At 38.5% G+C, this 72,089-nt stretch overlaps 1 protein-coding gene, 1 non-coding gene and 2 pseudogenes across 8 annotated transcripts; 1 reads left to right on the forward strand and 3 right to left on the reverse strand.

Moving 5' to 3' along the window:
* Positions 1–4,091: 4,091 nt before the first annotated feature.
* On the reverse strand, positions 4,092–28,860 carry LOC107625221 (uncharacterized). Of its 7 annotated transcripts, XR_015905319.1 has the most exons (6): positions 28,554–28,860; positions 27,039–27,106; positions 26,207–26,947; positions 25,307–25,954; positions 20,942–20,996; positions 8,045–8,114 (listed from the first exon to the last, which is right to left on the reverse strand). XR_015905319.1 is itself a non-coding variant. In XM_088505467.1 (5 exons), the coding sequence occupies exons 3-4, from the start codon at positions 26,673–26,675 to the stop codon at positions 25,347–25,349; spliced, it is 1,077 nt and encodes a 358-aa protein (XP_088361593.1). In that variant the 5' UTR covers positions 26,676–26,947; positions 27,039–27,106; positions 28,554–28,860; the 3' UTR covers positions 7,986–8,114; positions 25,307–25,346. The 7 variants fall into 7 exon arrangements, 6 of the variants coding, with proteins under 6 accessions (XP_088361589.1, XP_088361590.1, XP_088361593.1 ...); XM_088505467.1 differs by lacking the exon at positions 20,942–20,996 and having other exon boundaries at positions 7,986–8,114; XM_088505466.1 differs by lacking the exon at positions 8,045–8,114 and having other exon boundaries at positions 20,749–20,996.
* On the forward strand, positions 17,215–20,019 carry LOC148573561 (zinc finger BED domain-containing protein RICESLEEPER 2-like; annotated as a pseudogene).
* On the reverse strand, positions 23,355–24,563 carry LOC148573562 (uncharacterized; annotated as a pseudogene).
* A 13,558-nt stretch (positions 28,861–42,418) lies between the features above and the next one.
* On the reverse strand, positions 42,419–42,522 carry LOC148573563 (small nucleolar RNA R71). Its single transcript, XR_015905673.1, has one exon. It is a non-coding gene; the product is annotated as a small nucleolar RNA R71 (small nucleolar RNA).
* Positions 42,523–72,089: the final 29,567 nt, after the last annotated feature.

Below are 72,089 nucleotides of genomic sequence, written 5' to 3' on the forward strand. Positions count from 1 at the left end.
TAAAAAATTTACAAAGCCTTCACGTGTTGTGCACCTGGGACAAGTGGGGACCATTTGATTCATAAAGGTGGCGCCAAACTTGAGATATCTCAAGTTTGGCTTCAACATGTCCGTGTGCTTCCCTTTGATTCTCCTTGGCTGGCACCAAACTTGATGTATCTCAAGTTTGGCTTCAGCAAGCCAGTATGCATTCTTCAAATCTCCTTAGTTGGCACCAAACTTGAGATATCTCAAGTATCTCAAGTTTGGCTTCAATGTGTCTGTGTGCTTTCCTTGGAGTCTTCTTAGTTGGCGCCAAACTTGGGGTATCTCAAGTTTGGCTTCAACTCATCCGTATGCTTTCCTTAGAGAATGAGTGTGTGGTGGCAAACTTGAGGTATCTCAAGTTTGGCTTCACTGAGGCCGAAAGCAATGGGGCTTGTGTAGTGCTCCTAGCGCCAAACTTGGCTTCTCCAAGTTTGGCTCCACCTCCTGGTTTTGCGGTGACTTTGTTTCTTCACGCAAACTCTATCAAATTTGTCCAAAACGCTACCTGAAATAAACAGAATTGCACACAACTCAAAGTAGCATTCATAGTGGCTAAAAGATATTTAAATCTTGATTAAACTTAACAATTCAAATGCAAATTCACTAGGAAAAGATAGAAAAGATGCTCACGCATCACCGAGATAGTGGTCGTCGTGGGTGGCTGAGGAAGGTGAAGTCAACGCCATTGGAAGAAGGGTTGAGGTTAGTGATGGAGAGGGAGAAGAAGGAGGAGAAGTAGGCGGGGGCGGAGATAGTAGGGCGGCGGAAAGGGAGGGAAGAAGAATTAGGGTTGGGGGTTTCGAAGAGAGGGGTATGAGGAAGGCGATGGAGAGGGAAGAAAGTGAATAGATACGGGGGTGGGGTGGGGTGGGGTGAGGGGGGAAGGGTTTTGTTTTGTTTTTTAATATTATTTTTATTAATTATTAAGGGTAATTTGGTAAAAAAATAAAATTGAAGTAGAAAAGGACGATTTTATAACTTTTTGTAACGTTGAGGATGATTTTAATAACAAAAAAAAAATCGAGGATGATTATGATTTTGGCCTCAGACCTTAGGAACGAAAAAAGTACTTAAGCCATGTATAAAGGAAAAACAATCTCACTAGTTGATTTTACCTTTATATAACAACAAATTCATTTATTTATTTAATCTTTTTTATTAGTTAAAATAAGCTCTAAAAATTACCATTTGAAAAAAATTTTAAAAAGATACAAATTAATATTAAACACTCCAAATTTTATATACTTATTTTTTGTAATTAGATTAAATATCGATATAACAAAAGAAGAATAACCAATAACGTGCGAGAAATTTTGTTATTCATATATGTACTCATTTTGCGTATGAATTAAGAAACCAAAGAATAAACTAAATTTACAAAATAGTCTGCACAAAATGCAGAAAACACACTAGGAAAATAATTTTCGTAGTTAATTTCACATTTACATAAGAGTAAATTTATGGGTTAAGTATGATTTTTGTCCCTAAGGTAGGGGATGAAAATTTTTTTCAGCCACAATCTTTTTTTGCTTACAAAATCGTGCCGAAGGTTTAACTTAGTTTTAAAATCGTTCTTTTTACCAAATTTTTAATTTTGATTCCAAAAATACTCCTAACTAAAAAAAAAGAAAACAGGTTAAGGGGAAGGGGGAAGGGTATCACGCTAGGGGAAGGGGGTTTGGTTCAGGAAAGAAGAGGGGAAAGGGAAAGGCAAGGGCCACCACCGCTGCTCCTCGCCATCGCCACTCCTGCTCCTCGTCGTTTGGTCCTTGCCGCTGGATCTCACCGCGAAGGTGGACGTCGCGCGCCGCTCGCTGTTTCTACTCCTCATCGCCCTCGTCGTCGTCATCGCCTCGCCGCGACGCATCTGGCCCGCATCCTCGTGTTCCTCATTGTCATCAAACAAGTGGTGGTGGTGGTCGTGTTCATCGCGTCCTCCACTAGTGTCTCTTCCTCTGGGTGGTGGTCATGTGCGAAATTTGTAACAACGGGTTTCCAGAAGAATTTTTGGTAATTATATTTATGAATTTTTGGTTCTTGTAATTGAAGATGAATTTGAGAATTTCTAATTATTGTAATTGCATCTGAGTTTTGTTAATCAAAGAGGAAGAATTTTAGTTCTGAATTTTGTTAATGGTTCTGAGTTTTGACGATGATGATCATGATGATTTTCTTATTTTTCTGAGTTCTGGGTTCTTGTTTTTCTGAATTCTGAGTTATGGGTTATGAGTTTTGATGATGATGATGATGATGATTTTCTGATGTTGTTCTTCTGATTTCATTATCCATTGTTGTTATTCTTCTGCTTCTGGTTGTTGTTGTTTCATTGGTATTGCTTCTGCTTCTGCTTCTTCTTCAGCTTCAGCTTCTGGTTCTACATCTGGTTGATTTTGGGAAAGAAATAGAAAGGGTATTTTCGTTCAAATGACAATTTTAAAATTAAGTTAAACCTTGGAGACAATTTTGTAAGCAAAAAATGTTTGGAGACGAAAAAAATTTTCAGCCCTTACCTTAAGGACCAAAATCGTACTTAACCCTAAATTTATCTATTTATTTTTTTATAAATTTAGTTAAAATGTGCTTCAAACATTTACCAATTGAAAAAAGAATTTCTTAAAAGTATACAAATTAGTATAAACTAAAATATTAAAAACGATTAACCACGCCAATTTATATATATAGATTTTTTAATCAGATTAAATATTAATATAACAAAAGAAATTAATCACTTAATTTATTTGTATACTAAATAAATATAGAGTAAAAGACAAATAGGTCCCTGACCTTTTAAAACGGGGATATTTTTGTTCCTTAAGATTGGAAAATACATTTCGATCCCCCACATTTTAAAACGGGCGACAATTATACCCTTCCGTCCGTTTTGGGCAAAAAACGGCAACGGAGCCAGCTGACATGGAGGGGCAGTGAATGACGTGGCCATTACACTTGCTGAGGTGGATTGGGACGAAATTTTAGTAGACAAATTCGTCCCTGAAGTGCCAAACGACGCCATTTCCACCATCCCCCATATTTGAAGCTTCGCATTCCCCATAACACCCAAGAGTTACTCCACATATTACAGAAAACCCTATCAGAACAGGAACACCCTTCTCCCTCCAAAAAAAGAACGACTTCCTACAGTTGAAAGTGGTGGTGTGGTCAGTCGACGTGGTTGTTGTTAAAGGTTACGGCAAGCTTTGCGTGGAGAGAAAGCTGCCATCATCTATAGAGGTAAAGGTGATAATGAAGAGTATGTATGTTGTTTAACTGAGAATGCATGGGGTTGGGTTATGGGGGGACTGTAGGTTTTTTTTTTTTGGGTAAAAGAATGAGAAAAATGTATGTGAAGTTAACTGATTTCGAAATTTTGATTAGGTAGGTGACGAACTGATTTCCTATCGGTAAAGAAATTCACAAATATAATCGCGTGGGTAGTATAGCTTCTAGACCAACAGAAAATCCTTTCGTACAAACGTTTGGTTGTCACAAGTAACAAACCCAATAAAATTTATAAACCGAAGAATTCAAACCTCGGGTCGTCTTCTCAAGGAACTGCAGGGAGGTGTTCTTATTATAAGTTATGGAAAACAGTGTTTTTAGGTTTTAAAAGGTTTGAACAAGGAAAATAAATTGTAGGAATTAATAAATTAATATCTAATAAAACTCTTGGCAAGGTATGAAAATTCGGAAGCCCTATCCTAGTTATCCTTATTGATGGTGATGAGAATTGAGTTTTAATCCCAATTAGTTAACCTTTACTAAAGCAAGGGAAAGTCAAGTGGACTAATTAGTTAGATCCTCAAGTCTTAGCCAACTCCTAAGAAAGGACTAGAGTTAGGGGAATTCAATTCAATTAGCAAAAATAACAATTAACAACCACGATAAGTTTGATAACTCAAGAGTCTCCAGTTAATCAATTAAAGCCAAGAATATAAAAAGCTAAATAAGAATCATAAATCTGAAATACCTCAATTTATATTAAATAAAGAAAATCCTAACATGAATGGTTCATAAGCCAATTTTGGCAACATAAGTAATTGAATAAAAGCATTAAAGTATCTGAAAGTAAAAGAGAAATATAAAGTAAAAGGAATATTGAACCTGAGAAGAAGTTGAAATCCTAAATCCTTTAAGAGGAATCCTAATCCTAAAACCTAAGAGAGAGAAGAGAACCTCTCTCTCTAAAAACTACATCTAAATTATGAAAAGTGAATAATGGAAGATCTCTCTATGAATGGATGCATTCCCCCACCTTATAACATCTAATCTCTGCTTTTTGGACTTGGATATGGGCCAAAAAGGGTTTCAGAAATCGCTGGGAGCGTTTTCTACAATTTCTGCACGTGGCGTCTGTCACACGTCCGCGTGGGTCACGCGGTCGCGTTATCTGGGAGTTTTCCTTGTCACGCGTTAGCCTCGGTCACGCGTACGTGTCATTTGCGTTTTGCTCAAGGCACGCGTCTGCGTCAGTCACGCGTTCGCATCGCTGCCTTTTCGCGCTAGGCACGCGGCCGCATCGTCCATGCATTCGCGTCGCTGCCCTTTTCTTCAAAACTCCATTTTTGTGCTTTCCTTCCATTTTTGTATGTTTTCTTTCTGTCCTCTAAGCCATTCCTGCCTTGGGAGATCTGAAAACACTTGACACACAAGTCACGGCATCGAGTGGCAATAAAGGGCAATTAAAATTAATATTTTTAAAGCATAGGAAACATGTTTTTCACATATATCACATAATAAGGAAGGGAAAGTAAAACCATGCAAATTACATGAATAAGTGCATGAAGGATTGAATAAATCACTTAAATTGAGCACAAAATACATCATAAAATATGGGTTTATCAATCTCCCCACACTTAAACAATAGCATGTCCTCATGCTAAATCCAAGATAAAGAATAAGGTAAGGTGGTAGAATTTCATGCAATGCATTCTATTCTAAATGCAAGCTACCTAAATGAGTCATGCAATTCTAGTTATTATTCACTTGTATATAGGGTTTACATGTAGTTAAATTAATTCATATCCTCAAGGAATCATATATGCATAGCCAAACTCTAGATAATGTTAAAGCACTTTTACAATTGAGATGGGTAAAAAAATATTTCACAAACTTGAAAGATAATTAACAATTAAGCAAAGATATATGGTGATGAGCCATTGAACCCTCACTGGATTTTGTGTTTACTCTCTAGTCACTCAGTATTTATTGGGGTAATCACTCTATTCTTTTTCTATCCTTGCTTTCTAAAACTTTGTTCTTCATCTAACCAATCAACAAATATGGAATACAGACATACAAAAATCATGAGGTCTTTTTCAAGGTTGTAATGGGGCCAAGGTAAAGATAAAGGTATATGTATAAGGCTAAGTGAGCTAATAAGTGAATCCTTGATTAGTCTAAGATCTCACCTAATATACATACTTTATATAATTTTAAAGCTCCTTAACCTATTTACCCAAAAACAGTCCACATTGGATTACAAGCTCATGCATTAAATTTAATTTTGAAATTTTGCCCCATGTGCATTGATTTTTATTTTGCAATTGGAGAATTTTTGTATCCCCTTATTTAAATACTGAAAATATTTATTTTTTTATTTTTATTTTTTTTCATTAATGCACATGGCAATTCAATTGTTTTGATTTCACATGAGCATGCTTCCCAAATTTTGTGTTTGAAACAACTTATTCTTTTTTTTAAATTCCTACTTTGTTTCTATCATCCCATGTTCCCAAAAAATTTCCCGCACTTAAATTGTACACAATATTTATCTTAAGCTAACCAAGGATTCAACTTGGGATTTTTATTTTGTTTTTCTACTTAAGGCTAGTAATGTGGTTATAGAACAAGAGGGAATTAAAAAGCTCAAGGGGGCTAACAAGGGTGATGTAAAAGGTAGGATAATTTGGAATAAGTGAGAAAAAATTTCAGTGATGGCCTCAATCATCTCTTGGTATGTATCTATATTCTATATTGGACATATAGATTAAAACAAAGTAAAGAACATCAGAATGAAAAAGAAGGACAAAACACACAGGAATGAAATTTATGGTTTGAATGTAACCATACAATTAAGCTCAAAACTCACAGGCTGTGTGTTCTCCAGCTCAAAAATCATATATCAATTATGTATGTCATGCAAGTAGAAATCAAGAGTTCCCATTATTCTCAATGTAAATCTTAGGGTGGTCCTTAAAATCTTAGTGTTCCTCCTTGAAGAAATGTTGTTAACTAACTAACATATGATGCTATATATACAAGGTGTGTGGATTGTTTTAATTTACTAAAGTCTCTAGTTTACTTCCTTTTATTTTCAATTAAACCAACTATCATATGCTAAAGGGGTAATTAATCTACATATTCTATAACTAATAAGTTTAGAATTACAAACTAAACTAAATGTCTAAGATATAAACTAAAGTGAAAAATACGGAAATAAAGTAAAAATACAGCAAAAGAACAATGTGCAAGTACTGAAAAATAAAAATAAAGATAAAAAAAATACAAAAAAATAAACAAAATAAGATAAAAAGAGTCTGTAGTGGTTCACCAAAAAGATACGCCAGGGATGGCGACCTCCCCACACTTAAAATATAACATCGTCCTCGATGCTCAATCAAGCTGAGTGTGAATGAGTGTCATCACCGGAAGGATGGGCTGCTGGAGTTTCTATGGTGGCCTGAGGGTCTGCAGGCTGGATAAGTGTAGGCAGATCTGTCTGCTGCAGGGGAGGCACGGACTGTAGAGGAATCTCCGGGTCCGCGGCCTGTAGCTGGTGGTGCTCCTCATGATGTGGCGTAGTCTGCTTTGGTCCTGCCTGCTCAGCCTGGGTAGGTGTCTCCTCCTCGTGATTATCCTCCTCCACCTCAGATGTATCAGAAGGAGTGTCAGGCTCGGAAGGGATGTCGCCGCCGGATCGGATCATCAACTTGAGGTGCTCATAGCGTCGCTGGTTGCGACGCTCAGATCTCTCATATCGCCGCTGGTTGCGGCGCTCCATCTGGTCCAGCTGCTGAAATAGGCGGTGCACAAAGTGGTAAATGGGCTCTAATGCAGGTGGAGGTGCAGTGGTGGTAGCTGGTGCAGCAGTGGATGAAGAAGGGGCAGCTGAAGGTGTGGCTGTCTCATCAGAAGCGGTGAGGAATGGGGGTCTATAACCTAAAGCCTGAAACTTTCTGTTGTGAGGGATAATCTTCTTGCAGTCTGCAGCAGGTGAAATTTCATCAGCAAGCTCCCAAGGCACGTCGGCTCGACGGCCTAGCTGGGTGACCAGATAAGGGAAAGGGAGAGTGCCTCTGACATGGACCCTAGCCATATAATACCGGATGAAACGTGGCAAATACAGGTCCTTACCCTCCATCACACTCCAGATGAGGGTGATCATAGCAGCGGGCAGCTCTGTCTCATGAGTGCTCGGCATCACATAGTTGCTCAGAATCTGGTACCAGAGCCGAGCCTCATCATTCAGATAAATCAGCTTTATTCCCTTAGGCATCACTGTGTTCTTTCCCATGACCCATGGGACAGTAGGATCAAGGGCTATTCTCTGCTTGACATCATCCCAGTCAAATCTCATAAAGCGCATATCCTCTTCAGCCTTTTGGTAATCGTCAGGCTGATCGGATTTAGGCTGAAGGTGGAGGATGTCCTCAATAGCTTCCTTAGTGACCAAAATCTGTTTCCCTCTGAGGTGCACTGCATCCAGGGAAGTCTTGAAATAGTTGCAGTAAAACTCTCTGACCCAGGAACCATTGACCTCTGTCAAGTTTCTCTCCAAGAAGAACCAGCCTCTCTGTTTTATCTGTTCGGAGGTGTACTGCTGTAGTTCTTTTGAAATTTTTAGAGTTCTCTCCAGGTACAGGTTCCTGGAAGTGGCAAACACTGGATACTTTAGCTCACAGTATCTGTTTCCAAATTTAACTGGATCATTGGCAGTGAGGAGCTGGTAAGCTTTCTCCTGCGGGGTAAAGTGCTTTTCCCGCCAGGAGTCATCATGCAAAATGTCCAGGATGGGCATAGAAGATTCGCCTCTTTTCCTTTTGCTGGTGGTTGTTTTGCCTTTTTCTTTGCGTTGAGGGTCAGACATCCTGAAAAGCGGAGATTCCAGGATATAATTGAAGAATAAAAGCAGGAAAACAAGTAGGCAAATAGGATTTATCAATGTAAGCATAAAGGCAAACGAGCAGTAGAATTATTAAATGAGTTAAATATATGTACATTTTGGACTGTATTTGAGTGAAAAATCACAATCCAAAATATAATATAAGTAGAATTCATGTTAATTAGGAAAAACAATAATCATGCCTTGAGTTAGAAAGTTAAAGTAGTTAGTTAGAAAGCAAAAAGAGAAGTTAGAGAGTTAAAAGTAGGTGATAGGTGAAAAGGTAGTTAGAAAGTGAAAGCAGTGAGTTAGTAAAAAGGAAGTTAAAATAGGGGGCATGATAATGGTTTCCTAGTTAACAGTAAATTTCACAAGTTTAAAGAATAATCAACTCATAGTCAAGCAAGGATATCATGTTATTGATGATAATTCATATAGGTACCGGAGTAGCTAAAATTAAAATGAAATCATCAATAAAGCAAGTTATTAGCCAGGGAAACGAAAGGAATAAGAATATGAGCCCGTGCATTCATGAATTGGTTTGGTTATGGCAAAGTAATATAAAATGCGAAATTGCCAAAACCAAAACATGAATGAAAATAAAACAATTTGTAGAAAATTGGGCAGCATTCCGGCTAAAATTGGATGTTCTCGGGTAATAAACAACAGGAAAAATCAGTTCATATAAATTTAAATAGAGCTGCAAATAGACACAGATAACATGAACATGAAAGAGCAGTGTAACAGTAGCAAGAAACATGGACGAACAATGTATGAACAATATGATCATCAGAGCAAAATCAGAATTGCGAAATAGATAAAACAGGTAGCAAGAACGGCGCAATTATCAGGCCTAAATCCACTAACCACATTCTAGCTACCTAACCACCTGAAATCCACTACAAACATGCATCTCTAACTATCCTATTCCAAACAAAAATTGAAAAACTAACTAAGGAATCAAAAAGAGGAATCGCAGAAAGGCGGAACCTGGTGTGTAGAAGTACAAATGTATGGGAGGGAGCACGGCGGCGCGGTTGTGGAGCAGGGGGCTTCGGGTAGAGTTTAATGGTGGAGGGGTGGATTGGAAGGGAGGTAGGTGAAGGTTGTGGTGGTGGGAGGCGGCATTGGTGGCGGGGTGGTCGGAGCTGGCGGCGGTGGGGGGGCAGTGGTGGTTGAGAGGGGTGGAAGAAGAGAGGGAAGGGAAGAAAGAAGAGAGGGGGAAGGAGTTGCAGAGAAGAGAAGGAGAAGGGGGGTATGGGGGGCGCGACGGGTAGGGTTTCGCGTGGAAGGGTTAGTATATTTGATTCCACGCGAACGCGTGGGCACGCGATCGCGTGACTAGGGTGAAATGGGTTTGACGCGGTCGCGTGATTGACGCAGTCGCATGGGTTGGGTAAAAGATGGGTGACGCGGACGCGTGAGGCACACGAACGCGTCGCTGTAAATTGTGCTAAATGCACACTTCCAGCGTCGTTTCAGCGCAACTCTCTGTTTCCATTTAGGGGGCCATTATATCCATGCGACGCGGACGCGTCGCTCACGCTTTCGCGTGGGATGAGTGTTTCGCAAGTGACGCGGTTGCGTCAGGGACGCGAACGCGTGGGCCGTTTTGTGCTAAACGCACACCAGCCGCACGATTCCAGCCCAACTTTCTGGGTGTTGGATCTTTACGCCGATTTCCATCTCACGCCCACGCGTGGCCTGTGCGCTCGCATGGGGTGAGAAAAATCTATGTGAAGTTAACTGATTTCAAAATTTTGATTAGGTAGGTGACGAACTGATTTCCTATCGGTAAAGAAATTTACAAATATAATCGCGTGGGTAGTATAGCTTCTAGACCAACAGAAAATTCTTTCATACAAACATTTGGTTGTCACAAGTAACAAACCCAATAAAATTTATAAACCGAAATATTCAAACCTCGGGTCGTCTTCTCAAGGAACTGCAGGGAGGTGTTCTTATTATAAGTTATGGAAAACAGTGTTTTTGGGTTTTAAAAGGTTTGAACAAGGAAAATAAATTGCAGGAATTAATAAATTAATATCTAATAAAACTCTTGGCAAGGTATGAAAATTCGGAAGCCCTATCCTAGTTATCCTTATCCTTATCAAGGCACGCGTCCGCGTCAGTCACGCGTTCGCGTCACTGTCTTTTTGCGCTAGGCACGCGGCCGCGTCGTCTATGCGTTCGCGTCGCTGCCCTTTTCTTCAAAACTCCATTTTTGTATGTTTCCTTTCTGTCCTCTAAGCCATTCCTGCCTTGGGAGATCTGAAAACACTTGACACACAAGTCACGGCATCGAGTGGCAATAAAGGGCAATTAAAATTAATATTTTTAAAGCATAGGAAACATGTTTTTCACATATATCACATAATAAGGAAGGAAAAGTAAAACCATGCAAATTACATGAATAAGTGGGTGAAGGATTGAATAAATCACTAAAATTGAGCACAAGATACATCATAAAATATGGGTTTATCAGTAGGGTTTAATCTCTGGTTTATGTACTTGTGAAAAATGCAGATGGATGATATGTCTGTGGTACCTGTTTTTCACCACGGAGGCCGTTTTGGTAGAAATCCCAGTGGAACTCTTGAGTATATTGGTAGAAAATTTGAAAATTTTCCGAAGATAGACTTAGTCTTCATGAATTTTGGTGATTTGGTGACATTGTTCAAGGGTTTGGGGTATGCATCATATAGGACAGTGTATTGGTTTGACCCAACTAGTAGTGATCTTGAGGCTGGACTGCACATTCTGAGAGGAGATGCAGGCATCAATGAACTTCGAGAGAACAAGATGAAGAATTCAACGACGGATGAATTCTACATTTACTTCGACCATTCCGTTGATGAGCCAGAGATAGTGGAAGAAGGTGCTGCGGCAGAAGCAGGGGTGGAAGAGTTTGATGACCCTATTGATGTGGACAGCATCATGAGAAAGCTCCAACCATCACCACCCATAGAAGCTGATGGGCAAGAAAGTGAGGAGGATGAAATGTATAAACCTCCTTCGACTGACTCGGAGACTGTTTCGGATGAGGACTGTTCCAGTGTTGATGAGGAAGATGATAGGATGAAGAGAAAAAGAAATCTGAAAAGAAAGGACAAGGTTCTACTAAAGAAAAATAGCAGTGTGAAAGAAGGGACAGGGGCAGAGTCAAGTGGAGTTAAAAACAGAAGTGGAGTAAGGAGTACAAGTGGTAGTGCTGCCAAAGGTGATGGGCCTACTGTGAAAACCAGAGGAACAAACAAGCCCAAAGAAACTGGGCCAAGAGAAAAGCCCAAAAAGACCAGGCCTGCTCCGAAGCCTAGAAGGAATGGGCCTAATGCAAATCAACAAAGAAGTAGGCCTGCTGTACATGCTGAAGAACCTCTTCCTAATGTGCAACCCAGGGATATGCCTCCAATTGGACTCTATGTGAGTGTGGAGGTTTCAGATGATGATGATCCGATTTATAAGTATGCATCAGAGGAACTTCACACACCTGTGTCTTCAGAGGATGAGGGAGAAAAGCATGAGTTTCCAGTTTTTAATGAAGAGTATGGGTTCGGGGAGGGTAGGTTCGAGATAGGAACCAAGTTTGCAACCATTGATGGGTTCAAAGAAGTGGTAAAAGATATGTTCATTTCTGAAGGGAGGGAACTGGTGTGGATAAAAAATGATAAAGAAAGGGTGAAGGTTGGCTACAGGGATGAAGAATGTCCATGGCTAGCACATCTATCCTACAACAAAACATTGTTATGTTATCAGGTAAAGACTTACAAGGCAGAGCATACATGTGCTAGAGACTTGGACAGTAATGCTGCTGATCAACACTGGGTCATCAAGAAAGTGGAGAAGAAAATGGCTAGTCAACCTCATATGACTACTAATGAGGCAATTGACTTTCTTAGAGAAGAGTTTAATCTAGTGTTGCATCCGAAGATGGTTTACAGGGCAGTGAAAGAGGCCAAAGAGAGGATTGTGGAAAATGAAAAGGAACAGTATGGGAAGCTTAGTCACTATGGCATGGAGATCATTAAGAGTAATCCGGGCTCGACTGCAATAGTTGATGTCATACCAATCCCTCAATCCCTACCTGTCTTTGACAAAATATATATCTCCTTTGAGGGTTGTAAGCAAGGCTTTAAGTCTGGGTGTAGGCCTTTCATCCATCTAGATGGAGCATTTTTGAAGACATACCATGGAGGCCAACTACTGTCAGCGGTGGCACAGGATGCGAATAACCAATTCTACGTAGTAGCATATGGAGTTACAAGATCGGAGACGAAGGAATCCTTGAAATGGTTCCTCACACTGCTTCAGGAAGATCTGGGTGATGCACATCAATTTAGTTGGAACTTTATGTCCGACTAACAAAAGGTTAGACTTCTACATTACTGCATATTAGTGTAGCATGTAAATTACTGCATATTAGTGTAGGATATCAATATAATGCATGTATGTGTTAGAAATTAAATTTCTGCATATTAGTGTAGCATATTAAATCACTGCATGTATGTGTTTGAAATGGAATTTAGTGTATATATGTGTTTGCAATGGATATTACTGCATAGTAGTGTATGAAATTTTGAATACTACATATATGTGTTTGCAATTGAAGTTATTGCATATTAGTGAATGCAATTTAAACTGCTGCATATATGTGTATGCAATATTATGTGTTGGCAGGGTCTGCTACCAGCCTTAAAGGAGGTAATGCCAAGAGCACATCATCGAAACTGTGTCATGCACATGTGAAAAAACTTCATAAATAGGTTCAAAGAGATGCACATTAGAGACATAGTATGGGACTGTGCTAGGTGCACCACTGAACCAGAGTTCAAAGAGACCATGGAGAAGCTGAAGGGGGTGAATAAGGCGGCATGGGAGTATCTGATGAGGTTTGAACCAGCCATTTGGGTTAAGGCTTTCTTCAGTCATGGCTCCAAGGTGGATAACCTAACTAACAACATGTGCGAGGTATTTAATGCAAAAGTGGTTAAGTACAGAATGAAGCCAGTTTTGACTATGTGTGAGAAAATTAGGTGCTACATAATGCGAAGAATGACCAAGCATATTAGGCTGTTAGAGCACCATAGTGGAAAGCTTGCACCCATTTAGGAGAGAAGGTTGCAGAGGCTGATAAAACCCAGCAGCAGGTGGATTGCCGAGTGGGTGGGAGATAACAAACGAAAAAGATTTCAAGTGAGTAGAAAGCAGACCAAAGTAGATGTGGATTTGATCAAACACATTTGTTTATGCAATGTTTGGCAACTGACCGGTATATCTTTAATTTTGAATGATTTTCTTTAATGCTGATCTAATATAATGCTAGGTAATATGTTTTGAATGATTTTAGGACTGATCTAATATAATACTAGGTAATATGGTATGTGATTTTGATTCAGGCATGCCATGCATTCACGGTATTGCTGCAATTAGAAAGAGGCATGACCAGGTAGATGATTATGTGCATCCCTGGTTATGTATGGAATCTATTCACAACACATATGCACATTGCATAAAATCAGTTCCAAGTGAGGAATTTTGGATAGCCACTGACCAGCTAAGGCCTGCTCCACCACCCATCAAGCGACCTATTGGGAGGCCTAAAGTACATAATCACAACAAGGATCCTACTGAGGCTCATATTCAGGGTGACAAGCTTAAGAGAAGCTTTCAAGTGACATGCAGCAAGTGCAATGAGAAAGGCCATAACTATAAGACTTGTAAGGGAGCACCAAGCAACCCAAACTGGAAACCAAAAAAGAAAAAAGCTAAGAAGACTGATGCAAACACAAAACCCTTGGTTCTGCTTCCCCTTTCATAATCAGCCCTTCAACCAGAGGTATCCCTGCTATGCTTTAGGATCGATCTGTACATTTTAAATTTTGTTAGTGGTTATGATGTCATTATAACTTTTTTTAAGGACTAATTTGTCCATGTTCTTTCCTTGTTTGATCTATGTTGCATAGGATCAAAGCCAGACACAAACTGAAAGTTTAGCTGAGAATAGTGCTGTGCAAGAGAAGTCTCCAGTAAGCCTCCCCCCCACCCCTAAATAATACACTCATAATGCCAATCACTTTATTCATGTCCATGCATTTGAACAACTGAATAATTTGGTTACTTTTGCAGAATCATGTCATTAGCCAGAATGCTCCAGCAACAACACCATCTGCTCCAGTCCAACCTCCATTCAGGCCTCCATCCCAGCTGTCAAGAATGGGGCAACCCAAAACCCCAGCTGCTGCCTCCAAATTTAGACCCAAGCAAACAATCAGAAGGCCCCGAGCAAGTGCAAATCCACCTTCAAATCTACCACCAACTCCACCCCCAGATACAACCCAGACTCAAAGCACCGGTGCCAGTGTCACTACATCAGAGGAGACCTTGAAAGTCGCTTGTAGTGAGGCCATAGGAATGAATTTCATCCCAACTCCTGGATCCAAGAATCAGAAGAACTGAACACTACTGAATGAATTTCTGTTTTTTGTCATAGTCTTCAGTATGAATTAAACAACACTGTCTATTTATTGTAGTTTGGCAAACTTGTTTATATGCCAACCAGATGTTTTGTTATTTTGTGACAAACTTGTTTATGTTTTGGATTAAGACAGATACATTGTTGTTTATATTTTGGTCATAATCTATGCAGAATTACTACCTTATATAATAGCTGATTCACAGAATTACTACCTTATTTTTTGTTCAACAATGGCAATTTTCATTGAATAGCCAACAATGGCAATTTTCATTACATCATCAACATTGTACATCAACTCATCATCCTCACCACTTTAAGAAACATACAGCAACAACAAAAACTATACTAATCAAAGCAATATGCCACATACTCATTTTTTCTCCTTCTCCATACATAACAGTTTCCTCTCCAACTCTTTCATTTTTTTCTCCAGTTCCTGACTTCGCACCAGTTGAATTTTTTTTTCCAATTTGTGACTTCGCACCACATGATCTTCAACGTCTACACCTCCAACATCATCCACAGCACCCAATGCTTCAGACTCTATGGCCCTAATTTTTTTTAGGTGTTCATCAAGCCAGACAAAATACCGGCAACACCGTTCTTTAACCTGGAGCAATTTTTCAGATAACACCATAATTAGACACAGAACACTCTCATCCAACTACTATCAAAATAATCGCTCACCTTGAAGAATGGACACCCGAGAAACATCCTATTGAGATTAGATGCTGTTCTTGACTTGTAAAGAATGGCACAAAACATGAGACAATGCAAAATATGAGACAATGTAACTAATGTGTGTATATCTTGGTATATTAGATAAGAGATAAGGGTTGCTGAAATACTGTATACGGTGATTTTGAACTTCAAGCCTTCGAAAGTAGCACTGTGATTAGGTATGGCAAAAATCCCCGGCGGGATGGGTATCCGCGGGGATTTACCCGTCGGAGAGCAGGTATGGGGAGTAATTTTTACCCGCAGGGACGGGGGACGGGGCCCCGTATAATAAACGGGGCGGGAGTGGGGTAAAGGTCCCCGCCCTATGGAGACCCGTTAAATTCCCGTTTGTGTGAAAGGACAAAAATGCCCTGATATATATATATATATATATATATATATATATATATATATATATATATATATATATATATATATATATATATATATATGTGTGTGTGTGTGAGCCACTCTCATTTGAACATAACCTAACCCTAGCCGTCCTGCTTCAGAGAGAGACAGAGAGCGAGAACTGAGAATTGAGACTCTCGTCTCCACTCCTCCTCAAACCCTTAGCCCTTCCTGCCTCCTTCCCGCTGACCGCCGACCGCCGACTGTCGCCTGCCGCCTTCCACCCTCTGGTCTCTCAGCGCCGCCTCCCACCCCAGACTCCCTGAGTGGCTCGGTCGCTCACTGAAGGTGTCGAGGCAGTCGAGCTCACCGCCGCGGGCTCCGGCAACGTCATCTTCTTCTGCTGGTCGCAATAGAGTCAGCAACGTCGTCGTCTTTTCCTGGTCGTGGTCGTCATCTTCTCCTGTTCGCGTCGCCGGTCTTCGCTGGACGCTGGTCTTCCTTCCACTTTTCTCCATCAGGTTCAGGTAAGTCAGCCCTGGTCTTCCCTGGTCTTCCATCCCCTTTTCTGAATTTAGATTTCTGAATTAGGGTAACGAATTTGGGTGTTCTGAATTAATGAGTTTCCTATTAATCTGAATTTTTGTGTTTTGAATTTCTAGATTATTGAGTTTTGATGTGCTGAATTTTTGATTAGGTTATGAATTTCTTAATTTCTGATTAGGTTAATGATTTTCTGAGTATGAATTTCTGGATTCTAGTTGTGTAATTTATAATTTTGGTTCAAAACTATGCCTCATAGTTTATCGGTGCCATGTTTGTTTTTGCATAAACGTTTATTATGCTAAGTCCAAATGGTTTCATTCTTTTTAAAAGTCATTGCAAAACAATTTGATAAACAATATTTTCATTTTTATTCTAGTGAAGAGTTGTTCCTATTTAAATATTTGATTACATAAGATATGATATTGAGTGGTGATTACTGTCTTGGCAGTTAAGTCTGAATGAATTAGGCCAAATAAATATATAAGAGCGAGGCACATAATACAATTTAAAAGGGATTGGAGTATTGAACATTGGACTTAATATATATATATATAGCTTAGAAGAAGGATAGAAACAGAATATAACCCAATTGGTTAATGACTTAGACTCTAATCTACTACCCTGCTTCCAATTCCTTTATTCTTTGATCTGTTTCACTATATATATATATATATATATATATATATATATATATATATATATATATATATATATATAAAGCTTAGAAAAAGGATAGAAACAGAATATAACTGAATTGGTTAATGACTTAGACTCTAATTTACTACCCTGCTTTCAGTTCCTTTATTCTTTGATCTGTTTCACTAGAACAAACAGTTTTAACTAATATCATATTCATATCTAAGTAGTGTTATTTGAATAGTTTGGAGAGCTCAATTTTAATTTTTTATTTATAATTTATATTTTTGAGTTAGGTTAATGAGATTCTGATTCATAATTTATATTTTAGATTAATGTGATTTTGATTCATGATTTATATTTCATGATTTATAGAATGTCTTCTTCGGATGCATTGAGTAATACTCTTGAGAAGAGTGCTCCATCGGAAGAACCTATAGGCACTAATATTCAACCTACGCAAGAGGCTCCTCAATCTCAACCTCAAGAACCCCCAACGAATACCGCAACTGCTAATGAAGGAACGACAAACACTACAAGTGGTGTTCGAAAGAGGAAGTTAACCTCCGAAGTGTGGAATCACTTCAAGATTGTAGAAATCAAGGGAAAATTAAAGGCTGAATGTAATTATTGCAAATCGAAGCTACTTGGTGACCCAAAACAAGGCACTTCGCACTTACGTGATCACTTCAAAAGCTACAAGCTCCGCACCACTAGAGATATAAGACAATGTATGATGAAGACAACTCCAACAACTAGTGGGAAAACAGTAGTGGTTGGTGCATATACCTTCAACCAAGAAAATGCAAGGAAAGAGTTATCAGTTATGGTTTGTCTTCACGAGTATCCGCTATCTATTGTGGATCACATTGGGTTTCGACGATTTTGTAATGCTTTGCAACCTCTCTTCAAGGTGATTACTCGCAACACTTTAAAGAGTGACATCTTGAAGCTCTACAACGATGAGAGATCGAAGACAATGAATGTCCTTGAACGTAATAAAAGTCGAGTTGCAATTACGACTGATATGTGGACAGCAAGCAACCAAAACAAAGGTTATATGGCTATTACGGCTCATTACATTGATGATTCTTAGAAATTGCAAAGCCGTCTTGTGAGGTAATAATATTATCATTATAGGTTCTTCCGAATGTTTATATAATTGCAAAGCTGGTTATAATTGTACTAAATTATCATTACAGGTTTATATATGTGCCGGCTCCCCACACGGCTGAGGTACTTTTAGAGGTTCTTGTGGATTGTTTGATGGATTGGAATCTTAATAGGAAGGAATCCACTTTGACTGTTGATAATTGCAGTACTAATGACGTTATGATTGTGAATATTTTGACTAAAATGTCACATAGAAACTTTATCTTGGGGGGTAAATTATTTCACATGCGATGTTGTGCGCATATATTAAATTTAATTGTCAAGGATGGGTTACAACTTATTTCACATGCTATTGAAAGGGTGAGGGATAGTGTTCATTATTGGACTGCAACACCTAAAAGAGAAGAAAAATTTAAGGAAACATGTGCACAACTTAAAATACCCTACACAAAAAATCTCTGTCTTGATTATAAAACTAGGTGGAATTCAACATTTTTTATGCTTGAAGTTGCAATTATGTATAGAGATGTATTTGAGAGGTTGTCATTGCGTGAGAGTCAATATAAATCTTTGCCTAGTGAGAAGGATTGGGATATGACGGATGAAATTTTTCAAAGATTGAAGGTATTTTTTGATGTGACTAAATTGTTTTCTAGAACAACTTATCCTACATCAAATCTTTATTTTCCTAAGGTTTGTATGATTAAGTTGGCTTTGATGGAGTGGAAAAATTGTGGAAATGAGATAATTGAAATTATGGCTACTAGTATGATAACTAAGTTTAAAAAGTATTGGGGTGTGATTAATACAGTTATGGCTATTGGGACTCTTTTGGATCCTAGGTACAAGATGTATTTATTGAATTTCTTTTTTTGTAAAATATATGGTGAAACGGAGGCATGTATTGTAATGGGTCAAGTGAAAAGGGTAGTGCAAGATTTAGTTTTAGAATATGCAACAAAGGGAAGAGAGAGAGACCAAGCTGCTCAATTAGATATGCCACCACCACCATCAATTCCTTCAAGTTCAAAGGGGAGGAAGTTCAGTCATGAGGATTGGCAAGCTGATTTTGCTGCACATGTAAGTGAGGAATCCGCATTTATTGATACAAAGAGCGAGTTGGATTATTATCTTGAAGAGATACCGGTACCACAAACTGAACATGATTTTGATATCTTAAATTGGTGGAAGTCAAATGGAGCGAAGTTTCCTACTTTGCAAGCTATTGCTAGAGATTTTTTGGCAATTCCTATCTCTACCATTGCCTCTGAATCTTCATTTAGTACGGGTGGTCGATTTGTTATGCCACATCGTAGTAGATTGCGTCCGAACACATTAGAGGCTCTAATGTGTAATCAAGATTGGCTTTGGAATGAACTTGGCACTACAACTAACATAGGATTTGAGTGCTACACAATTAATAACATTGAAAGAGATGTTGACGTAAGTAAACTATTAAATTACATATAACACACTATGTTTTTATATTATTGACTTATTGAGTTATTATATGATTTTAACTTTAAATTGTTTTCTTGTCAATGTAGGATTCAAGTAAGTCGGAATCTACCATCACTACCATTATGGGATGAAAGGAAGATTGAGATGGTGGAATTATGTTTTTATGATTTCATGAACTTTATTTTGTTGTTTATGAATATGGTTGGTTGTTTATGTAATATTTGATTGTTTATGGATATGTTTGGATGATTATGTTTGTTGTTATTGCTATTTAAGTTTTTAAAGATTATGGATATTATGTTTGTAATGATAATTGAAGATTATCTTTGATTTTCTCTAATTTTTTTCATTTTTCTCAATTTTTACTAATTTTTACAAATATCCGCGGATATCCGCGGAGACCCAGATTTCCGGCGGATACGGGGTCCCCGTTACCCGTCATGGAGATGGGGCGGGGACGGGGACAGATATTGGGGGCGCCATGCCCCCATGGGACCCGTTGCCATCCCTAACTGTGATAGTTGGTGATATGGTGATAACCATTACTTACCCGGTTACGGAAACAAGGAATATTGTTCAATTAATATAGTTCCTTATGTGTCAATGATACTATCTAAAGACTTTATAATATGCTTATTAGGATTTCACTATACACTTCAGCTCGATTGGTGGGGTATTAAATGACACACATCAATGCAACTTTTATCTTTGTTATTTGATTACTTAATAGCACATTTATCATTTACCGAGTTAGATTCAGATCTAAATATATAACTGAATGTCACATAGTTATAGTTGTCTGTGTGATTACAATGAAATTATTTGTATTAATTATTTAATTTTTTTATGCATAACAATAACATAGTGTTACTAGTTTTATTTAAATACACATACATAATAGCCTTTTCACATATAAGTGGAATCTACTGATATAAACTAAAAAAAAAACGATTATTTAGGCTATTGAAAGTAGGGAATAGAACAGTATTTTACCCTATACTATCGATTTTTATGCATAAAAAAATTTTCAAAGTAAAAATAACAACTATTAGTATCAATGAGTATGTCCCAACTAATTTTTATATTTGATCATTTAACCCACGCGTACTGCGGGTCTTACCCTAGGTAATTAAGGTGAAACACCTATGGTTTGCAACGATGTAAATAATGTGAAAGAGTGGAAGTTCATAATTTCAAACTAACCATTTTAAGCAGCATGATCTTGCCAGCTATTTACAAAAATGCCCCTTATTATTCTTTGTTTCATGATTATTCAGCATCATTTGATTAATCAATCAAATACCTTTAGATTTCAGCATTATACTCAAAAGTGTAGCTCTATGTTAATATGATAACCAGAAATCCATAATCTTCTGTCAACTATAAGTTCGGCTTAAAGTCGGTCAAACTTAATACTAGAGTGTCAAGATTCAAGAATCCACACAAAAAGTAAAATAACGAGAAAGAAAGGTTGCTGCTTATAGCCAGAGAAATACAATTCACTACCTTACCTTCCTTTAAAGTCATTTTTTTCACCACTTTCCAGTCTTTTTCCACCAAGTGAATCTGAACAAATTTTATTCAACAAGATAATTAGTTCCAAATTTCAGGAAAACACTATTTCTAAGTGAGTGAAATTGGCACAAGAATCATCAAGGACACTTATTTTAATTCTATATCACCAACTTTATGCGCACATAAAAACAGATGCAACAGTCAGTACGGGTGAAGAAGATATAACAATTAGTAGAGAGGAATTTGAAGATATTAGAACCAACATGATGTTTTGATACGTGCTTCAAATGTTCGTGATATGAAGAGATCAAGTGTTATTTAAAAGTTATTTTATATTTTTAGAATGTTCAATTTAGTTTGATTTATTTTGATTTTGTTTATTTATTTAGTTACTAAATTGAGCTTTATGTTATGGGTTTAGAATTTTCTTTATTTTAACCAAATAATAGGTTATAAATACCTCATAAAGTATTATAGTCATCATTTATTGATTAGAGGTGTGAAAACCTCTCTTTTTATTTTTGTGATAAAACTATGATGTGAACAAGTGAGATTGAATGAGTCTCTCTGTTGTTGCATCGGAAAATTGGATAAAAAGTTGAAGAGTCCCTTCGATTCAATTCCCAGACTATGGTGTGGACAAGTTAAGTTGAGGAGCCCCTTTCTTGTTGCGTCAAGAAATTGAGTAGAAAGTAGAGTGATTCTTTTTTTATTGAATTTCAATTTATCTCTTTTGTTTCTATTTCAATTTCAATGTATCTTTTTATTCAGTTTAAATTCTTATCTTTTTGTTTATTCTCTTCTTTCTTATCATTTGGTATTAGATTTCAGGTGTTAGATTAATCCTCATTAATCTATATTTGTTCTCCTTGTATAAAAAAGAAAACAAAAAAAAGGTTCATTGTCTCTCATGTGCTTCTTTATGTTCTTGTTATCTTTGTCTTCCTTGTGTTTTATTATTATTTTTGTTGTTCTGGTTAATTTCATTATTTAAAAAAAAAGAGCATACAATGCAAAGAGAAAAAAAAAACAAACAAAAAGAAAGGAAAAAAATTTATCTTTCTTGTATTTGTTCTTTTTATGCACTATTTTTTCAACTACAAAATTCGAGAACGAATCCTTTTGAAGAGGAAAAAAATATTGTTAGGTATCTAAGGAAAGTGGGAAACCGCACCTTAAAAGCTAGGTGTTAAGGGGGAAGAACCACTTTCCTTATATACAACATCAAGTATCCCATACTACTCGATGTGAGACTTTGAGCACCCATAATACCCAAGTCCCTAACAATACACCGGCCTTGGAGAGCCGACGTCCACGGCAGCTTTACTCTATCGACACTGACCCAACGGTAGCCACTTTGCTACGGTCTATCAGTATTCGGTGTTCACCTTAATCCAGCCTATAGGTAGCCCTTTCCATGGCGCCGACAACCACGCTCTGATACCATTGTTAGGTATCTAAGGAAAGTGGGAAACCACACCTTAAAAGCTAGCTGTTAAGGGGAAAACCACTCTCGGAATGCTGTCTTGGGAATGTCCTCTTCCCGCATGCGAATCTGGTGGTATCCCGATTTAAGGTCGAGCTTCGAAAACACCCTTGCTTCTCCCACCTCATCCAACAGCTCTTCTATGATCAGAATGGGAAACTTGTCAGCCACCGTGATCCAGTTCAAGGCCCTGTAGTCTACGCAAAACCGCCAACCTCCATCCTTCTTCTTGACTAAAATGACTGGACTCGAGAACGGGCTGGTGCTGGGCCTAATTATTCCCGAGCTCAACATCTCCTCTACTATTTTCTCAATCTCGGTCTTCTGGTAATGGGGATAACGGTATGATCTAATGTGAGGAATTGATGATCCCTCCTTCAAGATTATAGCATGATCTTGTTCTCTCTTGGGAGGTAGTCCCTCCGGTGTGCTAAATAAGTCCCCAAAAGATTGCAGAAATTGCTCAACATCTCCAGAAAAGGGTTCTGCAGGTTGGGTTTCAGTGGCTGCCAAGACAGGGGTGATGACAAAACCTTCTTGATTCTTTAGCGCTTGCAAGGTAGTCTTCCAAGAGGCCTTACTTCTGCTTAGTGAAGGATCTCCCTGCAAATGGAATTCCTTATCTCCTTGCTTCCAGCTCAACGTTAATTCACTATAATCCCCCACAAATTTTCCCAAGCTGGCCAACCATCCTGCTCCCAAAACGACCTCTGAATAGCCCAGTTTCATCACAAAAAAACTTTGAATAATTAGAATTCCTTGAATAGTCACCTGCAGTTCCTCACAGCCCTCATGTCCCCTTTCTATGGCACCATTCCCTACCTCTACTCGAAATTCCCGTACTCTTTTCACTGGCAGGGACAGCAGCCTAACCACCTCGGTGGCTATGAAGTTTGCCGACGCTCCAGGGTCTATGAGCACCATCACTTCCTGACCGAAAATCGCCCCTCACCTTGAAAGTTGGGTGTTGTCAATCCCCAAAAACTGTAGGAAGACAACTGCAGTTCAACTCCTTTGGGTTCCTCCACTGGGAATTCCGACCTCCCATCCTCCTGCTCGGCTTCGTGATCTTCTTCGTCTTCTTCAATCAACAAAATCTTGTAGTGTTTCATAGGACAGACATGGGTCTGTCCCCACTTCTCTCCACAGCGGAAACATAAGCCTTTCCGTTGTCGCTCTGCCCACTCCTCGTCGGAGAGTCGCTGCGTTCCACTGCCTTTGGTCCTAGAGGATGACGCCGCGCCGCCTCCCCCAACCGAGCTCGAGTTAGTGCTAGCTCGTGTGATCGAGTCCAGTTAGGATTTTTTTGAAATCCCATGCTGATAGATCCGGGTCCCCCCGACCCGCCTCCTTTGGATCCTCCTCCTCCTTTTCTGTCCGTCGGGTTCACTCCGGAATCCTGCCAGGCATGGTTTCACCACTCAATTGCCATGGCTCTATCCATCAACGCCGGCAGATTATCAAAGCTTGCCACGAGAGTCTCCCTTCTAAGGCCATTCACAAAAATACACGAGAGTCTCCGCCCCGAGGTTTCGTTGTGTCCTGGCTACTGCTTCAAAATCTCTCCGGTACTGTGCGATGTCTCCGACTTGGCGCACCTCTAACAGCGGAGCCATTGGGTTAAGAGCTGCTTCGGGTTGGAACCTCTTTAGGAGGTCTTGCTTGAATCTCATCCAGGTATGAAAATGAGTGTGCTGTTCCCACCATTCGAACCAGGTGAGGGCCTCCCCTTCCAAAGCCATTGTTGCAAAATCCAGCCTCTGCGCCGGAACTACTCCGATTACCCTGAAGTAGCGTTCCATTCTCACCAACCAGCCATTCGAATCCTCCCCCGAGAATACCGGTAAGTCAAGCTTTCAAATTGGTTCGAATCTCCTCTGCCCTTCGTCTCCTGCACCGTTCCCTTCTACCCTCTCGTCATCTTGCTCGTTTCTTCCACCGTCATTTCCTCCTCCGGTGTCGTTTGCACCAGCGCCTCCACCTTGGTGCTATTGAGGTAGCAACTCCCTCATTTGTCTCGACATATTTGCTAAGAATGCCTCTAAGGATCGTTGTTGAGCTTCCTGTAACTCCTCAATCCGTTTCTCCACCGCCTCCAACCTTGACTCCATGGCAGTTCGCGTGGACACCATGCACAGAACACCCAGAACCGGTGCTCTGATACCAGTTGTTAAAACTGGTACCAACAAAATGCTCCCACAGCACTCGGTAAAACAAAAAAAAACAAACTGAACAGGTTACCTTTTAGGCAAAATACTCTCAGCTGGAATTTATTGAATGGAAATGCAGAAATTACAATAGAATTGAAAAATGATAGCAGAGGAATTTCGAGAGTCCTCTTCTCTCCTAGCCTAGGCCTTTCCAAATATTTTCCTCCTCAATACCTATTTGGTTCCTTCTTTTATTGCCTCACCCTCTCTCTAATCGAAATCTTCACAATCATGCAGTTCTCTGATTCTCCTCTGATTGATTCAATCAGTTATTGCCTCCTAGAATCATGCACTCCCTGATTCTCCTCTAACTGATTCAATCAGTTATTGCTTCCTAAAATAAATCAGTTATTTAAATCAATTATTCCTCCCTTTCCTTTATTATTTTGTCTAGAATAATGATAAGATAAAGGGATTATTATCTTCCCTTTTTTAGCTGCCTGCACTGCTGACTCAGCATTCTCCTCAGGGTATGTAACAGATACGTACTTTAAATATTCGTGATATAAAAAGATCAAGTATTATTTTTTAGAAATTATTTTATATTTTTAGAATGTTCAATTTAGTTTGATTTATTTTGATTTTATTTATTTAGTTATTAAATTAGACTTTATGTTATGAGCTTAGGATTTTTTTATTTTAACCTAGTAAGAAATTATAAATACCTCAAAATATTGTAGTCTCGTTGTTCCTACATCTGAATCCTTATCTTTTTCTTGTCTTTCTTTTCTTCTTCTCTGATTTTTCTACTACACTGAGTCCAAGCACAACAACTTTTGAAACAGCAACTTTTGAAGTCACATTTAATTCACTGACATTTGCATCTGTATTATTCTGTTCAGATGGTGTGCACTCTTCTTTTGTAGTTGTTCTTTCGTCCAAATCCATATCTTTTCTCTTCCTTCTCTTCTTTTTCTCAGATTTTACAGGTTCACCCATCTCATTCATATAAAGAGCTTTCGGAGTCACATTTGATTCCTTGATATTTGCTTCAGTGTTATTATTCTGTTCAGATGGTGTGCATTCTTCCAACTGCATTGGCTTAGGATCATCTTGTAATACTTCTCTTCTTCCTTCAGCTCTATCAATCAGACCAACCTCACTTTCATTGCACTGGTCAAGAACAATATTCAAATTATCTTCATTCAACTGCTTGGGTTCCTTTGGCTCCTTTACACCCGAAGGTTGTAATTTTGTTTCAACATCAGAACGGTTGTGTTTTTCTGACTTCTTTACTTTAGATGGAATGCCTTCTAAGGATGCATCAGTTCCAATCTCCATTTTTTCAGGCGTAGGTTTGCTCATGCTGTTATCTAGAAAGGATAAAAAAACAATAAAGGATCAGTAGATTTAACATTTATTTATTTGTTTATTTCAATTATTAGTTTTTTTCTTTTTTTTTTTTATTCACCAAAAAAAAAAAAGAAAAAAGATAAATTCAATAAGATGAGAAGGATAATACAAATTGGGGATAAGGGTTCCTCTATACAGAATCAAAACAAAACAAAATTTCCTTGAGTAGTATAATATGTCTACTTTCAACCGTTCCTTGAGTAGTATATTACCTTTAGAGACTATACCATCTTCATAAATTTCCACTTCAACACCCCCTCCAATGTTGGAAGGATATGCTTCTGCATCTTTCTTGAATGAAGTCAAACGTGTCTCATGAGAATTTGACGATCTCTTCTTCCCTTTCTTCTCTATAATGTCAGCATCATGAATCAAATATCTCTTACTTTTCTTCTTCTTATTTGTAGCACGTAAAGGTTCAGTAGCCTCTTTCATTGACTCAGTACCAATGCCAATTGTCGCGTTATTATCATTGAATTCATTGTGCTGATGCTCCTTTAGAACTTCACTTTCAATGATTACTTCTTTAGTTGCATTTAATGAAGGGTCTGCCATAACGTCAATCTCCCTTTGAACAGTATCATTACCTGGCCTAAAAACAGAAGCATCATATTCCACAGTATCATCTTCTTTCCTTGTACTCATCTGTTTTTCCTTTGCACTAGACACAGATTTTGACATTTCATCTTCGCAAACGACGTTATCATCCTTAACAGCTTTATCGAATGCATTCACAAAATCATGTTCTTCTTTCTCATCATTGATCAAACCAGTCAAGGCATTATCTGAATTGCCAAGAAGTACCAGCTGGTTAGGAAAATCAGAAGATCATTTTGACCACAATTGCTCAATGGAGAAACATCCACACTAAGAAACCAGCTCTTGAAACCATAGAAGGCACTTTTTACAAACATGGAATCAGATAGGTGATAAAAGTACCCTTTGCGCTTTACCTGCAAATTAGCAAAATAATGTTATAATGAATAGGAATACGACCATGGCTTGGATAGCAAAAGAGAGTCAACAAGATCTACTACAATATACCTTCATTGCATGAATATGTATCTGCCCAAGTTTGGGAAAGCATGATTGGTGTCCTGACGAAATTCGCTCTGCATATAAAATTCATACATATGCCATGTACACAGAATGTTAGAACTCTGAAATAATTATGTGCATATTTAAGCAATGATTAGAAAAGAATATTAGAGAAGACAATAGTGAGTTATAAATGCTAAGAGATTTTAAACATAACAATGATTATGAAGCATATACTAGAGAAGCCTGCCTTTATGCACTTGAGGTTTCAAAAACAATCTTAAAAGAAAAAGTCACACAGACAATATCAAATCCACTGCAAAGGGGATAGAAACTAAGGGTTGCTTAGACACTAACTACTTGAACAATACAATACTTGAGCTGTCTGCCTCAACGCAATCTTAGTCAAAGTTTGACATCTATTTTACAAGTAGAATTAACACTCTTGTCATGTACGAATACAAAGAGATCACCAAAGGAGGAACTAGTGGCTTTCTTCTTGAAGAGGTTCAGCACCTTGACACGCCCTTCCAAGGTGGTTGTTGAAGTAAAATTTATAACACCTTTAACAAAATCAGCCACTAAATCCAGAACTTTCATTATGTCATCTGCATAGAAATTCAAAGTAGTGCTGATGTTCAGAGATATTTGAGCTGGAAGTGTGTCCTCATGACAAGACCATCAATGGGGCAGTAGCCAAAAGCTTCCCACGAATATTAAGATACGCCGTGCTGTTGTGGTAACTAAAGCTTCTATGGTTGGGGTTCTCAACCGTGAGCAATATGCCCAAGGACACATTTATTGCCCCAATCGGGAAAATAACCAAACTCGCCTCTTTAACCTTAACCAACTGCAAGGTAACGGTAGGGTCCTTCTGCTTGAAGACAGTGAAGATCAAGATCACCAGGATCACCACCAACAAAATCACAATATCAGCAGTGCACCGCAGCATATCTTAATCCTTTTTGGAACACCTCATGCAGCACGCCATGGCAACTCTCAAAATTGGGCGATACAGAATTTCGCAAAACTATTCAATGTGCATAATCCAAGGAACAATAAAACCAAAACATGCATTGTACTTATAGAAACAGTTCTACTCTAAATATACATAATTAGGGCTGCAAGCATTTTCCGATAAAAAAAAAAACTACTAAACCGGTCTTAAACCATTCTCTCTTTTTTTTTTTGTGTGTGTTTGAAGACTAAAACAATGAACGAGACACGGTTGATTGTTCTTGTTTTTGCAGTTCCAAACTTCTAGACACACTTATTTTAGTTCGTTTCCTACACACAAAAACAAAAAGACAAAGCAAGCATCTTTGGGGACACACAACCTAGAAAACGAAGCTTGCTATTTTCTCAAACATTGAGGGTGCTAATGCAGAACGTCGTAACAACTGCACAAAGTCATAAACATTCAGAACACTGTACTGGAGAGGGAAAACAAAGTCTGCATTTGAAAAATAAAAAAATCTCTAAAGAATGAAGAAAGAGAAAGTAAAAGTGTGAAAGGAAGACCTTTGAGGTCGGAGACGGTATCGTGATCGGAGACGAGGACGGCCAAGTGAGTGTCGAGGTTGGTGTCGATGAAGACGACGTCTTTGTTTTCACAGAGGGGTTTAGGGTTGGACTCCGAGTCACGAATCGGAGGGTCCATTATTGAGTCGCTCGGCGGAGCTGGTTGAGTGGTGAAGGGGAAGCAATGGAAGAGAGCGCGCGCAGAATCCCTGATATGCTGGCATGTGAGGTAAGAATGCCACGTGTCTTTGTATTTTCCTTACTGTTTCTCACAAGTATTTATGTCGGGGATGTTTCAGATTGGCTCAAGTCGAGAAAACGTAAGAACCGGAATCATAATTACCAAAACAGTCCTTGAGATTTTTAAAACTAGTCACTTTAGGGATTTTTTATTTTATATAAATTAAATAAATATTTTATTTAGTGAATCAAATAATTATTAAAATTATTACGAAATTACGTTATCTTATCTCGTTTATATTGTGTAAACTAAATATATGTATTTGCAATTTATTTATCTCAAATTTTATTATTTATATATATAAAAAATTTCTAAATTTTTAAATTAATATTTTTTATGTATTAACTAACTTAAAATAAAGAAACTCATTAAAGTTGGCAATACATATCCTATCCACGGATATCCAATTCGCTGTAGGGAGGGTAAAGATCGGTCTGAATATGTAATGATTTGTAATAAGTGAGCAATCACTAAACTAGTTAGTTAATTTAGTAATTTAAATCATTTATTAATATGTATGAAATTAGGAATGATTGAATTTTATATTTATTTTAAAAAAAATTGATATTTCTACAGGTAAGATAAGGTAGGGTAGGGTTTAAAACTTTAGAGTACGGGCAGAATTAGGGTTGAGAGATTCTCAACCCGCGGGTAGGATATAGTAGAATTTTAATAAAATTTTTAACCCACAGATAGGGTTAGGGTACCCTACCCTACTCATTGCCAGTCCTAAAACTCATATTTAATTTTTGACCATGCAAAATATTAATTTAATCTAATTTATTTTAATTTATAAATATTATATTCAATTATCATTCTTTAATAATGAAGAAAAAAATCATCCAGTCTTGTTTGAAGAAATACAAAAATTTTCGTTTAATATAAAATTTTTCACATAAACAATTAACAATATTTGTGTAAATTTTTATGAATGCAACATTTTAGAACTTGTATATAATGCGAATCAAATTATTTATAAAGTCAAATTTGTAAGTCATGGTCAACCACAAAGTCAATGTGGATCATTTACAAAATTTTAATGTACAAACTCTAATACTTTGCAGGATTTAAGGGCACGTGTTAAGATTATAAAATTAAAAATTTTTTATTAAAAATACAAAAAATTAAATTTTAATGCATTTATTTTATAGTAAGAAAAAATATCTTAACAAATCCAAATATTATGTTCATATTTTTTAAAAACTTTTGAAACTCAATAGTTATAATATTACACAAAATACTATAGTAGTCGAAGTTATTTGGGCTACCACAGTTAACAATTATGTCAAGAAAAAATAGATTTTTTTATCATAGAAATATTTTTCTAAATTTATTTGGTATCAATATCTTAGAAATTTAGATATATAAATAATGACCTTCATAATGCAATGACCTCTTAGATTTAGTTATTATTAGTATTTTTGTCCGTGAAAAATCACGAGTATATTTAGACCAAAATTAACTATGATAAAAAATAATAAAAATACCTAAAATGTTTAATTGCAATGTAGAATCAAAAACAATAAATGAGAAAAACAACAAATAGTAGTAATAAAAAAAATAGCATATCATTTTAGGTTTGAAAAAATTTCTTTGAATACAATATTTGTTGTGTGTAACTCCTACATAATTAACAAATAATTAGTCAATAAATTAAATATTAATAAAAAAATTAGAAAATAAAATTTTATAGTTTAATGAAAAAGAATTAATTAAAATACGAATTTTGACACTAATTTTAAAAATTTTGGTCCAAGATTGGACCGAGTGGGCCGAACCAGTCAACAGGACCCACAACGGACCCAAAGGCCCAACTAGTTCACTTAACTGAATGAGCTCAGGTCATTCCTTCCTCCTTCCTTGCTGTTTCACATTGGAACACATAAGGGAAGAGAAGAAAAGTTCCCAAACCCTTGTTTTTCCATTCAAATCCACATATCTTTCAACTCCGAGTTCCGATTGTCACACCGTTTACGGCCATGCGACTGCTGTAACGAGCTCTACAAAGTCCGGTACTCAATTTGGTAAGAAAGTCACAATTTCATTTTCAATCTTCTCCTCCTCAATTTCAAAAATTCAATATTGTGAGGTGTTGAGATATTTGATTTTTGATGTTATAGGATACGATTAGCTTGAGGAATTAGTGGATTTTTATTAGCTTGAGGTACAGTTAAAGTAAGGACCCTCAAACCCTAGTAAATCCCTTCTTTATATGTGTTTGGGTATTGAAATTTGGTATATAAATGTGTATCTTTAATTTGAAACAAATTTCATTCCAATCCAAAATTCGAGGCTCCAGTTATGGATCGCCAAAGTTCGTTAAAATCAAGTTTTTCATCTAAAATACTAACCTCTATTTTTACCACATTTTCTAACTCAAACATGCACTCCAAGTTTCAAACAACATCAAAGCATACCAAACTACATATTATTATTTTACATTCACATCATACAATCCCATACACAATTTTGCTAATTCCAACCCGAACCATTCACATTCAACACCACATTTATACTCAATCATCAATATATCATTGCTATTCAAAATAATCATTATTTCATCAACCATCCACCACATCCATTTAACAACAACATATGTAATACCCACATCAAACAACACATAATTCAATAATCAAAACTACCACATGTACACCAACATATGATTCATCTTATCATTTGGTCGTCTAGCCTAAGTTTTCACAAGATATTATATATTACATACGAGAAACCAAAACAATACATTGGCCGATTTCTTCCCTAAGCCAAAAACACCCAAATTGATAAGGTCACAAGCCTTCAACACCAAAACCTCAGCACCCAAGGCTCAATTAAGCTTCCAATCTCTTCAAATGAGTTCCAATTTCACATATATACTACCTTAATTTGCAGGGTTTATATCCTGCCAACCTAATTAAGAATTTTTCTCTCAAAATTCAGATTTAGTTTCCTAAAAATAGGTGTGGGTAGTCTTTCCATATTTCTGACTCAAGTTCTTAGCTGTACTCCTCAATTCCAGCTCAACTCCAAGCAACATTAACTAATGACACTTCTTTTCCACGTAGTTGCTTAATACTGGTATCGTCAATTCTAACTGGAGTTATTTGAAATGTCAAATCCTCTTTTCAATTGAACTGCCTCAGGTTCTAAGACATAGCTTACCTCAGAAGTATATTACCGATGCCGTGAAATGTGTGGTATGTCGTGCAGGCTCAAAGGATACGGCGGTAAAACTATTTAATATGCCACTCGTCCCCTAATCCGTCTTAATACTTCAAACGGCCTAATACACTTCGGTTTCAACCCTTTAGTTTTGATTGCTCGTCGATTCTAGTCTATTGAACTAACCGTCCAGAATGCGTAACTTCCTTCTTCAAACTATCTACTCTTCTGTTGGCCTTGCGTAGTTAGAATCTTAACTCGGATTTACTTAATCTCTTTTCCGTCGTCTCGGCTACCAAATTCGAGATAAGATGCTTGATTTTCCGAGTCCAAACCATCACAGAAGCAATTAACGCATTGTGCAACCTTACTATCTTTACGATGTATAGTCTCACTAATTTTTTGATGAATAGTTCGCTCCGATAGGCGAAAAGTAAGTGGACTTGGTTACTCAATTCATGATTTCCTAACGGCATTAAATCCTCCAAACAGTACTCAGAGTCTCCCTGCTGAGGGCATTCATCACCACATCACATTGTTGCATCCGCTCACATCCTAAGTGCTTCGATAATGAATTGCAGTAATTCCGAACAATTTATTTGGCTCTGGTATCACAAATGGTGGCACTGAGGTTAATCTTTCTTTTAAGGTTTGAAAGCTTACATCGAATTCAGGTGTCTGATGAGCGGATATTTTATACGCTTTTGGGGTTAATTTCATGTAGTTTTTAGCATGTTTCAGTTAAGTTTTTAGTATATTTTTATTAGTTTCTAGAAAAAATTCAAATTTTTGGACTTTACTATGAGATTGTGTGATTTTTTATAATTTCAGGTATTTTCTGGCAGAAATTAAGGGAGCTGAGCAAAAATCTAATTCAGGCTGAAAAAGGACTGCTGATGATGCTGTTGGATTCTGACCTCTCAGCACTCGGAATGGATTTTCTGGAGCTACAAGAGTCCAATTGGCGTGCTTCCAATTGCGTTGGAAAGTAGACATCCAGGGCTTTCCAGCAATATATAATAGTTCATACTTTGCTCAAGGATAGACGACATAAACTGGCGTTCAACGCCAGTTCCATGTTGCAGTCTGGCGTCTAGCGCCAGAAACAAGTTACAAGTTGGAGTTCAACGCCAGAAAAAGGTTACAACTTGGCAGTGAACGCCCAAAACAGCCCAGGCACGTGAGAAGCTTAACTCTCAGCCCCAGCACACACCAAGTGGGCCCCAGAAGTGGATTTCTGCACCAATTATCTTAGTTTATTCATTTTCTGTAAACCTAGGTTACTAGTTTAGTATTTAAACAACTTTTAGAGATTTATTTTGTACCTCATGACATTTTTAGATCTGAACTTTGTACTCTTTGACGGCATGAGTCTCTAAACTCCATTGTTGGGGGTGAGGAGCTCTGCTGTGTTTCGATGAATTAATGCAATTATTTCTGTTTTCCATTCAAACATGCGTGTTCCTATCTAAGATATTCATTCACTCTTAATTATAGAGAAGGTGATGATCCGTGACACTCATCACCTTCCTCAATCCATGAACATGTGTCTGACAACCACCTCCGTTCTACATCAGATTGAATGAGTATCTCTTAGATTCCTTAATCAGAATCTTTGTGGTATAAGCTAGATTGATGGCGGCAATCATGAGAATCCGGAAAGTCTAAACCTTGTCTGTGGTATTCCGAGTAGGATTCTGGGATTGGATGGCTGTGGCGAGCTTCAAACTCGCGAGTGTTGGGCGTAGTGACAGACGCAAAAGGATCAATGGATCTTATTCCAGCATGAGTGGGAACCGACAGATGATTAGCCGTGTAGTGACAGCACACGTCGACCCTTTTCACTGAGAGGACGGATGGTAGCCATTGACAACGGTGATCCACCAACACACAGCTTGCCATAGAAGGAACTTTGCACTTTTGCATGCATGACGGAAGAGGAATACAAGAGAAAAGCTGAAATTCAGAAGACAAAGCATCTCCAAAACCCCAACATATTCTCTATTACTGCATAACAAGTAACCTTTAATTCATGCTCTCTTGTTCATTTGCAAGTCAACTGATAACCACAAATTAATATCCTGACTAAGAGTTACAAGATAACCATAGATTGCTTCAAGCCAACAATCTCCGTGGATTCGACCCTTACTCACGTAAGGTATTACTTGGATGACCCAGTGCACTTGCTGGTTAGTGGTACGAGTTGTGAAAAGTGTGATTCACAATTCGTGCACCAAGTTTTTGGCGCCGTTGCCGGGGATTATTCGAGTTTGGACAACTAACGGTTTATTTTGTTGCTTAGATTAGGAAAAATTTTTCTTTTAAAATCCTTATTTTCTCTTTTTAAATTTTTCAAAAATTTTATAAACTGATAATTGAGTTTTTCTGTTTGAGTTTAGTTCCATATTTTAAGTTTGGTGTCAATTGCATGTTTTTATATTCTTTTAAAATTTTCGAAATTTGTGTTCTTTGTTCTTTCCTCATCTTTAAGTTGTTCTTGTTTATTTTTCTTGTTTGATCTTTAGTTTTTCTTGTTCTGTTTCTTTTCTTGTTTTTCTTGTGCCTTTTCAAAACAGTAGTTTTCGAAAAAAATTTATTCTTAGTTATTAAAAATACTTCTTCAAAACAAGTGTTACATTTACTGCCCAATTGGCTAGAGCGTTGGTCTATGTTCTTGGTAATTGCGTATCTTCTTTTTAAGTTCCTTTTTCAAAAATAATTTTTCTATTAAATCTTGTGCCAGACTTTAAGTTTGGTGTTTTCTTGTTGATTTTTCTTTGGTTTTCGAAAATTTTATTTTGGTTTACTAAAAATTTTAAGTTTGGTGTTCCACCTTCATGTTCTTGTTGTTCTTGTGATTCTTCAAAGTGTTCTTGAGTCTTCCTTGTGTTTTGATCTTAAAATTTTTAAGTTTGGTGTTCCTTGGTATTTTCCCTCCAAAATTTTCAAAAACAAGTAGCATTAGATCCAAAAATTTTAAGTTGTGTGTCTTTTATGTGTTTTTCTCTTTCATCATAAAATTCAAAAATAAAAAAAATATCTTTTCTTCATTCCACTCATAATTTTCGAAAAATCAGCATTAAATTAGTCATCAAATTTAAAAATCATATCTTTTTCAAATCATATCTTTTCCAATCAAATCCTTTCAATCATATTTTTTTCAAAACTTCCTAACCATTTTTCTTCTTTCTTTTTCTTCATTTTTTCGAAAATCTTCACCCATTTTTATTTATTTTATTTTAATTTATTTTATTTTTGAAATAAATAAATAAATAAAAATAATTTTTTTCTCTATTCTACATCATCTCCCTTTCTCTATCATGGATCTAAGTGGAAATGAACAGTCCTGAAGGACTCTGGGGTCATATGCTAATCCCACTACTACTTCATATGGGAGTAGTATCAGTATACCCTCCATTGAAGTCAGTAGCTTTGAGTTGAATCCTCAACTCATTATCATGGTGCAGCAAAGTTGCCAGTCTTCTGGTCTTCCACAGGAAGAACCTACAGAGTTTCTGGCACAGTTTTTATAAATTGCTGACACAGTTCATGATAAGGAAGTGGATCAGGATGTCTACAGACTATTACTGTTTCTATTTGCTGTAAAAGACCAAGCTAAGATGTGGTTAAATAACCAACCTAAGGCTAGCATAAGGACATGGAAACAACTGTCAAAAAAATTCTTGAATCAATATTTCCCTCCAAAAAGGATGACACAGCTATGGCTGGACATCCAAGGCTTTAAACAAGGAGATAATGAATCTCTTTATGATGCATGGGAGAGATACAGAGAGATGCTAAGAAAGTGTCCCTCTGAAATGTTTTCAGAGTGGGTTCAGTTAGACATCTTCTATTATGGGCTTACAGGAAGGGCTCAGATTTCTCTAGATTACTCAGCTAGTGGATCTATCCACATGAGAAAGACAATTGAAGAAGCTCAAGAGCTCATTGATACAGTTGCCAGAAATCAGCATCTGTACCTAAGCAGTGAACCTTCCATGAAAGAAGAGGCTAAAACAGTAACTGCTGAACTCAGTCCTACAGAACAAGCTACTGAATTTAATCAGCAATTGGATTTTCTAACAAAACAGTTAGCCGAATTCAAGGAGAGACTACAAGAGACAAGAATGGCTAATATAAATATGGAAGTACAATTAAAGCAAACAAAGCAGCAGCTGTCAAAATAAATAACAGAAGAGTGTCAAGCAGTTCAATTGAGAAGTGGGAAAACATTAGATGCCCCTCCTCAAGGTAGCAGAAAGTCAAGAAAAGAGCAAACTACCCAAAATCCATCTGAGGACAGTAAGAGCCCGGAGAGGAATAATTCTGGCAATCAAACGCCAGAAATTGGGTGGAAAGCTGGCGTTGAACGCCCAAACCATGCTCAGTCCTGGCGTTCAACGCCAGAAACAAGCAAGGAATTGGCGTTGAACGCCCAAAAGAAGCACAGTTTTGGCGTTCAGACGCCAGGAACAGGTGAGGAGCTGGCGTCCAACGTCACTCCAGCTTCTAACCCTGGCATTCAAATGCCAGTGAGGGATCAGACATACACAAGTACTGATAACAACCCCTCTAAAAAGGCTTCTCCAGCCACCTCTGTAGGAAATAAACCTGCAGCAACTAAGGTTGAAGAATATAAAGCCAAGATACCTTATCCTCAAAAACTCCGCCAAGAGGAGCAGGATAAGCAATTTGCTCGCTTTGCAGATTATCTCAGGACTCTTGAAATAAAGATTCCGTTTGCAGAGGCACTTGAGCAAATACCTTCTTATGCCAAGTTCATGAAAGAGATCTTGAGTCATAAGAAGGATTGGAGAGAAACTGAAAGAGTTCTCCTCACTGAAGAATGCAGTGCAGTCATTTTGAAAAGCTTTCCAGAAAAGCTTAAAGATCCCGAAAGCTTTCTGATACCATGCATATTAGAGGGTAATTGCACCAAGACAGCCTTATGTGATCTTGGGGTAAGCATCAACCTAATACCTGCATCCACTATCAGAAAGCTTGGTTTAACTGAAGAAGTTAAACCAACCCGGATATGTCTCCAACTTGCTGATGGCTCCATTAAATACCCATCAGGCGTGATTGAGGACATGATTATCAGGGTTGGGCCATTCGCCTTTCCCACTGACTTTGTAGTGCTGGAAATGGAAGAGCACAAGAGTGCTACTCTCATCCTAGGAAGACCTTTCCTAGCAACTGGACGAACTCTCATTGATGTCCAAAAGGGGGAAGTCACCCTGAGAGTCAATGAGGATGAGTTTAAGTTGAATGCTGTCAATGCCATGCAGCATCCAGACACACCAAAAGACTGCATGAAAGTTGATCTTATTGACTCTTTGGTAGAGGAGATCAACATGGCTGAGAGTCTCGAATCAGAGTTGGAAGATATCTTTAAAGATGTTCAGCCTGGTCTTGAGGATTCAGAGGAATTGAAAGAGCCTTTGAAATTTCTTCAGGAAGAGGAAAAACCTCCTAAGCCCGAGCTCAAACCATTACCACCATCCCTGAAATATGCATTTCTGGGAGAAGGTGACACTTTTCCAGTGATCATAAGCTCTGCTTTAAATCCACAGGAAGAGGAAGCACTAATTCAAGTGCTACGGACACACAAGACAGCTCTTGGGTGGTCTATAGGTGACCTTAAGGGCATAAGCCCAACTAGATGCATGCACAAGATCTTATTGGAGGACAATGCTAAGCCAGTGGTTCAACCACAGAGGCAGCTAAATCCAGCCATGAAGGAAGTGGTGCAGAAAGAGGTCACCAAATTACTGGAGGCTGGGATTATTTATCCTATTTCTGATAGCCCCTGGGTGAGCCCTGTCCAAGTTATCCCAAAAAAGGGAGGCATGACAGTGGTTCATAATGAAAAAATGAACTGGTTCCTACAAGAACAGTTACAGGGTGGCGCATGTGTATTGACTACAAAAGGCTCAATACAGCCACCAGAAAGGATCATTTTCCTTTACCATTCATAGACCAGATGCTAGAAAGACTAGTAGGTCATGATTATTACTGTTTTTTGGATGGCTATTCAGGCTACAACCAAATTGCAGTAGATCCCCAGGATCAAGAGAAGACAGCATTCACATGTCTATCTGGAGTGTTTGCTTATAGAAGGATGCCATTTGGGCTGCGTAATGCACCTGCAACCTTTCAGAGATACATGCTCTCTATTTTCTCTGATATGGTGGAAAAATTTCTGGAAGTCTTCATGGATGACTTCTCAGTATATGGAGACTCATTCAGCTCCTGTCTTGATCACCTGACACTGGTTTTGAAAAGATGCCAAGAGACCAACTTGGTTTTAAACTGGGAAAATGTCACTTTTTGGTGACTGAAGGGATTGTCCTTGGACATAAAATTTCAAACAAGGGAATAGAGGTGGATCAAGCTAAAATAGAAGTAATTAAAAAATTACCACCACCTGCCAATGATAAGGCAATCAGAAGCTTTCTGGGGCATGCAAGATTCTATAGGAGGTTTATAAAGGATTTTTTAAAAATTGCAAAACCTCTAAGCAACCTGCTAGCTGCTGACATGCCATTTGTGTTTGACACAGAGTGCCTGCAGGCGTTTGAAACTCTGAAAGCTAAGCTGGTCACAGCACCAGTTATCTCTGCACCAGACTGGACTTTACCATTCGAATTAATGTGTGATGCCAGTGATCACGCCATTGGTGCAATACTGGGACAGAGGCATGACAAGCTTCTGCATGTCATTTATTATGCTAGCCGTGTTTTAAATGATGCCTAGAAAAATTACACAACCACAGAAAAGGAATTACTTGCAGTGGTCTATGCCATTGACAAGTTTAGATCATACTTAGTAGGATCAAAAGTGATTATGTACACTGACCATGCTGCTCTTAAATATCTACTCACAAAGCAGGATTCAAAACCCAGGCTCATAAGATGGGTGTTGCTTCTGCAAGAGTTTGATATAGAAATAAGAGACAGAAAAGGAACAGAGAACCAAGTGGCTGATCATCTGTCCCGGATAGAGCCAGTAGAACGGACGTCCTTCCCCTCTCTTGAAATCTCTGAGACCTTTCCGGATGAGCATTTGTTTGCCATTCAGGAAACACCATGGTTTGCAGACATTGCAAACTATAAAGCTGCAAGGTTCATACCCAAGGAGTATAGCAGGCAACAAAAGAAAAAATTAATTACCAATGTAAAGTACTACTTGTGGGATGATGCCAAGGCATCTTAGGCTAGTTTCACTAGCATTTTTCTGTTAGTTTTAGTTGTTTTATGCATTTTCTTGAGCTTAAAGTAACCAAAAATGGTTAAATGAAGAACAAAGCAATGAACCATCCAAACAGTATGATTTTAATGCAAATTCCATGAGTTTTAGTTATATTACTTGAATGCTATGAATGGAAGATTTCTCATGAAAATTTTGCAAGACTTTGATGCAATTGTTTGGATGATTTCAGGGAAGAAGAGGCTAAGCAAGGAAGCAACAAAATCAATAAAGGAAGCTTGAATATCACATGTGGAGTTTAAGTTCCAGTTTAAGCCTAAACTGGAGCTTAAACGCCAGAATCAGGAAGGCTAAGAAATGCTGGAATTGAAGTTTAACCTCCAGTTTAACCTTAAACTGGAGGTTAAACGCCAGAATGAAAGTCTCACCAAAGAAGCATTCCACGTTTAACCTCCAGTTTAACCTTAAACTGGAGGTTAAACGCCAGAATGAGAATGCCACTCAGGAAGGAGTTCCACGTTTAACCTCCAGTTTAACCTTAAACTGGAGGTTAAACGCCAGAATGGGAAAAGCACCAGGGAGCCATTTCCACGTTTAAGCTCCAGTTTGACCTCAAACTGGAGCTTAAACGTGTTCGACCAAGTTTTCTCCTCCAGGGTTGCTCTCTCCATTTCCACGTTTAAGCTCCAGTTTGACCTCAAACTGGAGCTTAAACGTGTTCGACACCTCCAAGGCTACCCTTCTAAGCTTCCACGTTTAACCTCCAGTTTAACCTTAAACTGGAGGTTAAACGTGTTCGACCTCCAGGATGCCTCCTTCCATTTCCACGTTTAACCTCCAGTTTAACCTTAAATTGGAGGTTAAACGTGTTCGACCTCCAGGGCTGCCTTTCCTATATCCACGTTTAAGCTTCAGTTTAACCTTAAACTGAAGCTTAAACGTGTTCGACTACATGACTCTCCAGGGCTGCCTTCTTCCATTTCCACGTTTAAGCTTCAGTTTAACCTTAAACTGAAGCTTAAACGTGCTTCTACAAAAGGCCTCACTGGAAGTGTCTGGCGTTTAAGCTGCAGTTTAAGCTTAAACTGCAACTTAAACGCCACTCTTGGAAAAGGTTTCTGGACCAAAAATATTGTGGTTTAAGTTAGTATTTGAGCACAAACATTAACTTAAACTTATTCTGGTATGAAACCCAATTGAATATCATGGATTATGGGATTGGGCCTGAAGGATTGATGAGTCTGAAATTTCAATTTATTGAGTCATGTGCCATTATTTGATTATCACTAAGTTGGCTCAATGAATGTTACAGAATTTGGATCAGCAGCCTCATCAAGATTATGGATCATGAACCCAAGGCAAAAGGAAAGCAGGGAGAGGCCTCAAAGCCCAAGAAACACAACAGAAGCTCAATATAGAAAGTGTATAAATAGGATAGAATTTAAGTTAGAAGAGACTTTTCACCTTTTCATTTTTTAGCTAGTTTTCATATCTTTGTAATTGAATTCAGAGCTATGACTCACTAAACCCCCTTTCATTGGGTTAGGGAGCTCTATTGTAATTCAATGAATCAATAATAGTTTATCTTCTTCTTCAATCTTTTCTCTTGAATTTTGTTAGAAAGCTTCTCGATCTAATTCCATTGGGTAGTTGTCTTGGGAAAGAAACTACCCATAATTGGAATCCTTCGGAACCTTGGGAAAGGAATGGAGGATTCATGCTAGAGAAGCTTTCTCACAGTGAATTGGATTGGGGTTTGGATGGATATTGTGACATGTAATCCTACCAAATTGTGGTTCATGAAACTGTGTGGTATAATCAGTGATCGAGCATCATCTCTTCTTATGAACATTTAAACCAAGGGATTGGGAATTTGTTCATTTTTAGAGAGAATTGGTGAACCAAGGGATTGGGATCCAATCATATAAGATTGCCAAGCAAAATTCAATGAACGCATTGCTTGAGGAAGAGATAAACATGTTTTGATTCGGAGATCTCAATATCTCCTATAACCCAATGAATCCCCCAATTCTGATTTCCATCTTCTCTTTACATTCTGCAACTCAATTCATGCAATCACCCCCATTCCCTTTTAATTTCAGCAATTTAGTTTCTGCTCTTTAATTCATGCAATTTAAGATTCCGCCATTTCAATTTCTTGTCATTTACTTTTCCCGCCAATTTTACATTCCGCAATTCTCATCTCAATCTTGATTCCGCTCAACTAGAACACACTTCTAATCCGAATTGCTCACTCAACCAATCCTTGTGGGATTCGACCTCACTCTATTGTGAGTTTTTACTTGACGATAACCGGTGCACTTGCCGGAAGGAATTTTGCCGATCGTGCAATTTCCTAAATCGTAGCATAACTAGTTTATGCGCATCAAGTTTATGGCGCCGTTGCCGGGGATTGGTTTTCGATTGACAATTCTCCAATTGGAAGTTAACTAGATTGAGCATTTTTTTTGTTTTGATTAATTCAGTACAAGTTACTTGTTGAATTTTAATTTCTGCACTCTGTTACATGCTTTCTTTCTTTATGCCTTTAAATTCAAGCAACTAACTCACTGACTCACTAACTGTTTGAATTAATTCCTCAATTGCTCTAACCATACTCTTCCATTAACCAAGAGTATTTCACTTGTTGTTGCCTGTGCTGTGTTCTTGTATGACAGGTAGGAGAGGAGAGACATCAACTCCGCCATATACCGAACCAGAGAGGACCCTTCATAGACTTAGAAGGGAAGCAAGAGGGAAGAGAGTACTGGGAGAAGAAGAATCTGAAGGAGAATCTGAGGACAATTTTGAGGAAGCTCTAGATCTCAACATGGATAGAGAAGTTCACAACCATGAGAGAGCTGATGGAAACAATGCCATTCCTGAGAGGAGGGTTCTTAGTTCATACATAAACCCAACCTCTGGGAATTGTGGTAGCAGCATTCAGAAACCACCCATTCAGGCCAACAATTTTGAACTCAAACCACAGCTAATATCACTTGTGGAGAATCATTGTTCATTTGGTGGGAGTGCTAATGAAGATCCCAACCAACATCTCACAAAATTCCTGAGAATTTGTGACACTGTGAAGTCCAATGGAGTCCAGGAAGATGCCTATAAACTGCTTTTGTTCCCATTTTCACTTAGGGACAAAGCAGCTAAGTGGCTGGAATCATTCCCAAGGGGGAGTCTAACAACATGGGATGAGGTGGAAAGCAAGTTTCTGGCACGTTTCTACCCCCCACAAAAGGTCAATAGGCTTCGATCTGAGGTTCAGACTTTTAGACAACAAGATGGTGAAACTCTCTACGAGGCATGGGAGAGATTCAAGGATTTGACAAGGAAATGCCCACCGGACATGTTCCATGACTGGGTGCAATTGCATATTTTCTATGATGGACTCTCTTATGAATCAAGGAAGGCTGTAGACCATTCATCAGGAGGTTCATTAAACAGGAAAAAGACTGTGGAAGAAGCCATTGAAGTGATTGAGACAGTGGCTGAGAATGAGTACTACTATGCATCAGAGAGGCACAACACTAAGGGAGTCATGGAGCTAAACCAGGTTGATACAATTCTAGCCCAAAACAAAGTGTTTGCCAAGCAACTAGCAGAGCTTACCAGGCAATTAGAAACAAAGCAAGTGGCTGCAATACACACACAAGATCAAGAGGAAGTAAGCATTGAAGGAGGTGATTGGGAAGAGGCCAACTATGTGGGAAACCAACAAAGGCAATCATATGATCCACATTCCAACACTTACAACCCAGGATGGAAAAATCACCCAAACTTTGGGTGGGGGAACCAACAAACCCAACCACAAAACCACAAACCTTACAACCACAACCAACATAACAATTCCACATACCAAAACTCCAACCAAAGATCATACCAAGCCACACAAAACACTTACTCCCAACCACCATATCATGGCCAAAATAATCAACCTACCCAACCTAATCCGAACCAACAATTTCAAGATCAATTAAACCGGATAGAAGGAATGATGGCAACCATGAGTCAAGACATAACCGAATTGAAAAGCTTCAGGGATGATGTGAGAGCTACCTTAAGAAACCATGGTGAAAAACTCAAGAGGATGGAGTCTCAAGTAGGAGAGCTATCTCAACAGGCCCCCAAATCAACTGCAGTGTTCCCTAGTGACACAGAAAAGAATCCTAAAGGGGAACAAAAGAGAGTGAGATGGGAAGAATGCAAGGCCATCACCATATTGAAGGAAGTTTCAGAAGAAGAAGGAATCAGGCCCTCAGAGCAGGAGCCAGAAATCTTGAAGGAAGGTGTGGAAGAAGTTAAGCAGGAAAGTGGAATTGAGCAAGCCAAGGAACTGCAAAAAGGCATGCTGGAAATATACCAACCAAAAGCACCATTTCCTCAGAGGTTAGGAGGAGGTGAAAAAGGGAAAACCTATTCAAGGTTTTTAGAGACATTTAAGTCTCTCCATATCAATATTCCCTTTCTTGAGATTCTCCAGCAGATGCCTACACATATCAAGTATTTAAAGGAATTGCTGAGCAAGAAAAGAGTTTTAAAGGGAGGACAAACTGTAACAATGAACAAAGAATGCAGTGCTCTCATCAAGAAGGACACAGTCTCTAAGAAAACAGACCCAGGAAGTTTTCGTATTCCTTGCATCATAGGAGAAACAAAAATTGACAGAGGATTCTGTGATCTAGGAGCTAGCATAAATGTGATGCCTCTAACTCTTATGAAGAGGCTACAACTGAATGAGGTGAGATCCACTGATGTAATCATACAACTGGCTGACAAAACTCAGAAGCAAGCTGAAGGGGTAGTTGAGAATGTGCTGGTGAAAGTGGGAAATTATTTTTTCCCCACAGACTTTGTCATTTTGGACATGGAGGAAAGCTACCTACACCCCATCATTCTGGGGAGGCCATTTCTAGCCACTGCTAGAGCACTCATAGATGTAGAACAAGGAGAGCTAATTTTGAGAATACATGATGAACAGCTCATTTTCAATGTTTTCAAACCTGCATCTGAGCCTGAACCAGAACATGAAAAGCCTAAGGATGAGAGTAGCCATCTGTGTTTGGAGGAAAGCAATCCGGCAGCTGAAACTCTGAAACAGTCCTTAGAAAGCAAACAAGAATTGCAAGAGTTAAAGCCACAAGAATCAATAGAAACAGATCAGAAGGATCCTCCCGGCATAAGGGTCAATGAAGAAAGCTTCAAGAGAAAGGGAAGAATTGTAAAGAAATTGCCAAGAGGGTGGAGAAACAAGAAAATTCCCACTGAAGGTTTCTCTCCGGGAGATAAAGTGATATCAAGTCATTATCTGCCAATCCCACCTGGCCTCAAAACAATTCCTTCCCAGCGCCCTCAAGTGTTCACAATCAGGAAAGTTCTTTCTATGGAACATTTAGAGGTCATGAAGGAATCAAGTGGGGACGTTTGCATAGTGAGGGGAGAAGACGTCAAGCACTACAATCCACCCTAACAAGGGACAACCGTCAAGCTAGTGACGTTAAAGAAGCGCTTGTTGGGAGGCAACCCAACCTGAGGTAATACCCTTTTGCTGTTTCTTTTATTTGTTTCAATAAAAAGGGTGAAGTAGTTTCTGTGCATTGCAAAGAATTAAGTTTGGTGTTTCACACCAAACAATGAATTCGTGGATCAATAATTCAAAGGGGAATGTGTGACTCTAAGTTTGGTGTTCTACCATAAAGATCAACTGAACACAACAACCTTTGAATTATATGAGAGGAACAACCATTCTAAGCAGTCACATAAATGCTGAAAACCCTTAGCAGCAACTTCATTCCAAAGAGAACTCAAGGATTCAAAGCACAGAGAAGTAAGTGGGAGACTAAGTTTGGTGTTCACACACCAACTTAAGACTCAGATACTTACCCACACATAGTTGAGCTAACCACTCAAGTGCTTGAGAAGCAAGCAACTTCATCACTCTTTGCAGGAAAGGAAACAAGGATCTTAAAGCATAAAGCAACAATTAGGAGAAGAAGGAGAAATCAATTTGTTTCCTGGCAACAAAGAGAAAACAAGGAATTTCACAAGGTGGTGTTGTTCCTTAATAATTCTTTAAAAAGGGCAAACAAAAGCATGCTTGTTCTGGTTTAAACTGTAAATGTTGAATCTTTCTGGAATGTGAAGCTTTTAGTATATTTGTCTGTTTATTGCTTTGAATAAAGTGAATGCCTAGATGTTTGGATATAACTCCACCTTCTTAAACAAATGCTTGCCATGCTTGTTCTGTTTCCAAAAATAAAAGAAAAGTTGAACAAAAGTAACTTGGCTCAATTAGTGACAAATCAAGTAGAATTAAGTGGTGGTATGCATGCTTGATTGTTTAGTCAGATCACTGGAAATAGAGTGTAAAATTATCATTTTTTGTGTAGAAATTGAAAACTGTCTATGGATCTTGATGAATAAATGTCTTTGGCCATGAAAAAGAAAGAAAAAGAAGAAGAAAAAGCCACTGAAAAAGGGCAACCAAAAAAAAAAAAAAATTTTGATTGAGAAAATAAGCTAGGCACCAATGGTTTGAACTTCTGAGACAAATGCCTGTGGTGTTTATGTATTAAGGATATGCTTGGATGAATAGGTTCTGAGGAGTGTTTCAACACTTGGTAACTTGGGTTAACTAACCCGGGATTATCAACCAAAAGTCCATTATCAAGAGCAACCTAAATACAAAACATTTAGTGACACAAAGAGGTGCTGGGCACCAATGTCTCAAGAAGAAATGTGAACTAAAATGCCTAAAAGTGGATATGTGTAGTGCACTGATAAGAAAAAGAAAATGCCAAAGGCTTGTGCAACACATGACACTAAGCAAACAAGGAGCAAAGGAGCTCTAAGAAAAAGAAAAGAAAAACAAAGAAGAGAAAAGTGCCAAAGACATAAGAATAACAAGAGGCCATAGCAGTGTTTGATGGATGCAATAAAAAAGTGATAATCTTACCTGATAAGTAGGAAAAAGTGATGCTGCAACTTTCTGCATAAAACCCTTCTGATGAACTTCAAATGCTTGCTAATGTAGCCAATGTAATTGCTTTCTGTTTCATACTTTCTTCTCAAATAACTCAGGACTTGCTTAGGGACAAGCAAGTATTAAGTTTGGTGTTGTGATGCCAAGGCATCTTAGGCTAGTTTCACTAGCATTTTTCTGTTAGTTTTAGTTGTTTTATGCATTTTCTTGAGCTTAAAGTAACCAAAAATGGTTAAATGAAGAACAAAGCAATGAACCATCCAAACAGTATGATTTTAATGCAAATTCCATGAGTTTTAGTTATATTACTTGAATGCTATGAATGGAAGATTTCTCATGAAAATTTTGCAAGACTTTGATGCAATTGTTTGGATGATTTCAGGGAAGAAGAGGCTAAGCAAGGAAGCAACAAAATCAATAAAGGAAGCTTGAATATCACATGTGGAGTTTAAGTTCCAGTTTAAGCCTAAACTGGAGCTTAAACGCCAGAATCAGGAAGGCTAAGAAATGCTGGAATTGAAGTTTAACCTCCAGTTTAACCTTAAACTGGAGGTTAAACGCCAGAATGAAAGTCTCACCAAAGAAGCATTCCACGTTTAACCTCCAGTTTAACCTTAAACTGGAGGTTAAACGCCAGAATGAGAATGCCACTCAGGAAGGAGTTCCACGTTTAACCTCCAGTTTAACCTTAAACTGGAGGTTAAACGCCAGAATGGGAAAAGCACCAGGGAGCCATTTCCACGTTTAAGCTCCAGTTTGACCTCAAACTGGAGCTTAAACGTGTTCGACCAAGTTTTCTCCTCCAGGGTTGCTCTCTCCATTTCCACGTTTAAGCTCCAGTTTGACCTCAAACTGGAGCTTAAACGTGTTCGACACCTCCAAGGCTACCCTTCTAAGCTTCCACGTTTAACCTCCAGTTTAACCTTAAACTGGAGGTTAAACGTGTTCGACCTCCAGGATGCCTCCTTCCATTTCCACGTTTAACCTCCAGTTTAACCTTAAATTGGAGGTTAAACGTGTTCGACCTCCAGGGCTGCCTTTCCTATATCCACGTTTAAGCTTCAGTTTAACCTTAAACTGAAGCTTAAACGTGTTCGACTACATGACTCTCCAGGCTGCCTTCTTCCATTTCCACGTTTAAGCTTCAGTTTAACCTTAAACTGAAGCTTAAACGTGCTTCTACAAAAGGCCTCACTGGAAGTGTCTGGCGTTTAAGCTGCAGTTTAAGCTTAAACTGCAACTTAAACGCCACTCTTGGAAAAGGTTTCTGGACCAAAAATATTGTGGTTTAAGTTAGTATTTGAGCACAAACATTAACTTAAACTTATTCTGGTATGAAACCCAATTGAATATCATGGATTATGGGATTGGGCCTGAAGGATTGATGAGTCTGAAATTTCAATTTATTGAGTCATGTGCCATTATTTGATTATCACTAAGTTGGCTCAATGAATGTTACAGAATTTGGATCAGCAGCCTCATCAAGATTATGGATCATGAACCCAAGGCAAAAGGAAAGCAGGGAGAGGCCTCAAAGCCCAAGAAACACAACAGAAGCTCAATATAGAAAGTGTATAAATAGGATAGAATTTAAGTTAGAAGAGACTTTTCACCTTTTCATTTTTTAGCTAGTTTTCATATCTTTGTAATTGAATTCAGAGCTATGACTCACTAAACCCCCTTTCATTGGGTTAGGGAGCTCTATTGTAATTCAATGAATCAATAATAGTTTATCTTCTTCTTCAATCTTTTCTCTTGAATTTTGTTAGAAAGCTTCTCGATCTAATTCCATTGGGTAGTTGTCTTGGGAAAGAAACTACCCATAATTGGAATCCTTCGGAACCTTGGGAAAGGAATGGAGGATTCATGCTAGAGAAGCTTTCTCACAGTGAATTGGATTGGGGTTTGGATGGATATTGTGACATGTAATCCTACCAAATTGTGGTTCATGAAACTGTGTGGTATAATCAGTGATCGAGCATCATCTCTTCTTATGAACATTTAAACCAAGGGATTGGGAATTTGTTCATTTTTAGAGAGAATTGGTGAACCAAGGGATTGGGATCCAATCATATAAGATTGCCAAGCAAAATTCAATGAACGCATTGCTTGAGGAAGAGATAAACATGTTTTGATTCGGAGATCTCAATATCTCCTATAACCCAATGAATCCCCCAATTCTGATTTCCATCTTCTCTTTACATTCTGCAACTCAATTCATGCAATCACCCCCATTCCCTTTTAATTTCAGCAATTTAGTTTCTGCTCTTTAATTCATGCAATTTAAGATTCCGCCATTTCAATTTCTTGTCATTTACTTTTTCCGCCAATTTTACATTCCGCAATTCTCATCTCACAGCCACCAAGGTCCTCCAATGTGGTTTCTACTGGCCTACACTCTACAGAGATTCCCGAGAGTTTGTACGTAACTGTGACAGTTGTCAGAGAGCTGGTAATTTGCCTCATAGTTACGCCATGCCTCAACAAGGAATCTTGGAGATTGAGTTGTTTGATGTATGGGGTATTGATTTCATGGGGCCTTTCCCACCATTATACTCAAACACTTATATTCTGGTGGCAGTCGACTATGTATCAAAATGGGTAGAGGCCATTGCCACACCCACCAATGATACTAAAGAAGTGCTGAAGTTCCTCCAGAAACATATCTTCAGCAGGTTTGGTGTCCCTAGGGTCCTAATCAGTGATTGGGGCACTCACTTCTGCAACAAACATCTTTACTCTGCCATGGTTCGGTATGGGATTCGACACAAGGTGGCGACTCCATATCATCCACAGACAAATGGGCAAGCTAAAGTTTCTAACAGAGAACTAAAAAGAATCCTGAAACAGACTGTAAGTACCCGTAGAAAGGATTGGGCACGAAGCTTGGATGATGCTCTATGGGCTTACAGAACAGCATTCAAGACTCCTATAGGGACCTCTCCATACCAACTTGTGTATGGTAAGGCTTGTCACCTGCCCGTGGAACTGAAACATAAGGCCTACTGGGCAATCAGATTCCTAAACTTTGATGCCAAATTAGCTGGAGAAAAAAGATTGCTCCAGCTGAATGAGCTAGAGGAGTTCAGATTCACTGCTTTCGAAAATGCCAAGCTTTAGAAAGAGAAATAAAAAAGGTGGCATGACAGAAAGCTGTCATCTAGAATCTTTGAACTAGGACAAAAAGTTCTATTGTTTAACTCTAGGCTCAGGCTATTCCCCGGGAAACTGAAATTCCGGTGGAGGGGACCATATGTGATTACAAGTGTATCACCATATGGCTATGTGGAGCTTCAAGACATTGATTCTGATAAGAAGTTCATTGTTAATGGACAGAGAATCAAACACTATCTTGAAGGTAATGTTGAGCAAGAGTGCTCAAGGCTGAGGCTAGATTAAAAGCTCAGCAAGGTCCAGCTAAAGACAATAAAAAAGCGCTTGCTGGGAGGCAACCCAGCCATTGGGAAAACTTTTTCTGTTGTTTTGCCCTATTTTTGATTTTATTTGTTTATATAAAGTTCACTATTAATAAGGTAAAGAGTCAATTGTATAGGTTCACAGGGTTACAGAATGATTCAGCACACAAAACAGAGAAAAAGAGCTCACTGGCAAGAAAACGCCAGTAAGAGGCACAATTGGGCGTTAAACGCCCAAAAGGAGCATCTACTGGGCGTTTAACGCCAGTAATGATAGCCATCTGGGCATTAAACGCCAGAAAGAAGCAGCTTCTGGGCGTTTAACGCCAGATTGACATCATCCTGGGCATTCAGAAAAACACCCAGTGACAAAGGAGTTCCTGGCGTTCAACGCCAGAAAGAAGCAACAGCTGGGCGTTGAATGCCCAGGAGAAGCAGCATTTGGGCGTTTAACGCCAGGATGGTGGGGAGGAGGTAAATTCGTTTTTATTTCACATTTTTTATTTTAATTTTAATTTTCATGTTTCAATTCATGATTTCTTGCATAAACATGTTACAAACCCTAATTTCTAAAAACCCTACTTTAAAAATATCAAATGTATCTTAATCCATAAACACAAATTCTTTTTCAATCCAATCCAACTCTTTTTCAAATTTTCCAAAACAAATCTATCTCTTTTCCTTCTAAAATCTTTTCAACTCATCAACATCTTTTTCAAATCTTCACATTATCTTTTTCAAAATCCAAAGTTATCTTTTTCAAATATCTTTCATATCTTTCAATTTTAAATCACATCTTTTCATATCATACTTATTTTTTATAAATCATATCTTCTATCTTATCTTTTTTAAAATTTTCGAAAACCCACCCCCTTCCCTTTTAAATCCACATTCGGCCTCCCTCCTCTCATCCACCATTCGACACTAGCTCTCCTTCTATCCCTCTCCTTTCTTTTTTTTGCTTGAGGACAAGCAAACCTCTAAGTTTGGTGTGTTTATCTGTGATCACTAAACTATACCCACTAACATCATGGCTCCTAAAGAAAAATAACCCACTCCAAGAGGCAAGAAAGAGAGTATTCCAAAACCACTTTGGAATCAAGGGAAGTTCTTAACCAAAGAACATTCAGACCATTACTACAAAATAATGGGTCTAAGATCAGTGATCCCGGAAGTCAAGTTCGATCTGAAAGAAGATGAATATCCGGAGATCCAAGAGCAGATTCGAAACAGAAACTGGGAAGTCCTAGCTAATCTTGAAACAAAAGTGGGAAGGAATATAGTTCAGGAGTTCTACGCTAATCTGTGGCAAATAGACAGGCAGAGAATATCTGGAACTGCCCTCTATGACTATCGGACTGTGGTCAGAGGGAAGATTGTTCACATCCACCCTGACAAAATCAGGGAGATCTTTAAGCTACCTCAGCTGAAAGATGACCCAGACTCCTTCAATAGGAGAATGATGAGAACAAACAAGGGCCTGGATAAGATTCTAGAGGATATATGCATCCCTGGAGCCAGGTGGACCACCAGCAGCAAGGGTGTCCCAAATCAACTCAAGAGAGAAGATCTCAAACCAGTCACCAGAGGATGGCTGGACTTCATTGGGCGTTCTATATTGCCCACTAGCAACCGTTCTGAAGTCACCGTTAAAAGAGCAGTGATGATCCATTGTATTATGTTGGGAAAAGAAGTGGAAGTTCATCAACTGATTCCATCTGAATTTTACATACTTGCAAACAAGAACTCCAAAGATGCCAGGTTGGCTTATCCAAGCCTAATCTCTATGCTCTGCAAAGATGCTGGAGTAAGGATGGGAATAACGGAGTACATCTCAGTGGAGCAACCAATCACTAAAACCACAATGGAAAAACAAGTGCAGGATGACCCCATCAAGAGGAGGGCGCGAGAATTTCTCCCGGAAGTCCCTCAATTTGAATATTGGGAACAGCTTAAAGCATCTGTTACCAAGTTGCAAGAATCTATGGACCAAATAAAGGAAGAACAGCAAAATCAAAACAATATGCTCTGCAAACTGCTCAGGGAACAAGAAGAGCAAAGGCGTGACTTAAAGGAACTGAAACGTCAGAAGTTATCTCTTGAAGGACTAAGCACCCCACAGACTAGAGGAACATCCACATTCCAAACTCAAGGTTGTTGAGTTCTAATCTTAGCCTTAACTCTGTGATAATTGTTCTTATTTGAGTTTTACCTTAGAAGTTATAGTAGTAATTAGTAGTTATTTTATCTCCAATTAAGCTATAATTTATTTTTTTATCATCATTAAACATGAATAAAATAGAAGACTTTCTTTAGAATAAGGAGGCAATATTTTTCGAAATCTTAATAAAAGAAATTCTAATTATTCACATGTGGTGGTAATGCTTTCTGCCTTCTGAATGAATGCCTGAACAGAGCATATGTCTTTGGAATTTGATGTTCTTGAATGTTAAATATGTTGGCTCTTGAAAGAATGATGAACATGAGACATGTTATTGATAATTTGAAAAATCATAAAAATGGTTCTTGAAGCAAGAAAAAGCAGTGAATATAAAGCTTGAAAAAAAAAGATAGAGAAAAAGCGAGCAGAAAAAGCCAATAGCCCTTAAAACCAAAAGGCAAGGGTAATAAAAAGGATCCAAGGCTTTGAGCATCAGTGGATAGGAGGGCCTAAGGGAATCAAATCCTTGTATAAGCGGCTAAACCAAGCTGTCCTTAACCATGTGCTTGTGGCGTGAAGGTGTCAAGTGAAAACTTGAGAATGAGCGGTTAAAGTCAAGATCTAAAGCAAAAAGAAGAGTGTGCTTAAGAACCCTGGACACCTCTAATTGGGGACTTTAGCAAAGCTGAGTCACAATCTGAAAAGGTTCACCCAATTATGTGTCTGTGGCATTTATATATCCGGTGGTAATACTGAAAAACAAAGTGCTTAGGGCCACGGCCAAGACTCATAAAAGTAGCTGTGTTCAAGAATCAACATACTGAACTAGAAGAATCAATAACACTATCTGAATTCTAAGTTCCTATAAATGCCAATCATTCTGAGCTTCAATGGATAAAGTGAGATGCCAAAACTTTTCGAAAGCAAAAAGCTACTAGTCCCGCTCATTTAATTAGAATCTGAGCTTCACTCAAAAACTCTGAGATATTATTGCTTCATGACTTATTTGTATTCTATTTTATTTGTCTAGTTGCTTGGGGACAAGCAACAGTTTAAGTTTGGTGTTGTGATGAGCGGATATTTTATACGCTTTTTGGGGTTAATTTCATGTAGTTTTTAGGATGTTTTAGTTAAGTTTTTAGTTTATTTTCATTAGTTTCTAGAAAAAATTCATATTTCTGGACTTTACTATGAGTTTGTATGTTTTTCTATAATTTCAGTTATTTTCTGGTTGAAATTGAGGGAGCTGAGCAAAAATCTGATTCAGGTTGAAAAAGGACTGCTGATGTTGTTGGATTCTGACCTCTCAGCACTCGGAATAGATTTTCTGGAGCTACAAGAGTCCAATTGGCGCACTTCTAATTGCGTTGGAAAGTAGACATCCGGGGCTTTCCATCAATATATAATAGTTTATACTTTTCTCAATGATAGACGACGTAAACTGGCGTTCAACGCCAGTTCCATGTTGCAGTCTGGCGTCCAGCGCCAGAAACAAGTTACAAGTTGGAGTTCAATGCTAGAAACAGGTTACAACCTGGCGTTGAACATCCAAAACAGCTCAGGCACGTGAGAAGCTTAAGTCTCAGCCCCAGCACACACCAAGTGGGCCCCAGAAGTGGATTTCTGCACCAATTATCTTAGTTTATTCATTTTCTGTAAACCTAGGTTACTAGTTTAGTATTTAAACAACTTTTAGAGATTTATTTTGTACCTCATGACATTTTTAGATATGAACTTTGTACTCTTTGACGGCATGAGTCTCTAAACTCCATTGTTGGGGGTGAGGAGCTCTGCTGTGTTTCGATGAATTAATGCAACTATTTCTGTTTTCCATTCAAACATGCGTGTTCCTATCTAAGATATTCATTCACGCTTAATTATAGAGACGGTGATGATCCGTGACACTCATCTCCTTCCTCAATCCATGAACGTGTGTCTGACAACCACCTCCGTTCTACATCATATTGAATGAGTATCTCTTAGATTCCTTAATCAGAATCTTTGTGGTATAAGCTAGATTGATGGCGGCATTCATAAGAATCCGGAAAGTCTAAACCTTGTCTGTGGTATTCCGAGTAGGATTCTAGGATTGGATGACTGTGACGAGCTTCAAACTCGTGAGTGTTGGGCGTAGTGACAGACACAAAAGGATCAATGGATCCTATTCCAGCATGAGTGGGAACCGACAGATGATTAGCTGTGTAGTGACAGCACACGTGGACCCTTTTCACTGAGAGGACGGATGGTAGCCATTGACAACGGTGATCCACCAACACACAGCTTGCCATGGAAGGAACTTTGCACTTTTGCATGCATGAGGGAAGAGGAATACAAGAGAAAAGCTGAAATTCAGAAGACAAAGCATCTCCAAAACCCCAACATATTCTCCATTACTGCATAACAAGTAACCTTTAATTCATGCTCTCTTGTTCATTTGCAAGTCAACTGATAACCACAAATTAATATCCTGACTAAGAGTTGCAAGATAACCATAGCTTGCTTCAAACCAACAATCTCCGTGGGATCGACCCTTACTCACGTAAGGTATTACTTGGACGACCCAGTGCACTTGCTGGTTAGTGGTACGAGTTGTGAAAAGTGTGATTCACAATTCGTGCACCAGTGTCCATACAAACAGGACATCCTAGCGTGTCAACTTTATCACATGCAATACGGTCGGCAAGAATTCAAAACTCCAAAACTCATCTTGATGTCGCATACTTACACGCTTTATCTTCAGTGTTCAAAAGTCTTGCTCTAAGGAATTAACGTCTTAATTATTATATCTAAAAATTGTATGAGATACTAACTAAGTTCGAGTTGATTTTTAAAAATATATTAAGCTCAAATGCAAACAAACACCTCAAATGATGTTCATTAGAAATCAGAAGGATGTCTGGTTTAGTGATTAAACCAAGTCTTAAAGAATAATGAAATGCACAAGGAGAAGAATTAAGGTGCATATCAAGAAGAGAATTCAAGTCAAAATCTTGTTAGAGAGAGAACAAAGTATATCGAATAAAGTAAGCGTTAGCTGAAGTCAAAGGAACGCAAGTTTGTGAAAGAGAGTGGTGCACGAATCCCCACACTTTCGTAGAGCTGTACCAGCAAGTGCACTGGGTTATCCAAGTAATACCTGAGCGAGTCAGGCTCGATCCCACGAGGACTGTGGTTTGAAGCAAGCTATGGTTATCCTGCATGTCTTAGTCAGGCAGATGAAAGAGTAAGAGCTGTTGGTATGTTATTTTTAATTGCATAAAAAGGATTATGAGAGAAGGGTATAAAGTATTTTGTCAATGAAATTAGTAAAAGGGTTATAATTGAGGATTGGAGTTGCTTAGCCTTTTTGAATTAACTCTGGTATTGCTGTCTTCTTTGCTTATGAGTGATCTCTTCAATGGCAGGCTGTATGTGATCAACACCTTTTTTGAGAGGTCATCAATACTCCTCCGGATCTGAACCCCAGGGTTAGTGCGGATCCAGTCTACTTGAGGGTGAAGCTCTGCAGTTCATTCTCCTTGATGATCCTACTCAAAACGCCACATACAAGGTCGAATCTTCTGGATCGGAGGAATGTTGCGCCTTGGTTCTAGCCTCTACCACAGAGACCCTAATCTCCCCGTAAATCGGCTGAACTGATGTCTCGAGAAGTTCCAACGAAGTCGTGGATTAGCCGTCTGAGAGACGTATATTCAAGCTGGTGGTTCATTATTGTCCGATGAAAGACGCACTCTGAACCCATGTAGAATGTGATAACCTTATGCCAGTTCAACGCATTCATATTGATGAAGAACGAATATACATCTTAGAATTAATCAAACATGGATCAAAGAGAAACAGTAATACTTTTATTAATTCATAGGACTCAGCAGGACTCCTCCCCTCAACCTAGGAGGTTTAGAAACTCATACTGATGTGAAAAATAATGTGATACACAAAAATATGCTGATTGATGGTAAAGGTCCCCGAATAACATAAATAAAATCTCTTAAATACTAAACTAATGATTAGTAAGGGTAAAACAGTCCTTTTAGTGCTAAAATCCACTTCTGGGGCCCACTTGGTGAGTGTTTGGACTGAGCTTTGATGAGATTCACGTGCTATAAAAATTGAGGTCTCTTGGACATGGAACGCTGGCTAGGGGGTCTTCTCTGGGCGTTTAGACGCTGGGCTCTGCTCCTTGGGCGCTGAACGCCAGAAAGGGGGGCAGGAAGCTGGTGTTGGACGCCAGTTTTGGGCCTTCTAATCCAAAGCAAAGTATGAACTATTATACATTGTTGGAAAGCTCTCAAAGTCAGCTTTCCATAGCCATTAAAAACACTCCATTTCGACTTCTGTAGCTCCAAAAAAGTCCTTCCGAGTGCAAGGAGATCCAAAAATACCTACAGCTCTTTCAACATCTGCAGTGCTTTCTCTGTCTCTGAATCAGACTTCTGCTCGAGCTCCTCAATTTCAGGCAGAAAATACCTGAAATGGTACAAAAACACACAAACTCAAAGTGAAATAAAAAAATGTGAATTTAACACTAAAACCTGTAAAAACTTAATAAAAACTAAACAAAACATATTAAAAACTATAAGAAAACTATGCCAAAAAGCGTATAAAATATCTGCTCATCACAACACCAAACTTAAACTATTGCTTGTCCACAAGCAACTAAAAATAAAATAGGATGAAAAGAAGATTAGGATGAAATAAATCTCTGAGTTTCCAATGAAGCTCAGTTTCAATTAGATGAGCGGGACTTAGTAGCTTTTTGCTTCTGAATAGTCTTGGCATCTCACTATCCATTGAAAATCAAAATGGCAAGCATCTTTAGGAACTTAGAATCCAGACGATATTATTGATTCTCCTAGTTTAGCTCTTTTTTATTATTGAACACAGCTTTTTAGAGTCTAGGCCGTGGCCCTAAGCAATTTGTTTTCCATTATTACAACCGGATACATAAATGCCACAGACACTTTACCCGGGTGAACCCTTTCGGATTGTGATTCAGTTTTGCTAGAATCCCCAGATAGAGGTGTTCAGAGTTCTTAAGCACACTCTTTTTGCTTTGAATCATGACTTTAACTGCTCAGTCTCAAACTTTTCACTTGACACCTTCACGCCACAAGCACATGGTTAGGGACAGCTTAGTTGAGCCGCTTAGGCCAGGATTTTGTTTTCTTTAGGACCTCCTAACCACTGATGCTCGAAGCCTTGGATCTTTTTTACTCTTGCCTTTTGAATTAAAGAGTTGTAGGCTTTTTGCTCTTGTCTTTTGGTTTAAAGAGCTAATGGCTTTTTCTTTCTTTTTCTATTTTCTTTTTCTTTTTCGCCATTTTTTTGCTGCTTTTTCTTGCTTCAAGAATCAAATTTTGGATTTTTCAGATCATTAATAATATTTTTTTCCTTTTTCTTCATTCTTTCAAGAGCCAGCATCCTAAAATTCCAACCTCAAATATGAACTATTTATTCATACATTCAGAAAACTAAAGCAATGCCACCACATCAAAATGAATGACTATTCTTCACTGTAAAAATCGAAAATTCATGCATCTTTAATTCTTTTAAAAAAGATCACTATTTTATTCATTGTTTAATGATGATAAGAGGAATAATTTATAGCTAATTGGAAAAATAAAAATTAATTACTACTAATACTTATGTAACTCTAAAAAATTAAAAGACATAAAATAAATATAAAAATAAAGACTTACTTACTACTCGTGATCATGTAAGCCTAAATGTAAGACATAGGAATTAAAATAACAGAAATATGAGAAACAAGAAATAGAATAGCCACAGAGTTGAAACTAAACAACCTTCAGCTTGAGGGATGCTGGGCTCTTCAGGTTGTGGGACGCATGGCTCTTCAACTTGAGGGGTACTGGGCTCTTTAGGAGAGAGCTTCTGGCGCTTCAACTCATCCAGTTCACGCCCTTGCTTCTCCTGCTCCTTGATCAGTTTGCAAATCATGCTAGTCTGATCTTTCTACTCCTCTCTGAGCTGATCTAAAGTGCTCTGCAAGTGTATTACAGACGCCTTTAGCAGGTCCCAATACTCCATTGGAGGGATCTCTTGGGAAAGCTCAAGTGCTTTCCTTTTGGGTTGATCCTCTTCTATCTTGGAACTCTCCATCACCTGCTTGGTGATTGGTTTTTCACTGGTATAAAGTTATCCGATGGGATCATAACCTTAGCCTCTTGGCGTAGGTGAAAGATGAAATTTGGATAAGCCAGCATGGCGTTAGTAGATACCCTGTTAGCCAGCTTGTAAATCTCACGGGGGATTATTTGGTGGACTTCCACCTCATTCCCCATCATGATGCAGTGAATCATCACAGCTCTTGGAATATTGACTTCAGAGCGGTTACTTATGGAAAGTATAGAACGCCCAATGAAGTCTAGCCATCCTTTAGCAACTGGCTTGAGGTTCACTGGCATGGTTCCCCTTTTGTATTCTCAATCCATTGAGTTCCACGTAAGCATATGTCCTCTAGGACTTGATCCAGCTTTTGGTTGGCTACAACTCTTCTGTTGTATGATTCAGGGTCATTGGTGCACGAATTGTGAATCACGCTTTTCACAACTCGTACCACTAACCAGCAAGTGCACTGGGTCGTCCAAGTAATACCTTACGTGAGTAAGGGTCGAATCCCACAGAGATTGTTGGTTTGAAGCAATCTATGGTTATCTTGTAAATCTTAGTCAGGAAATCAATTATAATTATCAATATGAATTGCGAAGAATAAAAGAGCATGGATTAAATACTTGTTCTGCAGCAATGGAGAATATGTTGGAGTTTTCGAGATGCTTTGTCTTCTGAATCTCTGCTTTCTCCCTGTCTTCTTCTTCACACACGCAAGGTTCCTCCTATGGCAAGCTGTGTGTTGGTGGATCACCGTTGTCAATGGCTACCATCCGTCCTCTCAGTGAAAAAGGTCCAGGTGCGCTGTCACCGCACGGCTAATCATCTGTCGGTTCCCACTCATGCTGGAATAGGATCCATTGATCCTTTTGCGTCTGTCACTACGACCAGCCCTTGTGAGTTTGAAGCTCGTCACAGTCATTCAATCCCTGAATCCTACTCGGAATACCATAGACAAGGTTTAGACTTTCCGGATTCTCATGAATGCTGCCAATGGATTCTAGCTTATACCACGAAGATTCTGATTAAGGAATCCAAGAGATATTCATTCAATCGAAGGTAGAACGGAGGTGGTTGTCAGGCACGCGTTCATAGGTTGAAGATGATGATGAGCGTCACAGATCATCACATCCATCATATTGAAGTGCGAATAAACATCTTAGATAGAAAGAAGCGTGTTTGAATAGAAAACAGAAATAGTTGCATTAATTCATCGAAACACAGCAGAGCTCCTCACCCCCAACAATGGAGTTCAGAGACTCTTGCCGTCAAAGAGTACAAAGTTCAGATCTAAAATGTCATGAGGTACAAAATAAATCTCTAAAAGTTGTTTAAATACTAAACTCGTAACCTAGGTTTACAGAAAATGAGTAAACTAAGATAGATAGTGCAGAAATCCACTTTTGGGGCCCACTTGGTGTGTGCTGGGGCTAAAACTTAAGCTTTATACGTGCCTAGGCTGTTTCTGGAGTTAAACGCCAGGTTGTAACCTGTTTTGGGCGTTTAACTCCAACTTGTAACTTGTTTCGGGCGTTTAACGCCAGACTGCAACATGGAACTGGCGTTGAATGCTAGTTTACATCGTTTATCCTTGAGCAAAGTATAGACTATTATATATTGCTGGAAAGCCCTGGATGTCTACTTTTCAACGCAATTGGGAGTGCACCAATTGGACTTCTACAGCTCCGGCAAATCCATTCCGAGTGCAGAGAAGTCAGAATCCAACAGCATCAGCAGTCCTTTTTCAGCCTGAATCAGATTTTTGCTCCGCTCCCTCAATTTCAGCCAGAAAATACCTAAAATTACAGAAAAACACACAAACTCATAGTAAAGTCTAGAAATATGAATTTTGCCTAGAAACTAATGAGAATATACTAAAAGCTAACTAAAATATACTAAAAACTACATGAAATTAACCCCAAAAAGCGTATAAAATATCCGCTCATCACAACACCAAACTTAAACTGTTGCTTGTCTCCAAGCAACTAGATAAATAAAATAGAATACAAATAATTCAAGAAGCAATAATATCTCAGATTTTTTGAGTGAAGCTTAGATTCTAATTAGATGAGCGGGACTAGTAGCTTTTTTTGTTCCGAACAGTTTTGGCATCTCACTTTATCCATTGAAGCTCAGAATAATTGGCATCTATAGGAACTTAGAATTCAGATAGTGTTATTGATTCTCCTAGTTCAGTATGTTGATTCTTGAACACAGCTACTTTATGAGTCTTGGCTGTGGCCCTAAGCACTTTGTTTTCCAGTATTACCACCGGATACATAAATGCCATAGACACATAATTGGGTGAACCTTTTCAGATTGTGACTCAGCTTTGCTAAAGTCCCCAATTAGAGGTGTCCAGGGTTCTTAAGCACACTCTTCTTTTTGCTTTGGACCTTGACTTTAACCGCTCAGTCTCAAGTTTTCACTTGACACCTTCACATCACAAGCACATGGTTGGGGATAGCTTGATTTAGCCGCTTAGGCCATGATTTGATTCCTTTAGGCCCTCCTATCCACTGATTCTCAAAGTCTTGGATCCTTTTTATTACCCTTGCCTTTTGGTTTTAAGGGCTATTGGCTTTTTCTGCTTGCTTTTTCTTTTTCTTTTTCTTTTTCTTTTTCTTTTATTTTTGCCATTTTTTTCTCCAAGCTTTTGTATTCACTGCTTTTTCTTGCTTCAAGAATCATTTTTATGATTTTTCAGATTATCAAATAATATTTCTCCTTTTTCATCATTCTTTCAAGAGCCAACATATTTAACATTCATAAACATCAAATTCAAAAGACATATGCACTGTTCAAGCATTCATTCAGAAGACAAAAAGCATTGCCACCACATGTAAATAATTAGAATTTTTCTTATTAAAAACTCGAAAAATATTGCCTCCTTATTCTAAAGAAAATCTGCTATTTTATTCATGTTTAATGATGATGAGAAAAATAAATTATAGCTTAATTGGAGATAAAATCCGAATATAGATACTAATTACTACTACTCATATATAACTTCTAAGGTAAAACTCAAATAAGAACAATTATCACATAGTTAAGGCTAAGATTAGAACTCAACAACCTTGAATTTGGGAGGTGGATGCCTCTTTAGTCTGTGGAGTGCTTGGCCCTTCAAGAGATAGTTTCTGACGCTTTAATTCCTTCAGTTTACGCCCTTGCTCTTCTTGTTCTCTAAGCAATTTGCAGAGCATGCTGTTTTGATTTTGCTGTTCTTCCTTCAGTTGATCCACATCTTCTTGCAACTTGGTGACAGATGCTTCTAGGCGCTCCCAGTATTCAATTTGAGGGATTTCCGGGAGGAACTCCTCTGCTTTTCTCTTGATGGGGTCGTCCTACACTTGTTGTCCTTCCATAGACTTTTTGGTGATTGGTTGCTCAACTGAGATATACTTATCTACTCCCATCTTTATCCTAGCATCTTTACATAACAGAGAAACTAGGCTTGGATAGGCCAATTTGGCATCCTTGGAGTTCTTGTTTGCAATTTTGTAAAGCTCACAAGCAATCAGATGATGAACTTCCACTTCTTTTTCCAGCATAATGCAATGAATCATCACTGCTCTTCTGATGGTGACTTCAGGGCGGTTGCTAGTGGGCAGTATAGAGCGCCCAATGAAGTCCAGCCAGCCTTTGGCAACTGGTTTGAGATCTCCTCTCTTGAGTTGGTTCGGGACACCCTTTGTGTTGGTTGTCCACTTGGCTCCAAGGAGGCATATGTCCTCTAGGATTTTATCCAAGCCCAGGTTTGATCTCATCATTCTCCTATTAAAGGAGTCTGGGTCATCTTGCAGTTGAGGCAGCTTGAAGATCTCCCTTATTTTATCAGGGTGGGTGTGAACAACCTTTCCTCTGACCAAAGTTCTATAGTCATAGAATGCGATTCTAGCTATCCTCTGCCTGTCCGTCTGCCATGGATTAGCATAGAATTCCTGAACCATATTTCTTCCCACCTTTGTTTCAGGATTAGCTAGGACTTCCCAGCTCCTGTTTTGAATTTGCTCTTAGATCTCCGGATATTCATCTTCTTTCAGATCGAATTTAACTTCCAGGATCACTGACCTTAGACTCATTATTTTGTAAAAATGGTCTGAATGTTCTTTGGTTATGAACTTCCCTTGATTCCAAAGTGGTTTTGGAATGTTCTCTTTCTTGCCTCTTGAGTCGATTTGTTTTCCTTTAGGAGCCATGATCTTAGTGGGTTTTGGTTTAGTGATCACGGATCACACCAAACTTAGAGGTTTGCTTGTCCTCAAGCAAAAGAAAGGAAAGGAGATGGAAAGAGGGAGAGCCAAGCGCAACTTGTGGAGGAAAGGGGGAGAGGCTGAACCAAAATTTAAAGGGAAGGGGGGTGGGTTTCGAAAATTATTTGAAAAAGATATGATAGAAAAAGTGATTTGGAAAAGATAAGTATGATAGGAAAAGATGTGATTTAAAATTGAAAAGATATGAAAGACATTTGAAAAAGATAAATCTGGGTTTTGAAAAAGATGATGTGAAGATTTGAAAAAGATATTGATGAGTTGAAAAGATTTTAGAAGGAAAAGAGATAGATTTGTTTTGAAAAGGATTTGAAAATAATTTGAAGAGGACAATCCTGGCGTTAAACGCCCAACTGCTGCATGTTTTGGGCGTTTAACGCCCAGTTGCTGCTTGGTTTGGGCGTTTAACGCCCAACTGTTGCTTCTAGCTGGCATTAAACAGCAGAAACCCCTTTGTCACTGGGCGTTTTTCTGAACGCCCAGGATGTTGTAAATCTGGCGTTAAACGCCCAGAAGTTGCTTCTTTCTGGCGTTTAACGCCCAGATGGCTATCCTTACTGGCGTTAAACGCCCAGTAGATGCTCCTTTTGGGTGTTTAACGCCCAGTTGTGCCTTTTACTGGCGTTTTCTTGCCAGTGAGCTCCTTTTTCCTGTTTTGTGCTCTGAATTCTTCTGTAACCCTGTGGACTTATGCAATTGATTCTTTACCTTGTTAATATTAAGCTCATATAAATAAAATGAGGAATAAAATAACAGAAAAAGTTTTGCTAATGGCTGGGTTGCCTCCCAGCAAGCGCTTCTTTATTGTCTTTAGCTGGACCTTGCTGAGCTTTTAATCGAGCCTCAGCCTTGAGCACTCTTGCTCCACCTTGCCTTCAAGATAGTGCTTGATTCTCTGTCCATTAACAATGAACTTCTTATCAGAATCAATGTCTTGAAGCTCCACATAACCATATGGTGATACACTTGTAATCACATATGGTCCCCTCCACCGGGATTTCAGTTTCCCAGGGAATAGCCTGAGCCTAGAGTTAAACAACAGAACCTTTTGTCCTGGTTCAAAGACTCTAGATGACAGCTTTCTGTCATGCCACCTTTTTTATTTCTCTTTATAAAGTTTGGCATTTTTGAAAGCAGTGAGTCTGAATTCCTCTAGCTCATTCAGCTGGAGCAATCTTTTTTCTCCAGCTAATTTGGCATCAAAGTTTAGGAATCTGGTTGCCCAGTAGGCCTTATGTTCCAGTTCCACGGGCAGATGACAGGCCTTACCATACACAAGTTGGTATAGAGAGGTCCCTATTGGATCTTGAATGCTGTTCTGTAAGCCCACAGAGCATCATCCAAGCTTCTTGCCCAATCCTTTCTACGGGTTCTTACAGTCCGTTCCAGGATTCTTTTTAGTTATCTGTTAGAAACTTCAGCTTGCCCATTTGTCTGTGGATGATATAGAGTCGCCACCTTGTGGCGAATCCCATACCAGACCATGGCAGAGTAAAGCTGTTTGTTGCAGAAGTGAGTGCCCCCATCACTGATTAGTACTCTAGGGACACCAAACCTACTGAAGATATGTTTCTGTAGGAACTTCAGTACTATTTTAGTATCATTGGTGGGTGTGGCAACGGCCTCTACCCATTTTGATACATAGTCGACTGCCACTAGAATATAAGTGTTTGAGTATGATGGTGGAAAAGGTCCCATGAAGTCAATTCTCCATACATCAAACAACTCAATCTCCAAGATTCCCTGTTGAGGCATGGCGTAACCATGAGGTAGATTACCAGCTCTTTGGCAACTGTCACAGTTACGTACAAACTCTCGGGAATCCCTATAGAGTGTAGGCTAGTAGAAGCCACATTGGAGGACCTTGGTGGCTGTTCGCTCACCTCCAAAATGGCCTCCATATTGTGATCCATGGCAATGCCATAAGATTCTCTGTGTTTCTTCTCTAGGCACACACCTACGGATTATTCCGTCTGCACATCTCTTAAAGAGATAGGGTTCATCCCACAAGTAGTACTCTCCATCAGTAATTAATTTTTTCTTTTGTTGTCTACTGTACTCCTTGGGTATGAACCTTGCAGCTTTATAGTTTGCAATATCTGCAAACCATGGTGTTTCCTGAATGGTAAACAAATGCTCATCCGGAAAGGTCTCAGAGATCTCAATAGAGGGGGGAAACTCCCCTTCTACTGGTTCTATCCGGGACAGATGATCAGCCACTTGGTTCTCTGTCCCTTTTCTGTCTCTTATTTCTATATCAAACTCTTGTAGAAGCAACATCCATCTTATGAGCCTGGGTTTTGAATCCTGCTTTGTGAGTAGATATTTAAGAGCAGCATGGTCAGTGTACACAATCACTTTTGATCCTACTAAGTATGATCTAAACTTGTCAATGGCATAAACCACTGCAAGAAATTCTTTTTCTGTGGTTGTGTAATTTTTCTGGGCATCATTTAAAACACGGCTAGCATAATAAATGACATGCAGAAGCTTGTCATGCCTCTGCCCCAGTACTGCACCAATGGCGTGGTCACTGGCATCACACATTAATTCAAATGGTAAAGTCCAGTCTGGTGCAGAAATAACTGGTGCTGTGACTAGCTTAGCCTTCAGAGTCTCAAACGCTTGCAGACACTCTGTGTCAAACACAAATGGCATGTCAGCAGCTAGCAAATTGCTCAGGGGTTTTGCAATTTTTAAAAAATCCTTTATAAACCTCCTGTAGAATCCTGCATGCTCCAGAAAGCTTCTGATTGCCTTAACATTAGCAGGTGGTGGTAATTTTTCAATTACTTCCACTTTAGCTTGATATACCTATATCCCCTTGTTTGAAATTTTATGCCCAAGGACAATTCCTTCAGTCACCATGAAGTGACATTTTTCCCAGTTTAAAACTAGGTTGGTCTCTTGGCATCTTTTCAGAACAAGTGCTAAATGGTCAAGACAGGAGCTGAATGAGTCTCCAAATACTAAAAAGTCATCCATGAAGACTTCCAGAAATTTCTCTACCATATCAGAGAAGATAGAGAGCATGCACCTCTGAAAGGTTGCAAGTGCATTACACAGACCAAAAGGCATTCTTCTGTAAGCAAATACTCCAGAAGGACATGTAAATGCTGTTTTATCTTGGTCTTGAGGATCTACTGCAATTTGGTTGTAACCTGAATAGCCATCCAAAAAGTAGTAATATTCATGACCTGCTAGTCTCTCTAGCATCTGGTCTATGAATGGTAAAGAAAAATGATCCTTTCTGGTGGCTGTGTTGAGCCTTCTGTAGTCAATACACATGCGCCACCCTGTAACTGTTCTTGTAGGAACCAGTTCATTTTTTTCATTATGAACCACTATCATGCCTCCCTTCTTGGGAACAACTTGAACAGGGCTCACCCATGGGCTATCAGAAATAGGATAAATAATCCCAGCCTCCAGTAACTTGGTGACCTCTTTCTGTACCACTTCCTTCATGGCTGGATTTAGCCGCCTCTGTGGTTGAACCATTGGCATAGCATCATCCCCCAATAGGATTTTGTGCATGCATCTAGCTGGGCTTATGCCCTTAAGGTCACTTATGGACCACCCAAGAGCTGTCTTGTGTGTCCTTAGCACTTGGATTAGTGCTTCCTCTTCCAGTGGGTTTAATGCAGAGCTTATGATCACTGGAAAAGTGTCACCTTCTCCCAGAAATGCATATTTTAGGGATGGTGGTAATGGCTTGAGCTCGGGTTCAGGAGGTTTCTCCTCTTCCTGAGGAAATCTCAGAGGCTCTTTCAGTTCCTCTGAACCCTCCAAATCAGGCTAAACATCTTTAAAGATGTCTTCTAGCTCTGATTTGAGACTCTCAGCCATGTTGACCTCCTCTACCAAAGAGTCAATGAGATCAACTTTCATGAAGTCTTTTGGTGTGTCTGGATGCTGCATGGCCTTGACAGCATTCAACTTAAACTCATCCTCATTGACTCTTAGGTTACTTCCCCCTTTTGGACATCAATGAGAATTCGTCCAGTTGCTAGGAAAGGTCTTCCTAGAATGAGAGTAGCACTCTTGTGCTCCTCCATTTCCAGCATTACAAAGTCAGTGGGAAAGGCGAATGGCCCAACCCTGACAATCATGTCTTCAATCACGCCTGATGGGTATTTAATGGAGCCATCAGCAAGTTAGAGACATATCCAGGTTAGTTTAACTTCTTCAGTTAAACCAAGCTTTCTGATAGTGGATGCAGGTATTAAGTTGATGCTTGCCCCAAGATCACATAAAGCTGTCTTGGTGCAATTACCCTCTAATATGCATAGTATCAGAAAGCTCCCGGGATCTTTAAGCTTTTCTGGAAAACTTTCAGAATGACTGCACTGCATTCTTTAGTGAGGAGAACTCTTTCAGTTTCTCTCCAATCCTTCTTATGACTCAAGATCTCCTTCATGAACTTGACATAAGAAGGTATTTGCTCAAGTGCCTCTGCAAATGGAATCTTTATTTCAAGAGTCCTGAGGTAATCTGCAAAGCGAGCAAATTGCTTATCCTGCTCCTCTTGGCAGAGTTTTTGAGGATAAGGTATCTTGGCTTTATATTCCTCAACCTTAGTTGCTGCAGGTTTATTTCCTACAGAGGTGGTTGGAGAAGCCTTTTTAGAGGGGTTGTTATCAGCACTTGTGAGTGTCTGATCCCTCACTGGCATTTGAATGCTAGGGTTAGAAGCTGGAGTGGCGTTGGACGCCAACTCCTTACTTGTTCCTGGCGTTTGAATGCCAGAACTGAGCTTCCATTGGGCGTTTGACGCCAAATCCTTGCCTATTTCTGGCGTTTGAACGCCAGAGTTATTCCTCTCTGGGCTCTTACTGTCCTCAGAGGGATTTTGGATAGCAGTTTGTTCTTTTCTTGGCTTCCTGCTGCCTTGAAGTGAGGTATTTAATGTTTTTCCACTTCTTAATTGAACTGCTTGGCACTCTTCTGTTATTTGTTTTGATAACTGTTGTTCTTTTTGCTTCAACTGTACCTCTATATTTATATTAGCCATTCTTGTGTCTTGTAGTATCTCTTTAAATTCGGCCAGTTATTTTGTTAGAAAGTCTAATTGCTGATTGAATTCAGTAATTTATTCTACAGGACTGAGTTTAGCAGTTACTGTTTTAGCCTCTTCTTTCATGGAAGATTCACTATTTAGGTACAGATGCTGATTTCTGGCAACTGTATTAATAAGCTCTTGAGCCTCTTCAATTGTCTTTCTCATGTGTATAGATCCACCAGCTGAGTGATCTAGAGAAATTCGAGCTTTCTCTGTAAGCCCATAATAGAAGATGTCTAACTGCACCTATTCTGAAAACATTTCAGAGGGGCATTTTCTTAGCATCTCTCTGTATCTCTCCCAGGCATCATAAAGAGATTCATTATCTCCTTGTTTAAAGCCTTGGATGTCTAGCCTTAGCTGTGTCATCCGTTTTGGAGGGAAGTATTGATTCAGAAATTTTTCTAACAGCTGTTTTCATGTCCTTATGCTAGCCTTAGGTTGGTTATTTAACCACCTCTTAGCTTGGTCTTTTACAGCAAATGGAAACAGTAATAATCTATAGACATCCTGATCTACTTCCTTATCATGTACTGTGTCAGCAATCTATAAAAACTGTGCCAGAAACTCTGTAGGTTCTTCCTGTGGAAGACCGGAATACTGGCAACTTTGCTGCACCATGATAATGAGCTGAGGATTCAACTCAAAGCTACTGACTCCAATGGAGGGTATACAGATACTACTCCCATATGAAGCAGTAGTGGGGTTGGCATATGACCCCAGAGTCCTTCTGGACTGCTCATTTCCACTTAGGTCCATGATGGAGAAAAGGGAATTGATGTGAATTGAAATTAAAATATATTTTTATTTTTATTTTATAAAAAGAGAACGAAAAGAAAAATGAAATAAAATAACTAGAAATTAAATATAGATTTCGAAAATTAAGAATAAAAAATTAAAACTAAAATAATTACTTAATTAAGAAGATTTGAAAAGCTTTGGATATGATTTTTGAAAAAGATTTTAAATTTTGAAATAGAAATCTGAATTTTAAAGGCAATTTTCGAAAATTCACTTTAAAATAGAGAGAAAAGATATTTTTTTGATTTTTGAATTTTATGATGAAAGAGAAAAACACACAAAAGACACGCAACTTAAAATTTTTAGATCTAATGTTCCTTATTTTCGAAAATTTTGGAGGGAAACACCAAGGAACACCAAACTTAAAAATTTTAAGATCAAAACATAAGGAAGACTCAAGAACACTTTGAAGACTCACAAGAACAACAAAAACATGAAGATAGAACACCAAACTTAAAATTTTTAGAAAACCAAAATAAAATTTTTGAAAACTAAAGAAAAATCAACAAGAAAACACCAAACTTAAAGTTTGGCACAAGATTTATTCAAAGAAAAATTATTTTTGAACAAGTTTTTAAAAAAGAAGATAGCCAATTACCAAGAACATAAGCACCACGCTCTAGCCAATTGAGCTATAAATTTAAAGTGTTTTAACAAGGTATTTAATAAATAATTTTTTTTAGATACTAATAATTCGAAAATGCACAAGAAAAACAAGAAAAATCACAAAACAAGAAAAACTAAAGATCAAACAAGGAAAATAAACAAGAACAACTTGAAGATTAAGAAAGAACAATGAACACAATTTTGAAAATTTAAAAGAAAATAAAAACATGCAATTGACACCAAACTTAAAACATGAAACTAAACTCAAATAGAAAAACTCAATTATCAGTTTATAAAATTTTCAAAAAATTTTAAAAAGAGAAAATAAGGATTTAAAAAAAATTTCAACCAAAAACAATAATAAAAGACTCTAAACCAAAAAGAAAAATTTTTCCTAATCTAAGCAACAAAATGAATCGTCAGTTGTTCAAACTCGAACAATCCCCAGCAACGGCGCCAAAGACTTGGTGCACGAATTGTGAATCACGCTTTTCACAACTCGTACCACTAACTAGCAAGTGCACTGGGTCGTCCAAGTAATACCTTACGTGAGTAAGGGTCGAATCCCACGGAGATTGTTGGTTTGAAGCAATCTATGGTTATCTTGTAAATCTTAGTCAGGAAATCAATTATAATTATCAGTATGAATTGTGAAGAATAAAAGAGCATGGATTAAATACTTGTTTTGCAGTAATGGAGAATATGTTAGAGTTTTGGAGATGCTTTGTCTTCTGAATCTCTGCTTTCTCCCTGTCTTCTTCTTTACGCACGCAAGGTTCCTCCTATGGCAAGCTGTGTGTTGGTGGATCACCGTTGTCAATGGCTACCATATGTCCTCTCAGTAAAAAAGGTCCAGGTGCGCTGTCACTGCACGGCTAATCATCTGTCGGTTCCCACTCATGCTGGAATAGGATCCATTGATCCTTTTGCGTCTGTCACTATGCCCAGCCCTTGTGAGTTTGAAGCTCGTCACAGTCATTCAATCCCTGAATCCTGCTCGGAATACCACAGGCAAGGTTTAGACTTTTCAGATTCTCATGAATGCTGCCAATGGATTCTAGCTTATACCACGAAGATTCTGATTAAGGAATCCAAGAGATCTTCATTCAATCAAAGGTAGAACGGAGGTGGTTGTCAGGCATGCATTCATAGGTTGAGGATGATGATGAGTGTCACGGATCATCACATCCATCATATTGAAGTGCGAATAAACATCTTAGATAGAAACAAGCGTGTTTGAATAGAAAACAGAAATAGTTGCATTAATTCATCGAAACACAGCAGAGCTTCTCACCCCCAACAATGGAGTTCAGAGACTCATGCCGTCAAAGAGTACAAAGTTCAGATCTAAAATGTCATGAGGTACAAAATAAATCTCTAAAAGTTGTTTAAATACTAAACTCGAAACCTAGGTTTACAGAAAATGAGTAAACTAAGATAGATAGTGCAGAAATCCACTTCTGGGGCCCACTTGGTGTGTGCTGGGGCTGAGACTTAATCTTTACACGTGCCTAGGCTGTTTAACTCCAACTTGTAACTTGTTTCTGGCGTTTAACGCCAGACTGCAATATAGAACTGGCGTTGAACGCCAGTTTAAGCCGTCTATCCTTGAGCAAAGTATGGACTATTATATATTGCTGGAAAGCCCTGGATGTCTACTTTCCAACGTAATTGGAAGCGCGCCAATGGGACTTCTGTAGCTCCAAAAAATCCATTCTGAGTGCAGAGAGGTCAGAATCCAACAGCATCAGCAGTCCTTTTTCAGCCTGAATCAGATTTTTGCTCTGCTCCCTCAATTTCAGCTAGAAAATACCTGAAATTACAGAAAAATACACAAACTCATAGTAAAGTCCAGAAATATGAATTTTGCTTAGAAACTAATGAAAATATACTAAAAGCTAACTAAAACATACTAAAAACTACATGTAATTAACCCCAAAAAGCATATAAAATATCCGCTCATCAGTCATCCCTTTGCAAGGGTAATTTGAAGATCTCTTTCACCCTATCCAGATGAAAGAACATGATCTTCCCCCAGACCGTAGTACGAAAATTATGGAATGATGTTCCATCTTTCTTTTGCTTATCTGTCATCCACAGATTTGCATAGAATTCACGGATCATGTTGTATCCAACATTTAATTCGGGATTCCTTAGAATCTCCCAGCCTCTCCATCGAATCTGCTCTTGGATCTCCGGGCATTCTACTTCTCCTAGCTTGAATCCCACCTCAGGGATTACTAGCCTTTTACTCATTATTGTGTGATAATGTTCTTCATGTTGCTTGGTAAGGAATTGAACAGGTTTGAAAACAACTGTTGAGTTGTCTTCCTTCTTGTTCTTTGGGGCGATCTTGCCACTTTTTGGAGCCATGAGTTTCGAATTTTGATGAGAGAACAGGGCTCCTACCATACCAAACTTAAAAATTTGCTCGTCCTCGAGCAAAAAATAAGAAAAGAAGAAGAAGAAAAGAGAATAGAAGCAGAAAAGGAGGAGAAAATTCGAATGAGAGGTGGTGAGTGAGGGAGAGGGGCATGGTCACACACACACACACACACATATATATATATAGGGAGGCGAGAGGGATTTTTGATGCACCACTATTTCGTGGTACATTTTGTGCTTAATTTAGGTGGATTTTATCCACTTTTCCCACATTTATTCAATGAAATAGCATGGTTTCATAATTTTTTTCTAAATTGTGCTTAAGTATAAAAACATGCTTCTTAGGCCCCTAAATTGCTAATTTTGATTCACCTTTGATTCCACTAGATGCCTTGATGTGTTTGTTAGTGATTTCAGGATGAAAAGGCTAGGAATGGATCAAAAGAGTGAAGAGAAAAGCATGCAAAGTGGAAAAATCATGGAAAATCAAGGATTTGGGATGCACTCAACGACGCGCACGTGCAACCAATGCGCACGCGTGTATTTGAAGTTGCAAGGCGACGCGTACGCGTACATGACGTGTACGCGTGGATAACAAAAATTCCAAGCGACGTGTACGCATGACCCACGCATATGCGTCGATGCTCGCACGTGACTTCTTTAGTGAAATCGTGCCTGGCGAATTTAGAAGAGCTCCTGGCCCAGTTTCGAGCTGAATTTTGGCGGGAAAAGACTAAAAGGACCAAGGATTGAAGGGGGAAGGAATTGATACAGAGGAGTCTAGTTTGGAGGTAGTTTCTAGAGAGAGAAGCTCTCTCTTCTCTCTAGAATTAGGATTACGATTAGGTTTAATTCTTCTCTAGATCTAGGTTTAATTTCTTACTTTCATCTTGTTTCCATTTCAATTCCTTGTTGTTACATCTTTGCTCTCTTATTTTTCTTGCCAATTTCCCTTTGATGTCTCTATATTGACACACTATTGATGGATTTGGATTTACTTTTGATGCAATTCATGTTTTACTTGCCTTTGTTGTTTAATTGAGTTGTTGTTAATTCTTTGCAATTGAGTAGTTGTAGATTTAATATACTCTTGTTGTCAATTTAC

This window comes from Arachis ipaensis, chromosome B2 (assembly GCF_059453495.1).
Source record: "Arachis ipaensis isolate K30076 ecotype BB chromosome B2, ASM5945349v1, whole genome shotgun sequence".
In the NCBI taxonomy this organism is placed as follows: domain Eukaryota; kingdom Viridiplantae; phylum Streptophyta; class Magnoliopsida; order Fabales; family Fabaceae; genus Arachis; species Arachis ipaensis.

What these genes read in the sequence shown, in the direction of transcription:
- LOC107625221 (XM_088505464.1), bottom strand. Translation starts at nt 8,113, where the DNA reads ATGTCTGACCCTCAACGCAAAGAAAAAGGCAAAACAACCACCAGCAAA.